The sequence below is a fragment of the Ursus arctos genome, unplaced genomic scaffold (genome assembly GCF_023065955.2).
Source record: "Ursus arctos isolate Adak ecotype North America unplaced genomic scaffold, UrsArc2.0 scaffold_5, whole genome shotgun sequence".
Taxonomy (NCBI): domain Eukaryota; kingdom Metazoa; phylum Chordata; class Mammalia; order Carnivora; family Ursidae; genus Ursus; species Ursus arctos.
Window position 1 is genome coordinate 12,653,450 of NW_026623067.1, and position 72,089 is coordinate 12,725,538.

General features: G+C 37.4%; 2 protein-coding genes and 1 pseudogene across 2 annotated transcripts; all 3 read right to left on the bottom strand.

The window, feature by feature from the left end:
* Window positions 1-6,775: 6,775 nt before the first annotated feature.
* LOC113261938 (vomeronasal type-1 receptor 4-like) lies at window positions 6,776-7,883 on the bottom strand. The gene is given in 2 exon segments (XM_026508241.2): window positions 6,776-6,818; window positions 6,820-7,883. Coding segments are annotated over 2 exon segments (1,107 nt in total).
* A 20,153-nt stretch (window positions 7,884-28,036) lies between these two features.
* On the bottom strand, window positions 28,037-39,604 carry LOC113261939 (vomeronasal type-1 receptor 1-like; annotated as a pseudogene).
* A 5,390-nt stretch (window positions 39,605-44,994) lies between these two features.
* Window positions 44,995-45,951, bottom strand: LOC125282921 (vomeronasal type-1 receptor 4-like). Its single transcript, XM_048220749.1, has one exon. The coding sequence runs from the start codon at window positions 45,949-45,951 to the stop codon at window positions 44,995-44,997; it is 957 nt and encodes a 318-aa protein (XP_048076706.1).
* Between the last annotated feature and the right edge of the window lie 26,138 nt (window positions 45,952-72,089).

Below are 72,089 nucleotides of genomic sequence, written 5' to 3' on the forward strand. Positions count from 1 at the left end.
CTGCCTGGTCTCTTTGGACAGGTTTGCTTTTAGCCTTGTGTTTCTACACTAGTTGTTTAAGGACCTCTTCTTCTGAGGTGCTTTCAGGATTTTCTCTTTATCTTTGAAGTTTGCAAGGTTCACTGTTATATATCTGGGTGTTGACCTATTGGTATTGATTTTGAGGGGGGTTATCTCTGCCTCCTGGATTTGAATGCCTGTTACCTTCCCAGATTAAGGAATTTTTCTCCTATACTTTGTTCAAATAAAGCATCTGTGCCTCTCTGTCTTTCCTCTTCCTCTGACCCCAATGATTCTGATATTCTTTTGCTTCATGGTATCACTGATCTCTTGAATCCTCCTTTCATCATCCAGTAGTTATTTATCTCTCTTGTTCTCAGCTTCCTTGTTCTCCATTATTTTGTTTTCTATATCACTGACTCTCTCTTTGCCTTGTTTATCCTAGCAATTACAGCCTCCATCTTTGATTGCTTCTCAGTAGTAGCCTTTTCTATTTCTACCTGATTAGATTTTAGTTCTTTTATTTCTCCAGAAAAGGATTCTCTAGTGTCTTCTATGCTTTTCTCAAGCCAGCTACTCTCCTTATAATAGTGGTTTTGAATTCTAGTTCCTACATCTTACTTATATCCATATTGATTAACTCCCTGGTACTGAGTATTGCCTCTTATTCTCTCTATTGGGATGCGTTCTTCTTTCCTGTCATTATGTCCAGAAATGAATAGATGTGAGAGAGAAAATACAAAAATAGCACAATGACACCAGAGAAAGCTGCACTAAACAAATCAGAAGAGAACAGAAAGCAAAATTACAGACAGGAAATAAAATCTAACAAGAATTTGCATAGAACAAAACAATAAACTAGCTCCTGGGTGCATTTTGGTGTGTTTGTTAGAAGAAACTAGATCCCAAAATAGGAAAGAAATAAAAACTTATATACATTCAAAAATAAAATTGAATACAATGAAAGGAAACTTCAAATGAAATATAGATATAATGTAAATGTAAAAAAGAAAATTAGAAAAGACAGAAAAAAAAGTTGATAAAATAAGAAAGAAGTTGAAAAACAAAAAAAAAATGCAAGACTTATAGTCTAAAGAATAATATGAAAAAAGCATGGACGTAGGTACTGATTTCCACAAGAGCTAAGTTTTGCATTTCTCTATGATCAGTAATTCGGTATTAGCCAAAAATTCCTGCTTCTCTTCTGGGAAAGGGCCTGTTCCATGATTCTCAGGTGCTTTGCCTGGGAAGAATTGTAGCAACCTTGACAAGAGGCCAAGCTCAGTGTGAGGGGTTCCAGTTTGCTCTATGTGGTAATTTTGATCCCTAAAGGCTTTCAGCACTAATTGGGGATTGGAGATGAAAGTGGCAGTGCCCTGATCTCTAGTGCCAGTGCTGATAGTTCTCATCCTCCACTCTTCAGTGAGACCTCCCAGAAAAGCAGTCAATCACTTTTGTCTCCCTGGTTTCCATTGAAACTCTATGTTCCCCAAGCATGTGACCGAGCACTTTTATCTCAGGCATATGACCCCATTTTGAGTCTCTAAAATTTATGGACTCCTGCAGCCCACCCCCTCGCCACCCCTCCTGGGGAGAGTAGGGGGTCTCCCCTTGGTTCTGCCTCTTGATGGGTCTATACTTAGAAAGCCATCATTGGACCACATAGCGGTTTCCAGTTTAGGGAAACACTGAGCAAAAAGCCAGCACCTGGACTCACTGTTTGCAGCTGGCTTTCCCTCTCTGATTCTTGGGAACTCTGCCATACTCAGGCACCCCCATTCTTTTTGTGACCTTGGGGATCCTGAGACCATGCCATCCCACCTGGGGTTCTGCCTGGTTTGCCCCCTGAGTACCTTTCAGGCATACTTTTTAAAGTTCTGATTTTGTGCTCCACTACTTATAATACTTTCTGGTACGAAATTTACAGAGGCTCACACTCCCCACCCCCACTATGGTTTATTTACCATTATACAGCTACAAATTCACATCTCTGCACCTCCCACCTTGCAAAAAGTAATCACTTTCCTATTTGTAGAATTGCAGCAATTCCTTCCACAGATGTCCAGTTGTTTTCACAGGTGTTCAGAATAATTTGATAACTATCTAGCTGAATTCCAGGGATCACACGAAATTAGGGTCCCCTACTCCTCTGCCATCATAACTCCTCCCCCAATTCCATTTTTTTCCTGCAATGTTCATACTTTGGACCTTTAAATTCTCTTCCCCAGAGGCAATACAGTTATTTGGAACTAGATGAATGTCTTGTGTATCACTTGGTACCCCATGTTAGTGTTTTTTCTTTTTCATTCCATCAATCACCTCACCTTTTCTTTCAGGTTATGTTCCCTGGAAGGCTGAGCATGGTAAATAGAACACCATACAAGTTGTCTGAGGCTTTGGGCGATATCTGCTCAGAGAAGCTTTACATTTGCTCTTTGCAAATGGGAAAGGCTTATACTAATCATGCTGTGATGGTTGAACTTTATGTGTCATTTGACACAGTTAGTTGGTTGAACACTAGTCTGGATGTTGCTGTAATGGTATTTCATAGATGTACTTAACATCTACAGTAAGTAGATTTTAAATAAGAAAGATTTTTTCCATATTGAGGGTGGGCCTTATCCAATCAGTTGAAGGCCTTAAATGCAAAAATTGGTTTCTTGGAGAAGCAGAAATTCTACCTCAAGTCTTTAACATGGAAATCTAACCTAGATTCCATGCAGTGTATGGAAATTGGACTCAAAATTGGAACATCAGACCTTACCTGAATTTCAGGACAGCCGTCCTACCCTACATATTTCAGATATGCCAACTTTCACAGTCACATGAGGTAATTCCTTAAATAAATCTATATGTGTATGTATAGGAGTGTGTCTGCATCTGTGTGTGTTTGTGCGTGTGTGTGTGTATCTTATTGGTTCTGGCTAGTCCTAAGTGTTTACTTGTTTAAAGTTAGCACACTCTTTACTGGCTGACCTAAGTCTTTTTATCTGAAGCAGATAGACAAATCACCTTGACGACCGAGGGTCCACAACTTTCCCAGGCCACAGAGGTCAGCAAGTCTGTTTGAACCCACCTAGGCTCTTTGATTAGCCTAGCAATTTTCTTAGCAAAATGTTTTCTTTTTTAGGTCACACAAATTCTTTTATTAACCTTCCTTGAGCATCTGTAGTCATGACATCCTGTGTAGAAGGAACAAGGTATTCCTACATACCAGGAAACAGGAACCAGAACCTCGAGACAACCCACCCCCACCCTAAAACCATCACTGAGATAACGAGAAATGTTGCAGGCCACTGCATTCCCTTTACTACTTACCTTGAACCACTTTAAAAAGCTCTGGGATAGGCAAACACTGCAGAGTTGGCCTTTGGACAAGAATCTGCCTTCTACCCAGTTTGCTGGCTTCATGAATGAAGCTCCAATTCCTTTCCAATCAAAACACATCTCTTGAGTAATGATCTTTCCAGCTATGGGCAGCCAGCCAAACTTGGGTTTGGTAACAAGCATGCTCACTGTGTGTGAGCCCTGAACTCTGCTTTTGGTTCCTTGGTTTGTGAGACTGTTAAAAGCTCTGCAAAGTCTCTGTCTCTTTCTCTCCCAAGAATCTCTGCAGTAACTGGGAAACATCTCCATGATGAACACAGCACAAAATATGGGCCCTCAATCTGACTCTACTCTTTCTACATGGCCCCTTTATTCCTCCTTGACTTAGAGCAGGCTTTCTTATATTTATCCATTTTTTGTAGTTGTTTTCAGCAGGAGGTCTATCTAAATTACATATTTCAACATTGCCAGAAGCAGAAATCCCATGTATGTAGCTTTTTGAAGTACTGTTTTGATTGCTTTAGTGATCTACACAGGAATTCTCTTTCTCAACTCAGCTTTATTGAATTACATGTATTTTTATTAGCTCCATCTTGAAATCACTTACTCTATATATTTGTCAAGGTAAATTCCTTGGCTTTCTTCTTTCTCCTATTCTTAATTTGTTTTTGTTTTTTTTTTTTCATTTGTATCTGGTTTTTGTATAATTTATTTATCCACATCTACTTTTTTTTTTCCATTTTAGTTTTATAATGCTTTAATTTGAACCCTCATTTTATTACACTATAAGACTTTTTCTTTTGTACCTTTTAGGGTCATAAATTGTCCTCCATTTAACTGTTGAGTTGCATTGTTCAATTTTGTTATGTAGCCTTTCCATTTTTAACAATGAAAAATGTATCATTGCTCTTACATTATCTCATCAATAACATATTAAAAAGTATTTCCAATTCCAAAAATGTTGAAGCTTTCTTCTCTTGTTTTAAATTGCTACCGTATTTTCATAGTAGCTGAAGAATGTTTTTTGTGTAGAAACACTTCTGCTTATTTCTTTACAAACATTATGCCCTCTTCACTCAGGTCACCTTTCTCAGTGTTCCAAGTTTCTAAATGGTCTAAATGTACATGTGAACAAAAGTATATTCTCTAACTCAGGGTTGAAAATAATTTCTAATACGTACTTTAAAACTTTAAATATATTGTCCAATGATATGTATTATTTTTTTAATAATGGCTTTATTGAACTATCATATACATACCATATAATTCACCAATTTAAAGTGTACAATTCAATGGTTTTTAGTATATTTACAGGTGTGTGCAACCATCCCCACAAGCTATGTTAGAATGTTTTCATAACCCCTACAGGAAACTCTGTGCCCACTAGAAGCATGCCCTGTTTCCCACTCCCTCCCCCACCCCCTCTTGCCCATAGCCCAAGGCAGCTGCTAATCTATTTTCAGTGTCTATGGATTTGCCTACTCCAAACACTTCATATAAGTGGAATGGTACATTATATGGTCTTTTAAGATTAGCTCCCTCCAGGGGTGCCTGGGTGGCTCAGTCAGTAAAGTGAATGACTCTTGATATTGGCTCTGTTCATGATTTCAGGGTCATGAGATCAAGCCCCACAAAGGGTTCTGCACTCAGCATAGAGTCTGCTTAAGATTTTCTCTCTCCCTCTGTCCCTGCCCCATTCATTCTCTCTCTCTCCAACAAACAAACCTTGTCTTCTTCCATTTAGCATGTTTTCATGGTTAATCCTTATATCAGTCCTTCTTTTCTTTAATTTCTGAATATGATTCCATGCTATGAATATACCACAGCTTTTCATTCACTCATTAGTAAGTGGACATTTCACTTGTTTCCATGTTGCTATATTATGAATAATGCTGATGTGAATATTCACACAGACTTGTTTTTGTTTAGAGAACTCTTTTCAATTCTTTGGGAGTAGAATTGCTGGGCTGTATGTTAATTCTATGCTTAACTTTTTGAGAATCTGCTGTGCTGTTTTCCAAAATAGCTACACCATTTTATGTGCCCACCAACAGTGTAAGAGGGTTCCAGTTTCCTCACATTCTCTCCACCATTGTAATCATCAGTTTTTTTTATTTTAGCCAATCTACTGGTTGTAAAGTATCTCATTATGGTTTTGATTTGCATTGATCCACTGCATGTATTTTAAGTGCACAATTTTCCTTATAGGGGTGTCAATTGCTGAAATTATGTGTGAATACCCCACTAAAATCATGGACATGCTGTCTTCTGTTTATAATTTGTCCTCTTATATTGAAGTTAACCTTTTGAGGGCACAAAATTTTAGGGGAACTTTTTGTTCCCAGTTATCTTAATCTTTATCATTATTGTAGTATCCTCTCCATCACAAGTCCCAGATTTTGTCTGACAGTTTAGAAATACTCATATTACCTTTTAAAAATTACTGTTTGCTTATTGTAATTGTTTTCAGTTTGAGTGTCTTCATGCCTTCCTTGTTTTTCTCCACCTGATTTTTTTTTTTTTTTTTTTTACTCCTCAGTCAGTCTCTGTCTCTGTTCTCTGGCTCCAATTCCCAGTTTTCTCTTTCCTGAGAAATTATGAATCACACAGTTCTGTTCTGTAAGCGTCACTCATGGGCTGAGGACAGCTTCACTTTCAGTGTGATGTTCACTCCCTTATACTTGTTTCACATATCTCTTAGGGAAAAAATACTTTAAAATATTTTATGAAAAATTTTAGCTCTTTTCTAGCAGAATTTTTGAGGTTTTCTGATGCAACGTAATGTGACAGAAGAGAATGGCTCCATATTTCTTTCTAAAAGTAGAAATCTACCCAAAAAAACCCATATTTTGCTATTGAAAAAAAAATGCGTTCGAAAAAACAGAACTATTCAAGAAATACCTACAGTGATGCAAATAGGTTGAAAGGTGTGCATAGAGAAAGTAAAGTAGGGCTTCATAAAGTATATGAGGATGGTTTTTAGGGGACTGGGGTGTTATTCATAAAAGGAGGGAAACATGGTTATATTTACACATATCACTGTTTATGGTTAAACCGGATATAATCAGAAACATATGATGAACTCATGTATTCACTCCAAGGTGTAAAGTATGGAATAGTGCAAATACCAAGTCTTTTGGTGTACGGGAAGATCTGTCTAGCATAATCCAGCAAGTGTAGTTACTGTAACTAAATGAATAAATCTGTCACATTAAGAAAAATCTCTTAAACTTAGGGTAATGCAAAAAAATCAAAATGCATTTTTGAGAATTCTTATAAGATAAAGATTGCCCCATCCAGGTGTAACTATCTCAAACAGGTTGTATTCCACAAGTCTAGCCGTTTATCCCTTATGTTCACGAAGCTGGATGGTTTGAGAGATGTCCAAAGGGACAATTCTTAGCACTCTTTCACAATTTGACCTTCCCTAAATTAAGGGTGGGACATTCTAATTGAGGCCCTTTGTGTCAGAAAAGTGTGTGAGGGCATCATGCGTTGAGGGAAATTGTGTGTTGAGAGGATTTTCTCATCTTTACAAAGATGAGAAACTTTACACAGTTCAGAAAGAATCGTTTGTTATGATTTTTGATCAGTACAAAAGGACAGATTGCCGGATAACAGTGGGAGAGAATTACAGGGATGTTCTCCAGCCCTTTTACATTACGTGTATACCTTACATACATGGTAAGGAAGCTATTACTCCAGTAAAAGAAAACAAAGCAGCTCACGAGTGCCAGGATTGTGTGGGTGGCCTTGGTTTCAGGAGAGGGTCTTGGGTTGAAGCTGGTTCTGTGGACATACTGGACGTTCTTGCGATGTGTGAAAAGGAACTTAACCATGTACACACTGCTCCAGACCATGAGGAACACACGCAGGAAATCTCATAACACCATGCACCCTAGAAAGACAGCTGACTGAATGTAATCCAGATCCTTCCCAATACAGTATGTCAGAGAATAGAATTTGTCAAGTTCTGTGCTGTTGTATGGCGCCACAATGTTTATGATGACATGGATATAGATCAGCATGTTGATGATCCAGAAAGAACAGAAGGCAGGAAAAATGTATGTGCAGATTTTGGGTTTGAGCCATGACCACCTAGAGTTACTGGGAGTGATAATCATGGCCTGAACAATACTCAGGAAAGATGTGGTGCAGAGGGAAAGACCCCGGGTGACTCTGTACAAGTACATCACTACCTTACAACCAATGTCATCTAGAAAATTTCTTACTCCAAAGGCATTCATTACCTCTGGAATCCCACTGAAAACAATTGTCATGACATTTGCTAAAATTAAATGGATAAATATCAAATCTATAGGCTTCGTTGTATGTAGCTGGACTAAGAAGGTGTTGATGAGTAACACCAGTAGCAATGTGTTTCCAATAAAACCAATTCCAAGTTGAAAGAGAATGAACACTCCCAAAATAGTATCACTTGGAACTTTCACATTCATTGGCCTCTTATACTTGGATACACTCTTGCACAGATTCAAAAGGAACCCAAGATGGTTTGCAAGCCTGATGGAAATAATGGGATCATATGGAGACTCCATGAGTTCTGATCATCCTCAGCAGGAGGTTGTGCAGATGCTCTGTAACAACATTCAGGAAAGTAAGAATTAGTTCTAGAGGTAAATATCAAGGATTATTGCTGTCACTGCACAGGAATATATTGGTTGATGTAAAACAGGCTTTTTATGAAAACATAAGTGTAATTCTAAGAAATAAGTATCTGAAGAAGTTGGTTTTGTTTATTAAAAACAATATTTCAGATTTATACAGATTCTATTCATATTCTATGTGTATGTTCCGACTTCACCTCAAATATTTGAATGAATTTCCATCTTCTGCCATGAATAATAAAAAATTATTATGTATTTAATGTATATATAATGTATATTATTTAATGTATATTTTAATGTATATTTAATGTATAATGTTTCTACTGTACATGACATACATTATTGTTACAGTCTCTCAACAGGAGAATACTCCATCTCTAGAGTCACACATGACCGTCTGGCTCTTTGAATGCCATTCCTGACCCTGCTACACTCCTTTTCCAACTCCAAGACCCTTCCAATGTACACGATATCACATTAGCTCCTGGTCCATACACTGCATCCTCCAGTTCTGTTTTGAAAATTCACTTCATCTTTTTATTCTACACTAAAGGCACTGATTCTCTTGAAACTCTTTCAGGTAGTGGGATCTGTCTCTCCCCTGTCCCCTATATCACCAGGCCTGAAAATGGGAATGTCTTCTTTGATCCCCAGCACTTTCAGATAATTCTTCATCACCCCAGCTTTGAACCAAGTTGTCATCAGCCTACGTCCACCACTGTCCATTGGGAGGTAATCTACTCACCCCAAGTCACTCCCCTTCATAGCCCTTCACTCACTTTAACACTCCCCAATTAACCTCCTGTCGTATTTTTGGTGATTGTAGGATCCACACAAAGGACCCGTCCAGTATCCTCAGCCTCTCTCACATTTGTGATTTCCTCTCTTCCAACAATTCTGCCTCTGCCTTCCCCCACCTCACCTACACTCTCCTACCCACATACTAGAGTGTGTCATTGTGCCAATATTGGAAATTCATTATGTGTCACTTCCTAGCATCTAATCCTCCTGTTACCAGCTATTTCCACCTTAGTTTATGTAATCTCTGACTCCAAAATTACTTTGACATCACCAAGGTCTGCAAAACATTGATCTCTTTGCTCTCCACAAGATCTCCCAATCTCTCCTCTTTGTCTAAACTTCCTTGATCCAGGATTAAAATTATTTCCTGCAAAAGCATGTGATGCCTTCACACTATTCCTGCTTCTATGGTCCTCACACACACACACAGTCTGCCTAATTTATATCATTCTACTCAGATAAGCAAGGCTAGAGAAAAATACATAACCATATCAAGTGAACTTATATTAAATTCTTCACCACTTAGCTCCAGCAAGCTTTCGTTTCAGCAAGCAATCGCACTAAATTTTCTAGAGTATTCTTTGAGTATTCACTTTCTCACTCCTCTTGATGATTATTTCTTAACTTGTCCATTCTCAAACTAAGAACAAATCCTCTCCAAATCTCATATTCAGTTGATGGTGCATTGCATATTTTCTATTGAGATATAATTGAAATGAAATATTATGTTAGTTTCAGATGTACAGATAGTAATTTGATATTTGTATATATTGCAAAATTATCAACATCATTAGTCAATTTAACATCCATCACCATACATAATTACAATGTTTTTTCTTGTAATGACAACTTTTAAATTCTACACTCCAAGCAACTTTAAAATATACAATAAAGCACCATTCAATATGGTATCCATGTTGCCCATAACATACCCATGACTTATTTTTTTATAGCTGGAAGTTTATACCTTATGACTCCCTTCACCCATGTCACCCACTCTCCAATCTCCAATTCTGTCAACTACCAGTCTGATTTCTGTATCTATGAATTCAGTGGACATTTTGGGAATTTTTTTTAATTCCACATATAAATGAGGTCATACAATGCTTGTTTTTCTCTGTCTGACTTATTCAACTTAGCATAATACCAGCAAGTTCCCCCCATGTTCTTGCAAATTGCAAGATTCCCTTGTTTTTTATGACTGAAATATATTCCATTGTGTGTGTGTGTGTGTGTGTGTGTGTGTGTGTGTATATAGTACATCATATATATGAATAATTGGCCATTACATATACACTTTGTGTGTGTGTGAGTATATATATATATTTCTATTACATGTATGTAATACATACATACACTGTGTATGTATGTATTCTACTACATGTATGTAATACATACATACACTGTGTGAACGTATATACACGATATTTTCTTCATTTATTCATCCTTCATGATCTCTATATATAATTTTGAAAAATAAAACAATCAAAAGCTATTCCCCAAATTCCACCAGTACATCAATCCCACTTTCTCTATCCTTACTCATAACCTTAGTATGTCCTCTGGCTCTCAGAATGGGTTGTCTATGCCTTTGTCACAGTCCATCCATGCATTTGTGCAATAAACCTGGAAATATCTTTCCTGCTCAAGACCCTCTCTTCTGTGATTCTTTTCTCTCTCAGGCATTATCAAATTTCTCCCATCATCATGCAAACATACTGTGTGTCTTGCACATTACTTGAATAACTTCTTTTCTTTTGAGCAATTCTCCTCTAAGCAATTGTCTCTACTCCCTGTCTCCAATTTCTTGCATCTCATTTGCTCTTGATCCCGTGGAGTGGTAGACTGCAAAAATGCCTATAAATTCTCCACTGACATTGAGGTTGCACCCATGAGGTGGCTTTTCTCCATCCCTTTAATGGGGGTTGTTACTTGGCTTGTTTTGGCCAGTCATTGTAGAGTAAACATGACACAAGCAAAATCTTGATAAGTGCCCTTAGGTGGAGCTTGCTGTTCTACCTCACTGCAAACCCACCACTCCACCATGTGAAGCATCCTAGACTTTTATGGGATGAGCATCCACAGAGAAGAAATATTCAGCCAAATTCCAAAACTATATGCCAAGCCATCCCATTCCAACCAACATCAAAACCCATATGGGACACCACTCATCCCCTAGTTAACTACTGACATGACCACACTTGCATGAGAAAGCCTAACCTAGAAGTAGAAGCAGTCACAATCAAAAAGTCACTTAGACTATGATTGTTTTTATACAAAATCTGCAAAATGCATAAATGCATAGAGAGAAAGCAGATATGTGGTTGCTAGAGATTGAAAGGATGAATGATAGGAAAAAGATGGTGGAGGAGTAGGGGACCTCTTTTTCAGCTAGTCCTCTGAGTCGAGATGGATATCTACCAGACCATCCTGAACACCCATGAACATAGCTTGAGATGCAGGAAGATACATCTGGATCTCTACAAACGAACATCTCCAGCACTGAGTATTGAGATACAAAGCGGAAAGTCATGAATCTGAGCACAGATATTGGAAGATAAATGGAAGGGGGAGGGAGCTGCCATTCTCGGGAACCAGGGTGTAGTAGCCACCTACTGGGGAGTGGGTCAGACTCGTGAACCGGCACCCGCGAGAAAGCTGACTAAGACCATGAGCCCAGGAACGGATGCGTGACCAGACTGAAAACCAGAGCTCCAGAGCACACACTGGAACTGGACTGAAACCAGGAGCTCGGGAGAGCACGCCCGACCAGACTGAAAACTGACACTGAAACACACTGAAACACACTGAAACAGGGAGCTCGGGAGAGCACGTGGGAACCGGGGGCAACTCGTGGTGTTAGAAGCACCAAAGACAGAGATGTGCCAGCCCTTGAAGTGAGGGCTGGGAGAGTGGCTTTCGGGCGCACAACCCGGGATGCCGCCGGGTTTTTAGCAGCCCTGACAGAAACAGAGATAAAGTGGCCAGGAGAGCTCAGTGGAGAGTGGACTGCGATCTCTCTGTTTTGAGACAGAGGCTAAGATACAGCCACTGCTGCTCTGACTCTCAGAAGAGCCACAGAAAACTGCCAGGGAAAGCCACCAGAGAACAAAAGCCCAGAAATACCAGTTCACATTTTGCCCATCCCCATCCCTTCTCACAGGGGAGGGGGCAACTCTACCCAAACAGGGGTGCCTGAGTATCAGCGCAGCAGGGCCCTCCCCCAGAAGGCAGGATGAAAAATCAAGAAGCCCACATCCCTAAGGTCCCTTTAAAACAAGTGCACACTGCCTGGGTCCTGGTCAATAATTTGGGCTCTGGGCATCCCTGCAACCTCTCCTCATCAGAATAACAAGGAGGAGAAATCCCCCCCCCCCCCTACAAAGAAAAGGTACAGAGTCTGTGATATCTGCCACAGTACTGATGGATATGGATATAACCAAATTGTCAGAAATGGAGTTCAGAGTAACAATGGTCAGGATGATGTGTTGGCTTCAAAAAAATATTAACGAAAATATTAACAAGAATATAGAATCTCTAAGGGCAGAAATGAGAGTGAATCTGGCAGAAATTAAAAATGCTATGAATCAAATGCAGTCTAAACTAGACGCTCTGAAGGCAAGGGTAAATGAGGCAGAAGAACAAATTAGTGAATTGAAAGATGGGATGGTAGAAGAGGAAGTTAAAACAGAAACTTGGCTCAAAAAAATCCAATCTCAGGAATGTAGATTATGGGAGATTACTGACTCAATGAAACGTTCCAATGTCAGAATCATCAGCATCCCTGAGGGGATGGAGAAAGAGAGAGGTCTAGAAGAGATATTTGAACAAATTGTAGCTGAAAATTTCCCTAATCTGACAAAGGAAACAAGCATTCCTGTCCAAGAAGCAGAGAGGACCCCTCCCAGGGTCGACCACGGCAAACCACACCACGTCACGTCACAGTGCAATTTGCAAATATTAGATCCAAGGATACAGTGTTGAAAGTGGCCAGGGCAAAAAGATTTCTCACATACAGAGGAAAAAATATCACCATGAAAAGAGTCAAGAACCATATGATCCTCTCAATTGATGCAGAAAAATATTTGACAAAATACATCATCCTTTCCTGATTAAAGCCCTTCATAGTGTAGGGATAGAGGGTACATTCCTCAATTTCATAAAAACCATCTATGAATAGCCTGCAGCGAATATCAATCTCAATGGGGAAAAGCTGAAAGCCTTTCCCTTAAAATCAGGAACATGACAAGGATGCCCACTCTCACCATTATTATTCAACATACTACTAGACGTCCTTGCAATAGCAATCAGACAACAAAAAGGGATAAAAGGTATCCAAATCGGCAAAGAAGAAGTCAAAATGTCTTTCACAGATGACATGAAACTTTGCATGGAAAACCCAAAGACTTCACCCCCAAATTACTAGAACTGATATTGCAATTCAGTAATGTGGCCGGATACAAAATCAATGCTCAGAAATCAGTTGCATTTCTATACACGAGAAATGAGAGTGAAGAAAGAGAAATTAGGGAATCCATTCCATTTACAATAGCACCAAAACTCATACATTATGTCAAAATTAACTTAACCAGAGAGGTAAAGGATCTATATTTTAGAAACTACAAATCACTCTTGAAAGACATTGAAGAAGACACAAAAAGATGGAAAAATATTCCATATCATGGATCAGAAGAATAAACATAGTAAAATGTCTATGCTACCCAGAGCAATCTACACTTTCAATGCCATCCCGATCAAAATACCAATGACGTTTTTCAAAGAACTGGAACAAACAGCCCTTCAAATTGTGTGGAACCAGAAAAGGCTCCAAATTGCCAAGGAATTGTTGAAAAGGAAAAACAAAGCTTGGGGCAACACGTTGCCAGATTTCAAGCTATCCTACAAAGCTGTGATCACAAGGACAGCATGGCACTGGCACAAAAACAGACACTTAGACCAATGGAACAGAATAGAGAACCCAGAAATGGACCCTCGGCTCTTTGGGCAACTCATCTTTGAAAAAGCAGGAAAAAAAACATCCAGTGGAAAAAAGATAGTCTCTTCAATAAATAGTGCTGGGAAAATTGGAAAGCTATATGCAAAAGATTGAAGCTTGACCACTCTCTCACACCACACACAAAGATAAACTCCAAATTGATGAAAAACCTCGATGTGAGACAGGAATCCATCAAAATCCTAGTGGAGAACATAGGCTTCAACCTCTTTGACATAGGCCACAGCAACTTTTTTCATGACACATCTCCAAAGGCAGGAGAAATGAAAGAAAAAATGAAATTGTTGTACTTCATCAAGATAGAGATGAAGAGCTTCAGCACAGCCAAGGAAACAGTCAAAAAAGCTAAGAGGCAGCCCACGGGATGGGAGAAGATATTTGCAAATGACACTACAGATCAAAGATTGGTATCCAAGATCTACAAAGAACTTCTCAAACTCAATACACAAGAAACAAATAATCAAATCAAAAAATGGGCAGAAGATATGAACAGACACTTTTCCAATGAAGACGTACAAATGGCTAAGAGACACATGAAAAAATGTTGAAAATCATTAGGCATCAGGGAAATTCAAATCAAAACCACACTGAGATACCACCTTACTCCAGTTAGAATGGCAAAAATGGACAAGGGAAGAAACAAAAAATGTTGGAGAGGATATGGCATAAGGGAATCCCTCTTACACTGTTGGTAGGAATGCAAGTTGGGACAGCCACTCTGGAAAACAGTGTGGAGGTCCCTTAAAAAGTTAAAAATTGAGCTAACCTATAATCCAGCAATTGCACTACTGGGTATTTACCGAAAGATACAGACGTTGAGAAGAGAAGGGCCATATGCACCCCAATGTTCATAGCAGCATTGTCCACAATAGCTAAATTGTGGAAGGAGCCAAGATGCCCTTCAACAGATGACTGGATTAAGAAGATGTGGTCCATATATACAATGGAATATTACTCAGCCATCAGAAAGAATGATTACCCAAAATTTGTAGCAACATGGACAGGACTGGAGGAGATTATGCTAAGTGAAATAAGTCAAGCAGAGAAAGACAATTATCATATGGTTTCACTCATTTATGGAACATAAGAAATAGGAAGATCCGTAGGAGAAGGACGGGAAGAATGAAGGGGGGGTAAACAGAAGGGGGAATGAACCATGAGAGACTGTGGACTCTGGGAAACAAACTGAGGGCTTCAGAGGGGAGGGGGTGGGGGATTGGTATAGGCTGGTGATGGGTATTAAGGAGGGCACATAGTGCATGGTGCACTGGGTGTTGTATGCAAATAATGAATCATGGAACTTTACATCAAAAACTAAGGATGTACTCTATGGTGACTAATATAACAATGAAAAATTATTTTAAAAAAAGAAAGAAAGGATGAGGGATAGAGTGACTGTTTGGAGAGGGGGATGTCTGTGTTTTCTTTGAGGTGATGAAATATTTTGAAACTTAACAAAGTGGTGGTTGTACAACATTGCAAATATTATAAATGTCACTGAAAGGCGTACTTTAGGATTGTTAATTTTATGTTATATTCATTTCACCTCAATAAAATATATAAATATACATCTAAATAATTGTAACCTGTATGCACCAACATGTAAACAAGAATAGTATATTATGAACAGTTTAGATTTACCAAGAAATGGTAAAATGTCTTACCTTTAGGGAATCTCTTAAATAATTGTCCATATTAACATTCTAAAGAAGAAAGGCAAATGATTATCACAGTAAGTGGGAAAAATACATTCATATACATTTAATATCTATTTATGATAAAAATAAAATTCTACAGTATATTGCAAATACAAACGAAATTATTAACTTTGTGCAGGGTAGTTACCTAATATAAACAGAACAAACTAATACATTATGAGTCCCCACATAATTATTTATTAGTCAGAAATGTCAGAAGTGTACCAACTATCCAGTCCTGATTTTTATTGCATTTCATCTCTTAACATATGTGGTAAAGAATGTAAATGATAAGCACCCCAAAAGTCCAAAAAATTGTGATTATTATCATTTACTGATGGTAATATGGTCTACACTGAAAATAAGGTTGAAACTCCAGAGAAAAATATTATAATAGATTCTGCAACTGATTTTAAGTTATTTCCTTGACTAGACAATGTAATTTTAGAAAATAAAAGATTTACAATAACAGCAACACTATGACATAATCTCAAATTTATGCAAAAATTTCTTGGATAAAATTATATAAATCAATTCACAAAAGTTAAGAAAGACAGAAATTAGTAGCACTACATTGACATTTATAAATCAGAATATCTACTACCATGAAAGGTCAATTGTTATGTATATTTAAAATTTATGAATTAAAATGCAAGATTTATGAAATGAAATAGGAATTTTCATTAGAATCTGAACCCTTGTCGCATTGAACTTGACAAATCGTTTCTATATGTTGTTTGTCAGATCAGAGGATGAAGAGCCAAGAAATATGAAGAAGAAACACAAGGCACTATGTGTAAAGAATGGTTAAAAGAAATGAGGAAATAGGTGCAAGAGGTGAAAGAAAATATAGGAGAAAGAGAATTAAAATCAGGAGAGGACAGTAAACTGAATTCAAAAAATAAAGAGAGGGACAATAAATGTGAAGGAACAAGTGAAACCTGAAAGAACAGGAGGGTGTAGGTAGTGTCATCCCAGCAGGGAAATCAGCTAAACAGAATGAGGGCAAAGAGAGAGAAAACAAACAAACAACAAACCAACAACAACAACAACAACAAAACAGAACACAAGTGGATGCAGGCAAACAGCTAAAGAAAATCCTGCAAATAAAAAAGGCACAGAACCAAAGAGAGGATTATGGTAAAGGTAAAGTTGAACAAGAAATAGAAAAACTGTTAGGATATATGTTCGCAGAATAAATTAGAAAACCTGAGATGGGGAACTTTAGGAAATCAAGAAAAAAGAATACTTTTCCAGAAACATTAGTTATCTGAGTAAGAAACTGCTTTGAAAACTTTTAGATAGGATTGTGGAGACCTACATAACTCTCAAAGTTATGATAAAGATTCTTTTAAAGTAAAGACATTTGAAATTCAATGTTGCAGGAAAAAAAAGCCTTCTAGGAGCTTCCTTTACCTCACTGAAAGCAGGAACTTCTGGGAATGAAATTGTTAAAAAAAAAATCCCTTCTCTGGGGTTTTTTTTATCACCATGAAAAGGATGAAAAATACCACTGACACCTGCATAGACAATGATCATCACAAACTTTTTGTTTCTCCCTTTTCTTCCCCTGGAAACCTACTTGTTCATCTCATAATCCTCTTCACCCTCACTCCATTTCCTTATTAGATTATGTACAAATGTTCCTACTTTTAATAATTTATAAGGTTCTCTTCTGTGAGTTCCCATAGGTCTATGAACAAATTTGGGGTTTTTTCCCCCTGTTCACCTGTCTTTTGGAGGTTTAATTTGCAGGCCCCAGACCCAACATAAAAGAGGAGAGGAAAAGGATTTCCTCCCCACCATAATCAACAAGAATCATAAAACTCGAAAAAGATATATCTTTTTTTTTAAAGATTTTATTTATTTATTCAACAGAGATAGAGACAGCCAGTGAGAGAGGGAACACAAGCAGGGGGAGTGGGAGAGGAAGAAGCAGGCTCATAGCAGAGGAGCCTGATGTGGGGCTCCATCCCTTAACGCTGGGGTCATGCCCTGAGCCGAAGGCAGACACTTAACCGCTGTGCCACCCAGGCGCCCCTCGAAAAAGATATAAATTGATATAATTGAAATATCAAAAATCACTTATAAGTGTGAGGAACAGCATGTCAAAGCAATAAAAACTAAAGAACTAATAACAAAATTAACAAATGAAAATACAAATTTATTACCATATATGGCAACAAATGGAAAAAAAGAATTAAAAATTAAAACTCCAATCAACAAAAAGAGTTGTGAAAGTACAGAAAAAAGAAGAGGAAAAAGAGAAGTGGGCAAGAAAAAAAGAAAAAGAGACACTAATAACAGAAACAAAGGATGGGAGGGAGTAGACTAAATTACTCAGAAAAGAAAAAGAAAGAGAAGAAAGTATAAACATGTTATAAATTTATACAAACTTGGATAAGTAAAAACCATGGAAGCAAACATCTAGAAATGCACCTTGGAAAAAGCAGCTTTTATTTTTCACATTAGTTTATAAATCTGAATGTGGGAATGATATATTTTATAGAGTATTGTACAGAGATATATAAGGTTTGGAATGAATTGAATTTTTTCCAGCATTTTTCTTAATGTTTTTAAAAGTTTCTGAATTGTGTGCCATGTTTTTGGTCCAGAAAAATATTTTAAATGATTTTTAAATTAGACTTGCAAAGAGAGACTTAGAAGACTTATACATGAATAGAAAAGTATACAGGAATAAATGAGAGTGAAAATAAACTCACTAAAAGTTTTTAAGTTTATTATAAAATTAGAACAAGGGGAAAGCAGAGCATGCATGAATGACAGTAAGAGGTGCCTAGTCTTATGTGATAGGGCATTGTAGAAGAATGAAAAATTTGCAGAAACTATGTATAAGAATGTAAAGAATGATGGAATGAAATAAAATATATGCACTTAATAAAATCGAGGTACAGAAAAGAAAGGGAGTAACAAAACTGGAGGATTAAAGGAAAAGCAGGGGAAAATTCAAGAGGACATTTAAAAACATAGTTTTAAAGACAATAAATAAAGTCAGAGAAATGGAAACAAATGAGAACAGTCCCAGAAGGTGGAAGATTAGTAAAGGTAAAACAAACAAAAAATGTAAGGTATATTAAAAATAAAACAAATTTCAAGGTAAGAGGTGAGTTTGAAGACTACAAAGTGAAAGAAACACTCGATAATTTTAATCAGAGCAATGAGATTTAGAGATGAAGAGCAATGAAAGGAGAAGGCAGAAGACCGAAAAGTGGAAAAGGAAAGAGAGATGAGAGAAATGGAATAGAAAAGAAGTGATAAGGGAAAAAATGTAAGTGCAGGAGTAGGAGCACAGAGAGCAGAGACTTACTGTGAGAGACAAAGGACTTAGCATAAGAAGAATCTGAAACAAAAAAGGAATTGAAGAAGCAAATTCTTGGAAAAAAGGCCAGGTCTCTTCTTTCATGCAAGAGCTGCAGACAGGGAGAGGACTTACTTCATGTGAGCTCCTCAGCAGTGCAGGGGACACCTCTGATGGGCTGCAGCTGGGTGCAGGGGCCTGGATCCAGGGCTGTAGGAGGGGTGGGTTGCTGCATCCCCAAGTACTGGAAACCGGTTTGTGCAGAGTGAGCTTCTTGATTTGTCCAGAGGAATCACAAATTACAACAAATTCTCTTGATAAACTTAGAAATGTACTTAATTAAAGTCAGCACCCGTGGTCACAAACATCTCTTCCTCAAGTGATAAGTGATTCTAGAGAGTTCTACAGGACCAGAGGAGGAAGTACACTCAGAGTGCTCATTGTTTTCATCCACCAGAAAACAAAGGTGTTTTATTGCTCTAGTTAAAGTACAGCCATGCAGAGAGTAATTTTTCTCTTCTGAGACTTCTATGGATCCTTCTATGGATAGTCGATTTGGAGTGTCTAAGTCTACATTGATTTAATTAAAATATATATAAATGCTAGTACTCGAGGTTAATAAACCAAAGCTGAAAATTCAATTCAATACTTAATACAAAATAAAAACTATAACTAATGTAACTATATAATTTAAGCAATTTATTCTGTGGTTTTTATTATTCTTTTTGGAATTAATACAGTTCCTAAAAATTAAATTTTGTCATAAACCAGTCCCGTTGAAAAACAAAATGAAGCTTATATTGGTGTGGGGCCCAGGCCAATGAGATAAGTGCTGACTTCAGATTTCTTTGTACATTATCAACATGAGCAGTTAGTTCCTCTTTCTCTGTAGTGAGCCCTATAGAGTTTGGTCCCATGCTAACGTGTGACTTCTGGGAACGTGGTGGTTCTTTCCTGCTCATATCCCTACAGTGTACCCCCTTCTTTAATAACACAGGCACCACACCCCAAAACATCAGACCAAAGGCACCATCTCATCTCAACTGATCACTGGACAACTATGTACCAAGTGGTCAACGTTTCAAAAGTCATCAACAATGCACATGGCAACCATCATCCTTAAGGTGGTATATTCAGATGGAGGCCATGATCAGTGAATGAATGAGACACAAATAATGCAATAATCGCCCTTCTATTTTTTCAGTGAAAGAAGCATAATAGTTAGTAAATTGGAAAAAAAAGTGTATGTGAAGAGATTTCCTAGTGCAAGTAGGTGGATTTGCATTTTGAAAGGAGGGGTCAGGAAGGGCCCGGTTTTCAAGGTGAGTTTCAGCAAAGACTAAAGGAGATGAGGAAAAGGGCATCCGGAAACCTGGTAGGGGAGCCCTGCAGCCAGAAGAAGAGGGATGTCACACCACATCTTCCTTAGCTATTTGTCTACTGATGGACACTTAGGTTGCTTCTATATCTTGACTATTGTAAATAATGCTCCTATAAACACAGGGGTGCCTATATCTTTTCAAATTATAGCTTTTGTTTTCTTTCTCTTCCCCAGTAATGGAATTATGGGATCATAAGGTAGTTCTTTTTTTTAAGTTTTAGAGAATCTTTCATACTGTTTTGCACAGTGGCTACACCAGTTTGCATTCCAATCAACATTACGAGAAAGGTTCCTTTTTCTCCACATCCTTGTCAACACCTATTGTTTTTTGTGCTTTTTATTTTAGCCTTTATGACAGATGTGAGGTGTTATCTCATTTTTGTTTTCCTTTGCATTTCCCTAAAGGGGAAAGGAGTGAAAACTGAATGGGAAGTCATCAGTGAGGGAGAAAAACCATGAGAGGCTCTGGAGTATAGGAAATAAACTGTGAAGGTTGCTGGAGGGGTGGGGGGGGGGGTTGGGGTTCCTGGGTGATGGGTATTAAAGAGATCACATGATGTGATGAGCACAGGGTGTTATATGGAACTGATAAATTCTTGAACTTGATATCTGAGACTAATGATGTATATATGTTGGCTAAAAGAATTTAAATTATGAAAAAATTTGCTTTTCCCTGATGATGAATGATGTTGAGGATCTTTAAATGTGTTTATTAACCATCTGTATATCCTCTTTGGAAAATATCTATTCAGGTCATCTGACCATTGTTTAATTGGACTGTTGTTGTTTTGGTTACATTTGATTTGGTTTTTTGGTGTTGAGCTGTTTAAGTTCTTTATATATTTTGGATATCAACCCTTTATTGGACATGTCATTTGCAATATCTTGTCCCATTCAGTTGGTTGTCTTCATGTTTTGTTGATTGTTTTCTTAGCAGGACAAAAGCTTTAATTTTGGTGTAGTTTAATTTTGCTTTTGTTTTCCTTGACAAGGAGACATATGTAGAAAAATGTTTCTATGGCTGATGACAGATTACTGCTTCTGTATTCTTCTAGTTAATTTATGTTTTCAGGCCTCACAGCTGGATCTTTGATCTATTTTAAAGTTTGTTTTTGTGCATGGTGTAAGAAAGTGGTCTAGTTTCCTTCTTTCTCCATGTAGCTGACCAGCTTCCCAGAATAACTTATGGAAAAGACTGTCTTTTCCCTATTTTATGTTTTTCCCTCAAGCTTACAATTGTGGGCACTCTATTCTGTTCTATTGGTCTATGTGTCTATTTTTCTGCCAAGAGCATACTGTTTTAATGACTATAGTTTTGTAGCATATCCTAAAATCTGGGATTGTGAGGGGCATCTGGGTTCTTCATTGGTTAAACATCCTACTCTTAATTTTGGCTCAGGTCATGATATCAGGGTCATGAGATCAGGCCCTGCTTCAGGCTTCGAGCATAGAGCCTGCTTGAGATTCTCTCTCTCTCCCTTTCCCTCTGACCCTCCTCCCCCTCTAAAAAGGAATGTCAGGGATTGTGAATCCTCCAAATTAATTCTTCTTCCTCAAGATTTTATAAGGAGTTGGTGATGTATGGAATTGTTGAATCACTATATTGTACACATGAAACTAATATAACACTGTATGTTAACTAACTGGAATTAAATTAAAAACCAAACAAATATGTAATAGGATTACAGGAGCCTTAATCTAGATTCTTCTGCAAGGGCAAAACTTCTCAGAAAAAGTGTTATATAAGGTAAAACCTAAATGACAAGAAGTTAGCCACAAAAACGTGTGGGAGGAAAAATATTCCAGTAGGTAAACTGGAAGTCAAAAGGTTAAAAAAAAAAAAGATTTCTATGCCTATCTTTTGTGGTTCAAACAAATCTTTATATAATTACTTCTAATACTATGAGAAATGTTATTGGTTATTTGATAGGGATTTCACTGAATGTATAGATTGCTTTGGGTAGTACGGATTTTTTTTTTTTGACATTTACCCATATCAATCTTTCTAATCTACTAGCATGGTATATCTTTCCATTTGTTTGTGTCATGTTCCATTTCTTTCATCAGGGTTTTTTTCTTTTTAAAGATTTTATTTATTTATTCAACAGAGATAGAGACAGCCAGCTAGAGAGGGAACACAAGCAGGGGGAGTGGGAGAGGAAGAAGCAGGCTCATAGCGGAGGAGCCTGATGTGGGGCTCGATCCCATAACGCCGGGATCACGCCCTGAGCCGAAGGCAGGCGCTTAACGGCTGTGCCACCCAGGTGCCCCCATCAGTGTTTTATACTGTTCAGACTGTAGGTCTTTTTCTTTCTTCATTACATTTGATCCTAGGTATTTTATTATTTTTGATACAATTATAACTGGAATTATTTTCTTAATTTCTCTCTGGTATTTCATTAGCAATATATAGAAATACAACAGATTTTTTAAAAGATTTTATTTATTTTTTAAGTAGGCTCCATGCCAAACATAAAGGCCAACACAGGGCTCAAACCCAGAACCTTGAGATCAAAACCTGAGCTGAAATCAAGAGTGGGATGCTTAACCGACTGAGCCACCCAGGCACCCTTAAACATTTTATTATTAAGGAATCTCTACACCCAAAATAGGGGTTGAACTTACAACCCTGAGATCAAGTGTCACATGCTCTACTTACTGAGCAAGGCAAGAGCCAAAATGCAATAGATTTTTGCATATGAACCTTGAACCTTCCTAGTTTACTGAATTCCTTTCTCGGTTCAAATTTTTTTGCAAGGGTCTTTAGGATTTTCTACCTATAATACCATGACATCAGAAAGTGTTACAGTTTTGCTCATTCCTTACCAGTTTGGATGATTTTTATTTATTTTCTTTTTCTGATTGCTGTGGCTGACTTCCAATATTATGTTAAATAAAAGCAATGAGAGTAGACCTGATCTTTTAGAAACACTTCCAGTTCTTCACCATTAAATGTGATGTTATCTATTGATTTTTCATACATGACTTTTATTATGATGAGTTATGTTCCCTCTAATCTCGCTTTACTGAGAGTTTTATGATAAATGGATATTGAAATTTGTCAAATGCTTGTTCCGCATCTATTGAGATGATCATATCAGTTTTATCCTTCATTTTGGTAAGGTGCTCTATCATTCTATCTTGAATAATTTGTGAATATTGCATCACTGGAATGAGCCCCACTGGACAATGGTATATGATTTTTTAATGTATACTTGAACTGGGTTTGCAAATATTTTGTTCAGGAAATTTCCATGTGTGTTCATCAGAAATATTGGCCTGAACATTTTTTTGTTTGTTTGTTTTGCTTTATTTTGTTTCTGGAGTTTTTGTATGGTTTTAGGATCAGGGTGATTGATGCTGGCCTCATAGAATGAATTTAGAAGTTTTCCATTTTCTTGCATTTTTCTAAGAGCTTGAGAAGAATAGGTATTAACTCCTCTTCAAATATTTGCTGGAATGTACCTGTAAACGTCTCATTCTAGACTTTTGTTTGTTAAAAGCTTCCTTATTACTAATTCAATTTTATGAGTAGTGATCAGTCTGTTCCAATTGTTTATTTCTTCCTGGTTCAGTTTTAGAAAATTATATGTTCTTAGGAATTTATCCATTTTTTTCTAGGTTGACCAGTTTGTTGACATATAATTTTTCATAATATGTTCTTAGAATCTTTTCTGTTTCTGTGTGTTGGTTGTTATTTTTTGTCCTTTGTATTCTTATTTTATTTCTTTGAGTCCTTTAACTTTTTTTCCTTTAGGAGTCTAGCTTGAGGTTTATCAAATTTGTTTATATTTTCAAAGAATCAGCTCTTGGTTTAATTGAAATTTTCTATTATTTTTAGTCTTTATTTCATATATTTATGCTTTAAGCATTATTATTTCCTCCTTCGACTAGATTTGAGCATTGTTTGTTGTTTTTTCTACTTCCTTTAGGGGTAATATTAGATTGTTCGAGATTCTTTTTGTTTGTTTCTACAGATTGGACTGTATTGTTGTAAATTTCTGTTTTAGAACTGCTATGGCAAAGATTTGAATCACTGAGGTTTTATTTACATTTGTCTCCTTTTCTTTTCAAATATTCTTTTTGATTTCTTGGTTGACCCATTTCTTGTTTAGTAGCATGTTGTTTAGTCTCCCCATGTCTGTGCTTTTTCCAATTATTTCTCATAGCTCATTTCTAGTTTCATACAGCTGTGGTCAGGAGAGATGCTCAATACCAATTAATCTTTTTAAATTTTTTGAGACTTATTTTGTGGCCTAATGTGATCTGTTCTGGAGAATGTTCCTTGCAGTTGAAACGAATATGTATTCTGTTGGTTTTGGATCTAATGTTCTGTATTTATATCAGTTAGATCAATCTGGTCTGATGTGTCATTCAAAGCCACTGTTTCGTTGTTCATTTGCTGCCTGAATGATTCATCCATCGATGTAACTGGGTGTTAAGGTCCTCTACTGTGACTTAGTACTGCTATTTTCTCCCTTTAAGTCTTTTAATTTTTGCTTTACATATTTATGAGCTTCTATGTGCATACATAGTTACAATTGTTGTATCCTCATGTAGTATTGATGATTTTGTCATTATGGGGTGCCTGTCTTTGTCTCTTTCTACAGTCTTTCTTTTGAAGAATATTTTATACGATATAAGTATTGCTATACTGGTGTTTTTTTGTTCATTTCCATTTACATAGCATATGAAAATAAGTTTTTCCCGCCATTTACTTTCAATCTGTTTGTGTCATTAGGTCTGAAGTAAGACTTTTATAAGCAGCATATAGATGGTTCTTGTTTTTTCATGTCCATCAGTCACCCCATATCTTTTGATTGGAGGATTTAGTACATTTACACTTAACGTAGTATTGATAGGCATGTACTTATAACCATTTTGTACATTGTTTTCTGGTTGTCTTTGCAGTTTTTCTCTGTTCCCTTCTTTTCTTGGTCTCTTCTTTGGTGGTTTGATGATTTTCTTTTTTGTTATACTTGGAGTATTTCTCTTTAACTTTTCTGCATATATTATAGGTGTTTTATTCATAGTTATCATTGGGTTCATATATAACATCTTTATTTATACAGCAGTCTCTATAAAGTTAATGGTCAGTTACATTCAGCAGATTCTTAAAGCACTAAGCTTTTATGAAGTTACTCTTTTCATTGTATAATATGTGAGGGCAGATATTTCTTCTCAGTTAATTTGATTTTCTTTCATTATTTTTTTTCCAAATTTTTTAAAAATTCTTGTTAGTTACCATACAGTGCAATATTGGTTTCAAGCATAGAATTCAGTAACTCACCACTTGCATACATCATCCAGTGCTCATCACAACAAATGCCCTACTTAACACCTATCACCCTTCTTGCCCACCCACCAACCACCTCCCTCCATAAATCCTTAGTGTGTTATCTATCATTAAAAGTCACTTATGGGGTCTTTCTCTCTCTTTTTACTTTTCTTTCTCCCCCTCCCCCCATACGTTCATCTCTTTTGTTTTTTAAATTCCACATATGATGAAAATTATATGGTATTTGTCTTTCTCTGACTTATTTCACTTAGCATAATACACTCTAACTCTGTCCATGTCCGTTCTTGATAAAAACCCTCCACAAAGTACAGATAGGTGGAACATACCTCAACATCATAAAGTCCATATACGAAAGACCAACAGCTAATATCATCCTCAATGTGAAAAAACTGAGAGTTGTTCCTCCCCTGATCAGGAACAAGACAGGGATATTCGCTCTCACCACAGTTATTTGACAGAGTACAGGAAGTCCTACCCACAGCAATCAGACAACAAAAAGAACTAAAATGCATCCTTGTTGATTTAACAAGGAAGAAGTCAAACTCTCAGTATTCACACACAACATGATACTCCATGTAGAACACCTGAAAAACTCCACCAAAAAATGGCTAGAACTAATACATGAATTCAGCAAAGTCATTGGATATAAAATCAATGTACAGAAATCTGCTGCGTTTCTATGCACCAGTAATGAAGCAACGGAAAAAGAAATGAAGGAATTGATCCCACTTACAATTGCACCAAAAAGCATGAGACACCTAGGAATAAACCTAACCAAAGTGGTAAAAGATCCGTACTTTGAAAACTGTAGAATACTTATGAAAGAAATTGAAGAAGAAATAAAGAAATGGAAAAACATCCCACGTTCATGGATTGGAAGAACAAATATTGTTAAAAAGTCTGTACTACCCAAGGCAACCTACGCATTTAAAGCAACTTCTATCAAAATACCACCAGAACTTTTAATTCATTATTATACTATACTCTCCATTACAGGCGCAAGTTTTTGACTCATATTTCACATATGGTTAATTTAGCTTTCTTTCAATTAGCCTATTGTAATTTTTGTCCTTTTTTACTTTCAACATTTGAGTGTCCTCATGCATTAGTTGTTTCTATTATAAGAAGATTGTAGGTTAATTGTTTCACTTCCATCTCTCTTTACTTTAAATCTCTGTTCTCTGGCTCCAACTATGAGTTTTCTCTTTCCCAAGGAGCTTTGAAGCACAGAGGTCTGTGATTTATGACTCACACATGCACTGAGAGAAGCTGCAGTTTCACCATTAAGCTTTTCTTTTTTTTTTTTTTCACCTCAGATTCAAATTATATTTCTTTGAGCACATTACTTAGTTTGAAAATATTTATAATTATTGGGGCACCCAGATGGCTCAGTTGTTTAAGCATCTGCATTTGGCTCAGCTCAGGATCTCAGGGTCCTAGGATCAAGCCCTGAATAAGTCTCCATGCTCAGCAGAGAGTCTGCTTCTCCCTCTCCCAACTCATGCTCTTTCTCTCTCTCTCAAAAAAAATAATTAAAATCTTTAAAATGTTTATATACTTTTTACTCTTTGTAATAGTTTATTTAATCTTTTTTATTTTAATTCAATGAACCTGGTTATTATTTATTTATATTTATAATTATTTTATTGAGATTTTATTTCTTCAAGAAAAAATTTTACGTTTCTAATATATTACACTGTGATATATGGGAATTGTTAAGTATTTTAATAAGAGTACAAAACTATACAGATCAAAATTCCTGCTACTGATACAAAAAATACGTCTAGAAAAATGGAGGGTAAACTGAAGAAATAATTCTAGTGATGCAAATAATTCCAAATAAATAAAAAGTAATACATGGTTTTCATAAAGTATTTGAGAATGTATAATAACTTTTTGTTTGGGGGAATCTTGATCAATATTCACTGTGTGAAGGAACGTAGTTATATTTACACTTACATCATTCTCCATAATTAAATCAGATATAATCAAAAGCATATAGTAATCTCAAGTATTGTTTGGGTTTTAAGTATATAACAGTATCTACACAAAATATTTTGACAGATGAAGACAGTTGAGCATAATCAGCAAGTGCAGTTGCTGTAATTTATCTGATAGAGCCTTCATATTAGAGAAGATCTCTAAAATATTAAGGGAATCCAAATAATCATACATATAAATGTTTGACAATTCTTTGCAGAGAGGTCAAAGATGGCTCCATCCATGTACAACACTCTAAAAGATTTTTGTAAAGAATTATTTCTTTAAGAGGCGTTGTGCACAGGGGGAGGGGCAGAGAGAGAGAGAGAATCTCAAGCAAACTCCCCACCTAGCTCAGAGCCCGATGTGGGCCTCACTCACAAGACCCTAGCCAAAATCAGGAGCCAGACACTCAAACTACAGAGCCACCCAGTCACCCCGCAAACATGTTTTATTCCATGTATCTGGTCATTTATTTTGTATGTTCATGAAGCTGGATGGCTTGATGAAATGGCCAAAGTAATATTTATTATTGCCTTTTCAAAATTTTACCTCGTTAAAATTCCGGTGTGGGAAATTCTATGCCTATTATATCAGAGAAATGTGTGAGTGTGTTCAGACTTCTGAGGGAAATAGTTTAGAGAGAGAACTCTCATCTGTGCAAAGGCACAGTTTAGGAAGTACCATTTGTTATTTTTCATCAGTACAAGAGAACAGATTACTGGATAACAAGAAGAGAGAAAAGTCTGATGTTCTCCAGCCCTTGTACATTATGTCTATAACTTCTCTAAATGCTAAGGCAACTACTGGCTGAGTAAAAAAACAAACAAACAAAAAACAAAAACAAACTAAGGGCTCACAAATGCCAAGGTCCTGTGAGTGGCCTTAGTTTCAGGAAAGGGTCTTGGGCAGAGGCTGGTCTTGTGGAATGTTACCATGGACACACTGGTCCAGATCATGAGGAACACACACAGGAAAACTCATAAGCCCATGCCTCCTACAAAAGCAGCCTCCTGAAATTTATCAGGTACTCTCCTGCTATAGCATGTCAGATAACACATTTGTGCAACTCCATTGCTGTTGAAGGGGGCCACACACAGAACTTATGATGACATGGATGTACATCTGATTTTAGTGATCTAGAAAGAAAAGAGAGATGGAAAAATGTATGTAAGGATTTTCAGTTTGAGCCATGCCTATCAGTGTTGTTGGAAATGGTAATTGTGGCCTAAAAAATACTGAGAAAAGATGTGGTGCAGAGGGAAAGACCCTGGTTGACTCTGTATATGTAAACCACTGCCTTACAACCAATATGTTCTAGAAAATTTCTTACTCCAAATGCATTTAATACTTCTGGAATCCCACTGAAAGGAATTGTTATTAGCTAAAGTGAAGTGGGTGCATATCAAATCTATAGGCCTCTTTGCATGGGGCTGAAATAAGAAGGTGTTGATGAGTAACACAAGGAGCAACGTGTTCCCAATAAAACAGTGCCAACTGGAGAATGAAGAACACTCCAAAATAGTATCATTTAAAACTATCGTATCATTGACCTCTTATACGATGGCTAGACTTCTGCAGAGCTAAAAAGGGAACCAAAATGATCTGTAAGCCTGATGGAAATCAGAGAACCCTAAGAAGACTCCATGAGGTATGATCACCCTCAGTAGTAAGTTGTGCAGATGTTCTACCAATATTCGGGAAATGAGGAATGAGTTCTAGAAGTAAATGTCAAGAATTGTTAAAGTCACTTTGGAGGAACGTTAAGGTCAAGACAAACATGTCATTTATAAGAATTCTTCAGTTGCCTTTAGTCCAAAAAGGTAGTTTCATTAAAGCAGGGGGACTGGACACATGGGCAGAAAGAGCTGCCTGGTGTCTTGAGGAGTGGCCCATTACATACTTTGAAGTTGGGAAGGGGTTAAGGACAGCACAGGCCTCCAAGGTATTTTGGAAAAAAAAGTTTCCCGGACCTTGAGAGGGCTAGCTATTGTTAGGAAAAGGATCTTTTATTCCTGCTTCCTAAAAGTCATGATTCCTTTCAGATGTATATGGGTGGGTCATATGCTTTGGGGATGATTGCCAACATGTACCTTGGGGGATAGAGATAAAGGAAGTTTCCAAAAGAATTTTTACATGTTAAAGTAGACTAACAGGATCCTGGGGATTGGGCTAAGATTGCCTTTTGCCATTAGCAAAGTATTAACATGGAGGCAGCTGAGTTCCTAGAGGAAGATCACTTGGCCTGTTTCAAGGACTTTCCAATGGGCTGTAGGCAAAGGAAATTTAATTTTTTCTTTTGCCTTTGTTTCCCACATCAATATGATGTGGTTTTGGAATATAGGTGATGTTTGGTGGGGTGGAGTCCAGAACCCACGACCAAGAAAGTGTTCTTGAGAAATCTTTGGTGCAAAACGGTGGTTTGTTAAGCACAGGGACAGGACGCATGGGTAGAAAGAGCTCTTGCCCTGGGTTATGAGGGGTGGCTGATTATATACTATGGGGTTGCGGTAGGTAATGAAAAAGGGAGGTTGAGAAAGGACCTTCATATTTGTTAAAGAAGACTCACAGGATACCAGAGGGCTTTCCAGTGTCAGGTTAAAGCTGTTTTTCCCTCTAGCAAGGCATTAACAAGAAGATAGTTTGGAACTTCCTGGAGGAACATTATCCTCTGCCTGTTTCAAGTATCTGTCAATGGTGTGCAGATTATAATGACATTTAATTGTATCTACATTTCCTTCTGGAAGCTAGGTTATTGATAGCAATTCTTTGTTCTTGTAGATTGATAAGATATTTGTAAACTGAGGGAGACGCTTGTCTTGCAGGACTGTGATCTCTAAGTTAACTATCTATTTTTCTTTCCTTAGCTTTAGGTGAGCCATTAGTGCCTGAGCAATGTCACATATATTCCAAAGGTTGGGGAGGGTTGTGGGGTGTCAGATTCTGCTTTGTACTCAGCTTGCCTTCTCTTTCCTCATCAGTAGTGTCTTTTTCTGATTTTAAATTTCATTTCCCTGTTGGCAATATTTCTATATACTTTTTGGCATATTGCCCATTTGGATATTTTTGTTCTTTGCATTATTATGCAGTTCCTGTACAAATATTTCTCCCATTTATTTATTGAGCTATTCGCATTTTTTACTATAAAATTATTATAGCATGGATACAAATCCTATGAGAGATACATGTCCTGTGAATATTTTCTCATATTCCATGTATTCTCTTTTTATTTTCTTAATAAAGCCTTTTAATGAATACAATTCTTCAGGTTTCTCTTTCTTTATTTTTATTTATCTGTTTGAAAGACAGAGAGCATGAGCAGGAAGAAGGGTAGAGGAAGAAAGATAAGCAGTCTCCCACTGTGCAGGAAGCCCAACTAGGGGCTCAATCCCAGGACCCTGAGATCATGACCTGAGCCAAACTCGGATACTTCACCAACTGAACCACCCAGGCACCCTTCTATTTTCATGAAGTTCATTTTTCAATATTTCTTTATAAGTAATGTTTTTGTATCCTGCATAAGAAGTCTTTTCCCCCCATAAGGTCACAAGTTATTTCCCTATGCTTTATTTTAGAAGTTTTATATTTTGGGGGCTCCTAGGTGGCTCATTTAGTTGAGTGTCCAACTCTTGGTTTCAGTTCTAGTCATGATCTCAGGGTCATGAGATCAAGCCCCGTGTCAGGCTCTGTGCTCAGCACAGAGTCTGCTGAAGATTCTCTCCATCTCCTGAACACTCTGCTCCTCCCCATGCCTCAAACAAATAAATGAGTAAAATCTTTGGAACTTTTATGTTATTAGCTAGTATATTTAGATCTATGGCCAATATTTTTTGAAATATAAACCCCAATTTTTATTCTTATATTCAATAGATTAAAATATCTTACGAATTGTTAATGAAGTTAGTAAGCACTTTCAATATCTGAATGTATGTTATCACGAACTAGCGACAATATGCAGATGAATGTTAGTTCATGGACCACACTGTGAATACCACTGCTCTGTGAGGGGCAGATCAGCCAATGACTTTAAATATGTAAGGATGGACTTTGGGAAGGGAAAGGCCTTGGAAGTTCTTAGAAGTCTACGCTGGGGTGGGAGTTATGGTCCAACCTGGCAGCTCTGTTCCTAATGCATTCATTTATATACATGTCCGTTATTGGTCCAAGCCCTGGGAAGTCTACTCTGATGGAAATCCTCATCAAAAAACCCTATGAAAAAATTATTTCTTTTGAAGGTGATAGAGGTACTAAAAAATCTGTAGGATGACCGGTTAAAGCCAATTAGTTGAAGGACATCTCGGCTCCTTCCAGAGTTTAGCTATTGTGGACAATGATGCTATGAACATTGGGTGCATATGGCCCTTCTCTTCACCACGTCTCTATCTTTGGGGTAAATACCCAGTCGTGCAATTGCTGGGTCATAGGATGCCCTTCAGCAGATGAATGAATAAAGATGTGGTCCATATATACAATGGTATATTAATCAGCTATTAGAAAGAATGATTACCCAACATTTGCAGCAACATGGATCGGACTGGAGGAGATAAAGTGAAATAAGTCGAGCAGAGAAAGACAATGATCATATGGTTTCACTCATTTGTGGAACATAAGGAAAAGCACGGAGATCAGTAGGAGAAGGAAGGGAAAAAGAAAGGGGGTGTAAAGAGAAGGGGGAATGAACTAGGAGCTACTATGGACTCTGGGAAACAAACTGAGGGCTTCAGAGGGGAGGGCAGTGGGGGATTGGGCTAACCCGGTGATGGGTATTAAGGAGAGCATGTATTGCATGGAGCACTGGGTGTTATATGCAAACAATGAATCGTGGAACACTGCATCAAAACTAATGATGTATGGTGAGTAACATAACATAACAAAAAATTTTAAAAAAAGAATGACAATCAACTATATATATATATATATATATATATATATATATATATATATATATACAGCTGAGTAGTTATCAAACACTCTACAAGTGTCCAGTAACATAGACTTGTCAAGAAATACACTTTCCTCTTGGTATTCCTTCCTTTCTCTCGTAGATTTATTTATATTATCCTTGACCAAAATACCCTTTATGAGTTGATATACCAAGGTGAGAAAATAACAAGAGTCATCCACTCACAGTGGTGTGGGCTTTAATAGTACCAGCTGCTTTGGACTTCAGATTCAACTCGCATATATTTAAGATATACCATGCTAGTTGCTAGGTGCTCCTGTGAGCCCATGACACAATAGTTCCTTAGGGTTGACATTTTTATCAATGCCTCAGACAGGTTAAATTGCTTGCCCATGGTCTGTGATTCCAAGTTACATATTAATTCTATGGTCCTTATTGAATCAATTTTTGTTTATATTGAAAAGTTGGAGTCAAGGAACATCTTTGTCTAATGGTTATGTAGTTGTGTTAGCACAAAAACAGTGATTTTTTTATGTTTATTGCTACATTATTTATAATAACCAAGATATGGAAGCAATTCAAGCATCCATTGACAGATAAATGAGTAAAAATGTTATACAAATGTGCACACACACAGACACACACACACACTTGAACTCACACACAATGAACTGTTACTCAATCATAAGAAACAATGAGATTGTTGCTATTTGCAACAATGTGGCTGGACCTAGAAGATACTATGCCAAGTGAAACAAATCAGAAGCGGAAAACATATACCACATGATTTCATTTATACGTGAACTCTAAAATAAAAAAGAAATGAACAAACAAAAACAGAAACTGATCTATAAGTACAGAAAATGAATTCATGCTTGCTAGAGGGCAAGGGAGTGAGAGGATGGGCAACATGGGTGAAAGGGAGAGGGGATGTAGAGACTTCCTGTTACAGAATGAATAAGTCAAGGGATAAAAGGTACAACAAAAGTACAGTCAATGAATGGTGACAGATGGTAACTACCTTATGGTTAGCACAGCATAACATAGACTTGTTGAATCCTGATTTGTACACCTGATTAATGTAACCCTATGAATCAACTGTACTTCAATGGATATAATAATAATAATTAATAATAATAATATATCCAAATTTTTTTTCTTTGAAAATATCACCAAAATTGAGAAAATTTTAACTACACTGACTATGTCATAAAAAGAAGTCTCAAATTACTAAAATAGGAAATGAATGTGGGGCCATTACTGCCAAACTTACTGACATCAAAATGATAACAGGATACTATAAAAATTGCATACCAATAAAGTGGAAAATCTACATGAAATAGATCAATTCCTAGAAACACACAAACTACCAAAGCTAAGTAAAGAGACTGAAACAGTTATCCAAACACAGGAAACACCTCTAAACAAAACAAAGTAAAGCCCAGGCCCAGATGGCTTAATCAGTGATGTAATGGAGAAATTCTACTGAACAGTTAATAAGATTAACACTGATCTTTTTTCAAACTCCTGCAAAAGAACCAAAAGCAGACTAAAACATTCCAAGAAAAATGTAGACCAGTATCTCTTATGAACACAGATGAAAAGTACTCCACAAAATATTAGTACACTGAGTGAAGCATCATCTTCTTTGAAGTTCTTCTTTAAATTCCAGTTAGTTAACACACAGTGTGACGTTAGTTTCAGGTGTACAAAATAGTGATTCAGAAATTCCATACAACACCCAGTACTCATCACACCTGCACTCCTTAATACCCATCACATATTGCCCATACTCCCCCTTACATTTCCCATGGTAACTATCAGTTTGTTCTCTATACTCATACAGACTCTTATCTGTTTCTTGGTTTGCCTCTCTCTTTTTCTCCCCTTGCTCATTTGTTTTGTTTCTTAAATTCTATCTATGAGTGAAATCATATGGTATTTGTCTTTCTCCAACTGACTTAATTTGCTTAGCATATTGCTCTCTAGGTCCTTCCACGTCATAGAAAATGGCAGGATTTCACTCTTTTTAATGGCTGTGTAATATTCCATTGTATAAATATACCACTTCTTCTTTATCCATTCCTCATTCGATGGACACTTGGGCTATTTCCATATCTTGCTTACTGTCGAAAATGCTGGTATGAACATTAGAGTGTATGTATCCCTTTGAATGAGTATTCCTGTAGCCTTTGCAAAAATCCCTAATAGTGCAATTGCTGGATCTGAGGATAGTTCTATTTTTAACATTTTGAGAAACCTCCATACTGTTTTCCAGAGTGGCTGCACCACTTTCTATTCCCACTAACAACGCAAGAATGTTCCCATTTCTCCACATCCTTGCCAACACCTGTGGCTTTTTATTGTTGTTGATTTCAGCCATTCTGAGAGGTGTAAGGTGATATCTTTTGTAGTTTTGATTTGAATTTCCTTGATGATGAGTGATGTTGAACATCAATTCATGTGTCTGTTGGCCATCTCTGTTTTGGAAAGAAGTCATAGTCATGTCTTAGGCCCATTGTTAATTGGATTATTTGGTGTTTCCATGTTGAATTGTATAAGTTCTTTATATATTTTGAATACTAACCCTTTATCAGATATGTCATTGGCAGATATCTTCTCCTGTTCCATAGGTTGCCTTTTAGCTTTGTTGATTGTTTTCTTTGCTGTGCAGAAGCTTTCTATTTTGATGAAATCCCAGTAGCTTACTTTTGCTTTTGTTTTCCTTGCCTCAAGAGACATATCTAAAAAAAGAGATCCAATATTTCCACATTCTCTCCAACATGTGTTATTATGCTTAAATAGTGATTATCTTTAAATAATAGACAGTGGATCCCTCGTGCAATGTTAGTGGGAATGTATAACGCTATAACCACTATGGAAAACCGGATGTGGGCTCCTAAAAGATTTTTAAAGTAGAATTAGCATATGATCCAGCAATCTCAGTCTGGCTATATATGTCTAACAATTAAAAGCAGGTTATCAAAGAGATATTGGCACCTCCATGTTCAGAACAGCAATATTTACAACATCCAAAATGTGGAAGAAACCCAAATGTCCATTAATGGATGAACAGCTGAATAAAATGTGGTATATGCAATCAATGGAGTATTATTCAGCCTTCAACTGACCATTGACTGATGAATGGATAAAGATGTGGTATAGACACACAATGCAATATTATTCAGTGATCCAAAAGAATGAAATCTTGCCATTTGCAACAAAATGGATGGAACTAAAGTGTAGTATGCTATGCAAAATAAGTCAGAGAAAGACAAATAGAACATGATTTCACTCATATGTGGATTTTAAGAAACAATAGGGAACAAACTAAGGGCTGTGGAGGGGAGGTGGGTGTGGGGATGGGTTAAATGGGTGATGGGCATTAAGGAGTGCACTTGTAATGAGCACAGGGTGTTATATGCAAGTTATGAATCATTAGATTCTATCCCTGAAACATGCTACACTATATGTTAACTAACTTGAATTTAAATAAAACCTTGAAAGGAAAAAAAACACAACATTTAGTGAAACTGTTAATTCTTATTATTAATTATCAAGACATCAATAGATTTTTCAATGCTAATAGCTTTTATTGTCATGAATCCAAACTAATGTTCAATTTCTGTGTAAAATATGTAATCTCTCTGAAAACATAGAAAGGTAATAAACCCAGGCTGAACAAAAACAAAGGAAAAAAGTAAATAAATAAATATAAATAAATAAATAAATAAATAAATAAATAAATAAAGTGATTATCCTATTTGGGATAAGGTGATATATCATTGTGGTTTTAATTTGCATTTCTCTAATGAGTAGTGATGTTGAGCAATTTTCACATGCTATTGGTCATTTGTGTTGGTTTATTTGGTTTTTTGTTGTCCTTGTTGAATTATACAAGTTCTTTATATATTCTGGATATTAATCTCTCATCGGATATATGATTCCTAATTATTTTCTCCCATACCATAGGATGCCTTTTTACTCTGTTTTCTTTGATAAACAGAGTTTTTAAGTTTGACATATTTCCAATTACCTCCTTTGCTTTTGTTGCCTGTGCTTTTGAATTCATATCAAAGAAATCATTACCAAATCTAATGCTACAAATGTTTTCTCCTATATCTTATTCTAGTATTTTAAAGCTTTAGGTCTTACCTTTAGGTTGTTGTCCATTTTTAATGACTTTTTATACATGTTGTAAGGGTAAGGTAAAGGTCTAAGTCCTACTCTGGCATATAGATACCCAGTTTTCCCAGCAACAATTTTTGAAAAGACTCCTTTCCTTACTGTGTGGTCTTGGCACCCTTACCAAGATCATTTGACCAAATACATGAGGATTTATTTCAAGGTTCATTATTCTTTTCCATTGCTCTACATGTGTCATTATTCCAGTACCCCATTGTTTTGATTACTCCAGTATGCTTTGAAATCAGGAAGTATGATGTCTACAATTTTGTTCTTCTTTTTCAAGATTATTCTGCCTCCTCAGCATGCCTCATATTCCACATGAATTTTTAGGATGCATCTTTGTTTCAAACAAAATGCCATTGGGATTGGGATAATGATTCCATTGATTGTGTAACTGACTTTGGGTAATATGAACATTTTAACAATATTAAGTCTTCTAATCTCTAAACGTCAGATGTGTCTGTATTGATTTGTGTCTCCTTTGATTTCTCTCAGCAATGTTTCAGTGTGTAATTCTTACACCTTCTTTATTTTTGTACTTTATAAAATGCTTTATTCCAAAGTATTTTATTCTTTCTGATGTTCTGGAAAATGAGAGAGTTTTCTTTGGTTCTCTTTCAAATTTTAAATTGTTCATGTGTAGAAATGCTAACTGATTTTTATGTGTTAATTTTGTGCACTGTAATTTCATTGAATTCGTTTATTACTTCTTAGAGATCTTTTTTATGGAATATATAGGATTTTTGCCACGTCATCTACAAACACAGTTAATGTTACATATTCCCTTCCAATTTGCAGGCCTTTTATTTCTTTTTCCTGGGTAATTGCTCTGGCTGAAACGTCCAATTCTATATAGAATAGAATGAACAAGAGTATGTATTCTTGTTTTTCAAAAAAAAAATTTATTTATTTATTTGAGAGCGAAAGAGCATAAGATGGGAGACGGGCAGAGGTAGAGTGAGAAGCAGACTCCCCACTGAGTGGGGCTCCCAATGCAGGGCTCAATCCCAGGACCCTGAGATCATGACCAGAGCTGATGTGAGAAGCTTAACCAAATGAAAAACCCAAGTGCCTTAGTATTCTTTTTTGTTGTTGTTTATTTATTTAAGTAATCTCTATACCCAAAATGGTGTTGAAACCCCTGCCCCTGATATCAAAAGTCACAGGTTCTTCCAACTGAGCCAGCCAGGCACCCCAGAAGTAGGTATTCTTGTCTTCTTGCTGATCTTACAGAGAAAGTTTTTTTTTCCCCGTTTTGGATAATGATAGATGTGGGATTTCCTTTATTTTACTTATTTATTTATCATTTATTTTAATTGAGTTATAATCAAAACATAATCTTACGTAAGTTGAAGAAAAGACTTCTTCTGAACTGCTTTCAGGATTTTCTCTTTATCTCTGAATTTTCCAAGCTTCACTGTTATATGTCGGGGTGTTGACCTATTTTTATTGATTTTGAGGAGGGTTATCTGTGCCTCCTGGACTTGAATGTATGTTGCCTTCCCCAGATTAAGGAATATATAATTCATTCAAATACACCATCTGCCCCTCTCTGTCTTTCCTCTTCCTCTGACCCCAATGATTTGGATATTGTTTTGCTTCCTGGTATCTCTGATGTCTTGAATCCTCTCTTCATCATCCAGTAGTTGTTTATCTCTCTTACTCTCAGCTTCTTTATTCTCCATTATTTTGTCTTCTATATCACTGACTCTCTCTTTGCCTTGTTTATCCTAGCATTTACAGCCTCCATCTTTGATTACATCTCAGTACTAGCCTTTTTGATTTCTACCTGATTAGATTTTAGTTCTTTTATTTCTCCAGAAAGGGATTCTCTAGTGTCTTCTATGCTTTTCTCAAGCCAGCTACTATCTTTATAAGAGTAGTTTTGAATTTAGTTCTTACATCTTACTTATATCCACATTGATTAAGTTCCTGGCAGTGAGTATTGCCTCTTATTGTCTCTTTTGGGATGAGTTGTTCTGTGTTGTCATTAGGTCCAGAAATGTATAGATGAATGAGAGAAAGTACAAAAATAGCACAACACCACCAGAGAAAAATCACTAAACATATCAGAGGAACAGAAACCAAAATCAGAGAGAGGGAATAAAATCTAACAAGAATTTGAATAAAACAGAACAATAAACTAGATCCTGGGTGTATTTTGGTCTGTTTGTTAGAAGAAACAAGATCTCAAAATAGAAAAGAAAGAAAAACTTATATACATTCAAAAATAAAATTGAATACAATGAAAGGAATCCACAAATGAAATATATATATAATGTAAACGTAAAAATGAAAATTAAAAAAGACCTTAAATATGCGTTGATACAATGAGAAAATAGGTGAAAAGGAAAAAAAAGGTAAGACTAAAAGCCTAGAGAATAATAAGAAAAAACCATTGACGCTATATACTGATTTCCCAACGAGCTGAGATTTTGCAGTTCTCTATGATCAGTAAATTCTGTATTAGCCAGAAATTCCTGCTTCTCCTCTGGGGGAAGGGCCTGTTGCACTGATTCTCAGCTGTCTTTTCCTGGGAAGAATTGTACCACTGCTGTAAGGCATCCAGGCTCAGTGTAAAGGGCACCAGTTTGCTTTATGTGGTTGTTTTGTTCCCTGAAGGCTTTCAGCACAAATTGGGGAGTGGACAATAGAATGGCAACACCCTGATCTCTAGCCCCAGAGCTGAGAGTTCGCACCCTGCACTCTTCAGTGAGCCCTCACAGAAAAGCAGTCAATCGCTTTTGTCTCCCTGGTTTCCATTGAAACTCTGTGTTCCCCAAGCATGTGACTGAGCATTTTTATTTCAGGCACATGACCCCATTTCGGGTCTCCAAAATTTATGGACTCCTGCAGCCCACCCCTTCACCATTCTGCCTGGGGAAAGGAGTGGGGTCTCTCCTTGGTTTTGCCTCTTGATGGGTCCCTGCTTGGACACCCATCACTGGACCATGTAGCGGTTTGCTGTTTATGGCAATGCTGAGCAGAAAGCCAGCACCTGGACTCACTGTTTGCGGCTGGCTTCCCCTCTCTGATGCTTGGGAACTTTGCCACGCTCAGTCACCCCCATTCTTTTTGTGACCTTGGGGATCCTAAGACCATGCTGTCCCACCTGGGATTCTGCCTGGCTTTGTCCCTGAGCATCTTTCAGGCAGACTCTAAAAGTTCTGATTTTGTGCTCCACTGCTTATGACATTTTCTGGTACCAAACTTATGGAGGATCCCCCCACCCCCTTGGTTTGTCCTCCATTATTTTTTTTTTATTTTTATTTATTTGACAGAGAGCGACAGCCAACAAGAGAGGGAACACAAGCAGGGGGAGTGGGAGAGGAAGAAGCAGGCTCCTAGCAGAGGAGCCTGATGTGGGGCTCGATCCCAGAATGCCAGGATCACGCCGTGAGCCGAAGGCAGACACTTAACGACTACGCCTCCCAGATGCCCCTATCCTCCATTATATCACCTCAGATTCACACCTCTGCACCTCCCACTCTGCAAAAAGTGGTCACTTTTCTATTTGTATTATTGCAGCAATTCTTTTCTCAGATGTCCAGTTGCCTTTAGAGGTGTTCAGAATGATTTGATAACTATCTAGCTGAATTCCAGGGATCAGATGAATTTGGGGTCCCCTACTCCTCTGCCATCTTAACTCCTCCTCCCATTTCCATTTTTTCTTGCCATGTTCATACTCTGGCCTTTTAAATTCTCTTCCCCAGAGGCAATACAGTTATTTTGAACTCTATGAATGACTTGTGTATTGCTTGGTACCCCATGTCTCTGTGTTTGATTTTCTTTTTCATTCCATCAATGAACTCATGCTTTTTTTCAGGTTATGTTCCCTGAAAGGCTGCGCATGGTAAATAAAGCACCATACAAATCATCTGAAGCTTTGTGTGATATCTGCTCGGAGAGGCTTTACATTTACTGTTTGCAGATGGCAAAGACTTGTAGTAACCATCCTGTAATGGTTAAACCTTATGTGTCACTTAACCCAGTTGGTTGGTCGAACACCACTGTGGATGCTGCTGTAGTGGTATTTTATAGATGTACTTAACATCTACAATAAGTTGATTTTAAATAAGGAGGATTTTTTTCAATATTGGGGGTGGGCCTCATCCAATCAGTTCAAGGCCTTAAATGCAAAAATTGGCTTCTTGGAGAAGAAGAAATTCTACCTCAAGTCTTTAACATGGAAATCCTACCTAGTTTCCAGGCACCATATGGAATTTCGACTCAAGATTGGAACATCAGACCTTACCAGAATTTGAGGACAGTGAGCCTGCCCTACATATATCAGGTATGCCAGCTTTCACAGTCTCCTGAGGGAATTCCTTAAAATAAATCTATAGGTGTAGGTATAGACTGTGTGTGTATTTGTGTGTGTATGTTTTTTCTGTGTGTGTGTGCGTGTGTGTATGCTATTGGTTCTATTTCTCTGAAGAACACTGACACTTAACTTAAACTTCTTTACTAGAGAGAGAGGAGTCAATGCTTCACCTCAGTGCCTGAGAAGACTGGTTTATATCTAGTTTGATGATTGTCTAGGGCCTGTCACAGTACTCCGGCCAGTCCTAAGGCTTTACTTACTTCAAGTTAGCACACTTTTTAGTTGCTGACCTAAGTTCCTTGATGTGTAACAGGGAGACAAATGGCCTTGAGGACTGAAGGACCAGAACTTTCCCAGTCCAGAGAGGTCAGCAAGTCTGTTTGATTATAGGCTCTTTGATTAGCCTAGCAATTTTTTTAGCAAAATATTTTTCTTTTTTTAGGTCACACAAATTATTTACTAACCACCCTTTGAGCATCTATAGACTTGCCCTCCTGTGCACAAGGACCAGGGTATTCCTACCTATCAGGAAACAGGAACCAGAACCTGGAGCACAACCGCGTGTCCACCCCAGCACTGTGATAACGAGAAATGTTACAGACCACTGCACTCCCTTACTGCTTACCCTAAACTACTATAAAAAGCCCTGGGATAGGCAGAAACCTCAGAGATGGCCTTTGTCCAAGAATCTGCCTTCTACCCAGTTTGCTGTCTTCATGAATGAAGCTCAAATTCATTTCCAATCAAGACACATCTCTTGAGTAATGATCTTTCCAGCTATGGGCAGCCAGCCAAACTTGGGTTTGGTAACAGGCATGCTCACTGTGTGTGAGCCCTGAACTCTGCTTTTGGTTCCTTGGTTTGTGAGACTGTTAAAAGCTCTGCAAAGTCTTTCTCTCTCCCTGGAATCTCTGCAGTAACTGGGAAACATCTCCATGATGAACACAGCATAAAATATGGGCCCTCAATTTGACTCTACTCTTTCTACATGGCCCCTTTTACTTCCTTGACCTAGAGCAGGCTTTCTTATATTTATCCATTTTTTGTAGTTGTTTTCAGCAGGAGGGCTGTATAAATTACATATTCCAACATTGCCAGAAGCAGAAATCCCATGTATGTAGCTTTTTGAACTACTGTTTCGATTGCCTTAGTGATCTACCAGGAATTCTCTTTCTCAACTCAGCTTTATTGAATTACATGTATTTTTATTAGCTCTGTCTTGAAATCACTTACTCTATAATACATGTCAGGGTAAATTGCTTCGCTTTCTTCTTTCTCATTTTCTTAATTTTTTTGTTTCATTTTCTTCTGGGTTTTGTGTAATTTATTTATCCACATTTGCTGTTTTTCTTTTTAGTTTTTATATTTCTTTAATTTGAACCCTCATTTTATTATACTATTACTTTTTCTTCCCTATCTTTTAGGGTCATAAATTGTCCTCCATTTACACCTTGAGTTTCATTGTTCAATTTTGTTATATAGCCTTTCAGTATTGAAGAATGCATAACATACCATTTCTCTTACATTTTCTCATCAAGTAAGTTATGTTAAAAACTATTTCCAATTTCCAAAAATGTTGCAGCTTTTCTTGTATTGTTTTAAATTGCTACCTTATTTTCATAGAAGCCAGAGAATGTGATCTGTGTAGAAACACTTCTGCTTATTCCGTTAGAAATGTTATGCCCTCCTCACTCAGGTCACCTCTCTCAGTGTTCCACGTTTCTAAATGGTCTAAATATACATGTGAACAAATGTATATTCTCTAACTCAGGGTTGAAAATAATTTTTAATTTTTACTTTAAATTAAAACTTTAAGTATATTGTCCAATGATATGTATTCTTTTTTTTAATAATGACTTTATTTAACTATCATTTAATACTATATAATTCACCAATTTAAAGTGTAAAATTCAATGGTTTTTAGTATATTCACAGATCTGTGCAACCATCCACACAATCTATGTTAGAATGTTTTTATCACCCCTACAGGAAACTCTTTGCCCACTAGAAGCATTCCCTGTTTCACCCTTCCATCCCCCACCCACTCCTTCCCATAGCCATAGGCAGCTGATAATCTATTTTCTGTGTCTATGGGTTTGCCTATTCTGGACACTTCATATAAGTGGAATGACACATTATATGGTCTTTGAAGATTAGCTTCTTCCAGGGATGCCTGGGTGGCCCAGTCAGTAAAGTGTCTGACTTTTTATATTGGCTCAGTTCCTGATTTTGGGGTCATGAGATCAAGCCCCATGTTGTGTTCTGCACTCAGCACAGAGTCTGCTTGAGATTCTCTCTATCCCTTTGTCCCTGCCCTTTCATTCTTTCTTCTCTCTCTCTCTCTCAAAAAAAAAAAAAGAGCTTCCCTTCTTCCACTCAGCATGTTTTCATGGTTCATCCATGTGTCAGTCCTGAATATGATTCCATGCTATGAATATACCACAGCTTTTCCTTCATTCATTGCTAGGTGGACTTGTCAGTTGTTTCCATGTTTTTATATTATGAATAACCCTGCTGTGAATATTCACATAGACCTGTTTTTGTTTGGAGAACTCTTCTCAATTCTTTGATAGTGGAATTGCTGGGCTCTATGTTAATTCTATCTTTAACTGTTTGAGAAACTTCCAAGCTGTTTTCCACAAGAGGTGCACCAGTTTACATGCCCAACAACAGGGTAAGAGGGTTCCAATTTCCCCACATCCTCTCCACCCTTGTAATCAATCTCTTCTTTATTTTAGCCAATCTGGTGGGTGTAAACTATCCAGTATGGTTTTGATTTGCATTGATCCACGGTATGTGTTTTAAGTGCACAATTTTTCCCTATAGGGGTAACAATTACTGAAATAATTGTGTGTGAATCTCCCACTAAAATCATGGACATGCTGTCTTCTGTTTATAATTTGTCTTCTTATATTGAAGTTAACCTTTTGACGGTCTAAAATTTTAGGGCAACTTCTTCTCAGTTGTCTTAATCTTTATCATTGTTGTAGTACCCCCTCCATCACAAGACCCAGTTTTTGTCTGACAGTTTAGAAATACTCATATTTTTTCAAATATTTTTTCAAATATTTTTAGAAATACTCATAGCTTTTAAAAATTAGTATTTCCACACTCTAATTGTTTTCAGTTTGAGCGTCTTCATGCCTTCCTTGTTCTTATCTAGCTGAATTTTTTTTATTTTTTGATTCTGTTTACCTCATCAGTCAGTCTCTGTTCTCTGGCTCCAATTCCCAGTTTTGTCTTTCCTGAGAAGCTGTGAAGCACAGAGGTCTGTGCTGTAAGAGTCACTCGTTCTGAGGACAGCTTCACTTTCAGTGGATGTTCACTCCCTTATACTTGTCTGAGCATAGTTCTTAGGGAAAAAATACTTTTAAATATTTTATTGAAAATTTTAGCTCTTTTCTAGCAGAATTCTTGAGCTTCTCTGATATAGTGTAATGTGACAAAAGGGAATGGCTCCATATTTCTTTCCAAAAGTCGATATCCACAAAGAAAACATATTTTGCTTTTGACACAAAAAAACATGCCTTTGAAAAACAGAACTATTCAAGAAATATCTCCGGTGATGCAAATACGTTGAAAGTGTGCATAGAGGAAGTAAAGCAGGGCTTCGTAAAGTATATGAGGATTTTTTGGGGGGATTCAATATTACTCATAAGATGAGGGAAACATGGTTATATTTACACATATCATTGTTTGTGGTTAAACCAGATATAACTGACAACATATGGTAAACTCATGTATTGACTCCAAGGTGTAAAGTATGAAATAGTGCAGATACCAAGTCTTTTGGTCTAAGGGAAGATCTGTTTAGCATAATCCAGCAAGTGTAGTTACTGTAAGTGACCCAATAGATCTGTCACATTAGGAAAAATGTCTTAAAAATAGGGTAATGCAAAGAAATCAAAATGCATTTTTGAGAATCATTATAAGATAGATTGCCCCATCCAGGTGTAACTGTTTCAAAAATATTTTATTCCACAACACAAACCTTTATCTCCTATGTTCATGAAGCTGGATGGTTTGAGAGATGACCACAGGGACTATTTTTAGCACTCTTTCATAATTTGACCTTCCCTAAATTAAGGGTGGGAAATTCTAATTGAGGCCTTTGTATCAGAAAATGTGTGAGGGCATCATGTGTTCAGGGAAATTGTGTGCTGAGAGGATTTTCTCATCTTTGCAAAGGCACAGTTCAGAAAGAATCGCTTGTTATGATTTTTGATCAGTATAAAAGGAGAGATTGCAGGGTAAAAATGTGAGAGAATTATGGTGATGTTCTCCAGACCTTTTACATTACGTTCATAACATACATAAATGGTAAGGAAGCTATTACTCCAGTAAAAGAAAACAAAGCAGCTCACCAGCGCCAGGATTGTGTGGGTGGCCTTGGTTTCAGGAGAGGGTCTTGGGCTGAGGCTGGTCCTGTGGACATGCTGGACTGTCTTGCGATGTTTGAAAAGGAACTTTACCATGTACACACTAGTCCAGACCATGAGGAACACACACACAAAATCTCGTAAGACCATGGACCCTCGAAAGATGCCTGACTGAAGGTGATCAGGATCCTTCCCAATACAGTATGTCAGAGAATAGAATTTGTCAAGTTCTGTGGTGTTGTAGGGGGCAAATGCACTTATGATGACATGAATATAGATCAGCATGTTAATGATCCAGAAAGAACAGAAGGCAGGAAGAATGTATGTGCAGATTTTGGGTTTGAGCCATGCCCACTTAGAGTTGCTGGGAGTGATAATGATGGCCTGAACAATACTCAGGAAAGATGTGGTACAGAGGGAAAGACCCCGGAAGACTCTGTGGATGTAGAGTATTGCCTTGCAACCAATGTCATCTAGAAAATTTCTTACTCCAAAGGCATTCATTACTTCTGGAATCCCACTGAAAAGAATTGTCATGACATTCGCGAAAAGCAAATGGACAAATATCAAATCTATAGGCTTCTTTGTATGTAGCTGGACTAAGAAGCTGTTGATGAGTAACACCAGTAGCAATGTGTTTCCAATAAAACCAATTCCAAGTTGAGTGAAAATGAACACTCCCAAAATACTATCACGTGAAACTATCACATTCATTGCCCTCTTTACTTTGATACACTCTTGCACAGATTCAAAAGGAACCCCAAATGGGTTGTAAACCTGATGGAAATTATGGGATCATATGGAGACTCCATGAGGTCTGATCATCCTCAGCAGGAGGTTGTGCAGATGCTCTGTAACAACATTCAGGAAAGTAAGAATTAGTTCTAGAGGTAAATATCAAGGATTATTGATGTCACTGCACAGGAATATATGGGATGAGATAAAGCATGCTTTTTATGAAAACATAACTGTAATTCTACAAAATAAATTTAATATTCAGAAGAAGTTGTTTTTGTTTATTAAAAGCAATATTTCAGATTTATACAGATTCCATTTATGCTCTATGTGTATGTTCTGAACTTCATCTCAAATATTTGAATTTCCATCTTCTGCCATGAATAATAGAAAATTCTTATGTATTTTAATGCATATTATTACATTTCTACTGTACATGACACACATTATTGTTTTACTCATTCACCAGTAGAAGACTCCATCCCCAGAGTCACACATGACTATCTGGCTCCTTAAATGCCTTTCCTGACCCTGCTACACACGTTTCCTAACTCCAAGACACTTCCAATGTACATGACATCACATCAGCTCCTGGGTCAGTACACTGCATCCTCCAGTTCTGTTTTGAAAATTCACTTTATCTTTTTATTCTATACTAAAGTCACTGATTCTCCTGAAACTCTCTCAAGTAATGGGATCTATCTCTCCCCTGTCCCCTATATCACCAGGCCTGAAGGTGGGAATGTCTTCTTTGATCCCCAACACTTTCAGATAATTCTTCATCACCCCAGCTTTGAAGCAACTTGTAGCAACTCAGGCTACATCCACCACTGTCCATGTGGAGGTAATCTACTCACCCCAAATCACTCCCCTTCTTAGCACTTGACTCACTGTAACTTTCCCCAATTCACCTCCTGTCATATCTTTGGTGATCGTATGATCCACACAAAGAATCTGTCCAGTATCCTCAGCCTCTCTCGCATTTGTGATTTCCTCTCTTCCAACAATTCTGCCTCTGCCTTCCCCTACCTCACCCACACTCCCCTATCCACATACTAGATTCTGTCATTGCCAATATTGTAGATTCATTATGTGTCACTTCCAAGCATCTAATCCTCCTGTTACCTGCTATTTCCACCATAGTTTATGTAATCTTTGACTCCAAAATTACTTTGAGATCACCTGGGTCTGCAAAACATTGATCTCTTTGCTCTCCACAAGATCTCCCAATCTCTCCTCTTTGTCTAAACTTCCTTGATCCAGGATTAAAATTATTTCCTGCAAAAGCATGTGATGCCTTCACACTATTCCTGCTTCTATGGTCCTCACACACACACACAGTCTGCCTAATTTATATCATTCTACTCAGATAAGCAAGGCTAGAGAAAAATACATAACCATATCAAGTGAACTTATATTAAATTCTTCACCACTTAGCTCCAGTGACTTTTCATTTCAGCCAGCAGTCACACTCAATTTTCTAGAGTATTCCTTGAATATTCACTTTGTCACTCCTCTTGATGATTATTTCTTAACTTGTCCATTCTCAAACTACCAATGAATCCTCTCTGAATCTCATATTCAATTGATGGTGCATTGCATATTTTCCACTGAGATATAATTGAAATGAAACATTATGTTGGTTTCAGGTGTACAAAATAGTAATTTGGTATTTGTGTATATTGCAAAATGATCAACAGAAGTCAATCTAACATCCATCACCATGCAGAGTTCCAATGTTGTTTCTTATAATGACCACTTTTACATTCTACACTCCAAGCAACTTTCAAATATACAATACAGCACCATTAACCGTGTTCTCCATGCTGCCCTTAACATCCCCATGCCTTTTTTTTTAATAACTAGAAGGCATGTGATGCCTTCACACTATTCCTGCTTCTATGGTCCTCACACACACACACAGTCTGCCTAATTTATATCATTTTGACTCCCTTCACCCATTTCACCTACCTTTCAATTCCCACTTCTGTCAACTACCAGTCTGATTTCTGTATGTATGAATTCAGTGGTCATTTTGGGATTTTTTTTTTACTTCCACATGTAAGTGAGGTCATACAGTATGTGTTTTTATCTGTCTGACTCATTCAACTTAGCATAATACCAGTAAGTTCCATCCGTGTTCTTCCAAATGTCAAGATTCCCTTGTTTTTTATGGCTGAATGATATTCCATTTTGTGTGTGTATATGTATACATATTCTATCATATAAATAAATAATATGCCATTATATATATACCTTGTGTATATATGTAATATATAATATTCCATTTTATATATGTGTGTATATATACTCCATTGTGTGTGTGTGTATATATATATATATACACCATATTTTCTTGATTCATTCATCCACCAATTATCTCCATATTTTGTTTAGAAAAATAAAGCAATCAGGGGCACCTGGGTGGCACAGCGGTTAAGCGTCTGCCTTTGGCTCAGGGCGTGATCCCGGCGTTATGGGATCGAGCCCCACATTAGGCTCTTCCTCTATGAGCCTGCTTCTTCCTCTCCCACTCCTCCTGCTTGTGTTCCCTCTGTCGCTGGCTGTCTCTATCTCCGTCGAATAAATAAAAATAAAATCTTTAAAAAAAAAAGAAAGAAAAGAAAAATAAAGCAATCAAATTATATTCCCCCAAATTCCACCAGTACATCAATCCCACTTTGTATATCCTTGCTCCGAACCTCAGCTTTGTCCTCTGGCTCTGAGAATGGGTTGTCTATGTTTTTGTCACAGTCCATCCATGCATTTGTGCAATAAATCTGGAAATATCTTTCGGGGTCATGACCCTCACTTCTGTTATTCTTTTCTCTCTCAGGCATTATCAAATTTCCCCCATCAACATGAATATGCACTGTGTATCTTGCACATTTCTTGAATAACTTCTCTTATTTTCTTTTGAGCAATTCTCCTCTGAGGAATTGTCTCTACCCCCTGTCTCCAATTTCTTACATTTCATTTGCTCTTGATCCCGGGAAGTGATAGACTGCAAAAATGCCCATAAATTCTCCCCTGGTATCACAGTCACACCCATGAGGTGGCTTTTCTCTGTCCTTTAACATGGGTTGTCACTTGGCTTGTTTTGGCCAGTCAGTGTAAACATGACACAAGCAATATCTTGATAAGTGCCCTTAGGTGGAGCTTGCTGTTCTGCCTCACTGCAAACCCACCACAACACCATGTGAAGCATCCTAGCCTTTTATGGGCTGAGCAACCACAAAGAAGAAATATTCAGCCAAATTCCAAAACTATATGTGGAGCCATTCCTTTCCAACCAACATCAAATCCCATATGGGACATCAATCGTCCTCTAGTTAACTATTGACACTATCACACTTGCATGACAAAGCCTAGCCTAGAAGTAAAACACTCACAATCCAAAAATCACATATAGTATGATTGTATTCATACAAAATCTCCAAAACGCATAAATCCATAGATAGAACGCAGACATGCGGTTGCTAGAAATTGGAAGGATGAGGGATAGAGGAGTGACTGGGTGGGGAGGAGGGCGTCTGTGATTTCTTTCAGGTGGTGAAATGTTTTGAAAGTTAACAAAGTGGTGGTTGTACAACATTGCAAATATTATAAATGCCACTGAAAGGCACACTTTATGATGGTTAATTTTATGTTATATTCATTTCACCTCAATAAAATATATAAATATACATCTAAATAACTGTAACCTGTATGCACCAAGATATAAACAAGAATAATGTATTGTGAAGAGTTTGGATTACCAAGAAATGCTAAAATGTCTTAACCTTAGGGAATCTGTTAACATAATTGTCCATATTACCATCTTAAAGAAGAAAGGCGCATGAGTATCACAGTAAATAGGAAAAGTACGATCATATACATTTAATATCCATTTATGATAAAAATAAAATTCTGTCCTATATTATAAATACTAAGGAAATTATCAACTTTGTGCAAGGTAGCTACCTAATATAAAGAGAACAAACTAATAAGTTATAAAACCTCACATAATTATTTATTAGTCAGAAATTTCAGAACTGTACCAACTATCTGGTCCCTATTATTATTGCATTTTATCTCTTAACATATGTGGTAAAGAATTTAAAAAGGATAAGCACTCCAAAAGACCAAAAAAAATGTGATTATTAACATTTACTGATGATAATGGTCTACACTGAAAATAAGGTTAAAACTATAGAGAAAAATATTATAATAGCTATTGCAACTCATGATTTAAAAAGTTATTTCCTTGACTAGACAATGTAATTTTAGAAAATAAAAGATTTACAATAAGTAATACTATGACATAATCTCAAATTTCTGCAAAAATTTCTTCGATGAAATTATGTAAATCAATTGATAGAAGATAAGAAAGACAGAAATAAGTAGCACTATATTGACATTTATAAATAAGAATATCCACTATCATAAAAGGTCAATTCTTATGAATATTTAAAAATTATTAAATGACATATAAAATTAACGAAATGAAATGAAAATGCAATTTTCAATAAAACCTAAACCTTTTTGTTGCATTGAACTTGACAAATCTTTTCTATATTTTGTCTGTCAGATCAGAGGATGATGAAGAGACAAGAAACATGAACAAAAAAACCAAGGCACTATGTGGAGAGAATGGTTAAAAGAAATGAGGAAATGAATGGAAGAGGTGAAAGGAAATATAGGAGAAAGAGAATTAAAATCAGAGGACGACCGTTAACCGAATTGGAAAAGGAAAGAGAAGGACAATAAATGTGAAGGAACAAGTGAAACTAGAAAGAACAGGAGGATGGAGGTAGTGTCATCCCAGCAGGGAAATCAGGTAAACCCAATGAGGGGAAAGAGAGAGAAAAAAACCCCTACAGAACAGAAGTGGAGGCAGGCAAACAGCTAAAGAAAATTGCACAAATAAAAAAGGCACAGAAACAAAGAGAAGATTATGGGAAAGGTTAAGTTTAACAAGAAATAGACAAACTATTAGGATATATGTCTGTCAGAATAAATTAGAAGACATGAGATGGGCAACGTTAGGAAATCAAGAAAAAAGAATAATTTTCCAGAAGCATCAGTGATCTGAGTAAGAGACTGCTATGAAAACATTTACATAGGATTGTGGAGAACCACATAAACTCTCAAAGTTATGATAAAGATTATTTTAAACTAAAGACATTTGAGATTCAATGGTTGCAGGAAAAAAGTCTTCTAGGAGCTTCTTTTACCTCACTGAAAGCAGGAATTTCTGGGAATGAAACTGTTAAAAAAAATCCCTTCTCTGGAGGGTTTTTATCGCCATGAAAAGGATGAAAAATACCACTGACACCTGCATAGACAATGATCATCACAAACTTTTTGTATCTCCCTTTTCTTCCCCTGGAAACCTATCTGTTTATCTCATAATCCTCTTCACCCTCACTCCATTTCCTTATTGAGATTAGGTATAAAAGGTCCTAATTTTAATAATTTACAAGTTTCTCTTTTGTGAGCTCCTGTAGGCCCATGAATAAATTTGGGTTTTTTTCCTCCTGTTTATCTGTCTTTTGGAGGTTTAATTTGCAGGCCCCAGAAACAATATAAAAGAGGAGAGGAAAAGGATGTCCTCAGCAACATAATCAACAAGAATCATAAGGCTCAAAAAAGATATAAATTAGTATACTTTAAATATCAGAAAGCACTTACGAGTGTGAGGAACAGGGTGTCAATGCAATCAAAAATAAAGAACTAGTAACAAAATTAACAAACAACAACAAAAAAAGAAATTTATTACCATATATGGCAACAAAAGAAAAAATGAATTAAAAATTAAAACTCCAGAAATACTTTAAGCAGAGAAAGACAATAATCATATGGTTTCACTCATTTATGGAACATAAGGAATAGCACGGAGATCAGCAGGAGAAGGAAGGAAAGAAGGAAGGGGGGATAAACAGAAAGGGGAATGAACTAGGAGCTACTATGGACTCTGGGAAACAAACTGAGGGTTTTACAGGGGAGGAGGGTGGGGGAATGGGCTAACCTGGTGATGGGTATGAAGGAGGGCACCTACTGCAATGGAGCAGTGGGTGTTATAGGAAACAATGAACAGTGGATCACTACATCAAAAAGTAATGCTGTACTGTGACTAACATAACAAAATTAAAAATTAAAAAAAAAAATCCAAATCAACATGAAGAGTTGTGAGACTAGAAGAAAAAGAAGAGGAAAAAAGAGAAGTGGGCATGAAAGAAAGAGAAAAAAAGACACTATTAATGGAAACAAAGGCTTGGAGGGAATAGACTGAATTAGTAAGAAAAAAGAAAGAGAAGAAAGTATAAACACAATATAAATTTGTACAAACTTGGATAAGGAAAATCATGGAAGTAAACATCTAGAAATGCACCTTAGAGAAAACAGCTTTTATTTTTCACATTAGTTTATAAAACTGAATGTGAAGTTGATATATTTTATAGAGAGCATTCTATATAGATATACAAAGTTTGCAGTGAATTAAAATGTTTACAGTACCTTTTCTTAATATTTTAAAAATTTCTGAATTTTGTGCCACTTTATTGGTCCATAAAAATATTTTAAATGATTTTTAAATTAGACTTGCAAAGAGAGACTTAGAAAACATGTACATGAAAAGAAAACTATACAGGAATAAATAAGAGTGAAAATAAACTCACTAAAAGTTTTTAAGTTTATTAAATTCCAAGTGCAAGAGTAAGGCAGAGTACATATGAATGACAGGAATAGGTGCTTAGTCTTATGTGAAAGGGCTTTATAGAAGAATGAAAAATATTATAGACACTATGATAAATAATGTAAAGAAATGACAGAAAGAAATAAAATATATGCATTTCATAAAATCGAGGCACAGACAAGAAAGGGAGTAACAAAACTGGACAATGAAAGGAAAAGCAGGGGAAAATTCAAGAGGAAATTAAAAACATAACTTTAAAGACAATAAAGTCAGAGAAATGAGAATGCATGAGAACAGTCCCAGATGGTGGAAGATTAGTAAAGGCATAAACAAACATAACAAGTAAAGTATATTAAAAATAAAACACATTTCAATATATGAGGTCAGTTTGAAGATTACAAAGTGAAAGAAAAAGTCGATCATTGTAATCAGAGCAATGAGATTTAGAGATGAAGAGCAATGAAAGGAGAAGACAGAAGACTAAATAGCATAACAGGAAAGAGAGATGAGAGAAATGGAATAGAAATGAAATGATAAGGGAAAAATGGTAAGTGTGGGAGTGGGACCACAGAGAGAAGAGACTTACTCTGAAAGACAAAGGACTTAGCAAAAGAAGAATCTGAAACAAAAAAGGAATTGAAGAAGCAAATTCTTGGAAAAAAGGCCAGGTCTCTCCCTTCATGCAAGAGCTGCAGACAGGGAGAGGACTGACTTCATGTGAGCTCCTCAGCAGTGCAGGGGACACCTCTGATGGCTGCAGCTGGGTGCAGGTGCCTGGATCCAGGGCTGTAGGAGAGGCAGGTTGCTGCATCCCCAAGGACTGGAAACCAGTTTGAGTACAGTGAACTTCTTGATTTGTCCAGAGGAATCACAAATTACAACAAATTCTCTTGATAAACTTAGAAATGTATTTAATTACAGTCAGCACCTGTGGTCACAAACATCTCTTCCTCAAGTGATGAGTGATTCCAGAGAGTTCTACAAGACCAGAGGAGGAAGTACACTTAGAGTGCTCATTGTTTTCAGCTGCTAGAAAACAAATGTGTTTTATTGCTCTAGTCAAAGTACATCCATCCAGAGAGTACTTTTTCTCTTCTGAGATTTCTATGGATCCTTCTATGGATAGCTCAATTTGGAGCGTCTAAGTCTACATTGGTTTAATTAAAATATGTGAAAATGCTAGTGCTCACGGTTAATAAACCAAAGCTCAAGATTCAATTCAATACTTAATACAGAACAAATATAACTATAAATTTGTACAATATAACAAATATAACTATATCATTTAAGCAATTTACTCTGTGGTCTTTATTATTCTTTTTGGAATTAATACAGTTAAAAAATTACATTTTGTCATAAACCAGTTAGGTTGAAAACCAAAATGAAGCTGATATTGGTGTGGGGCCTAGGCCAATGAGGTAAGTGATGACTTCAGATTTCTTTGTACATTATCAACATGATCAGTTAGTTCCGGTTTCTCTGATATAAGCCCTACAGAGTTTGGTCCCATGCTAATGTGTGACTTGTGAGATGGTAGAGGTTCTTTCCTGCTCACATCCCTGCAGTGTACCCCCTTCCTTAATAACACAGGCACCAGACCCCAAAACATCAGACCAAAGGCACCATCTCTTATCTCAACTTATCACTGGACAACTATGTACCAAGTGCTCAAGGTTTCAAAAGTCATCAACAACACACATGGCCAACCATCATCCTTAAGGTGGTATATTCAGATGGAGGCCATAGATTAGTGAACAGATGAGACAGGAATAATGCTTTAATTGTGCTCCTATTTTTTCAGTGAAAGAAGCATAATTGTAAGTAAATTGGAAGAAAGTGTGTGTCAAAAGATATCCTTGTGCAAGCAGAAGGATTTGCATTTTGAAAGGAGGGGTCAGGAAGGGCCCTGCTTCGAAGGTGAGGTTCCAGCAATGACTGAAGGAGATGTGGAAAAGCACATCCAGGAACCTGGGAGGGGAGCACTGCAGCCAGAACAAGAGGGATGTCACAGGACATCTTCCTTAGCTACTTGTCTACTCATGGATACTTAGGTTGCTTCTATATCTTGGCTATTGTAAATAATGCTGCTATAAACACAGGGGTGTCTATATCTTTTCAAATTAGTGTTTTTGTTTTCTTTCTCTTTCCCAGTAGTGGCATTACGGGATCATTAGGTAGTTCTATTTTTAACTTTTTGAGAAACTTCCATACTGTTTGCCACAGTGGCTATACCAGTTTGCATTGCAATCAACAGTGCAAGAAAGGTTACTTTTTCTCCACATCCTTACCAACACCTGTTGTTTCTTGTGTTTTTTATTTTAGCCATTATGACAGGTGTGAGGAGATATCTCATTTTTGGTTCTCTTTGCATTTCCCTATAGGAGAAAGGAGAGAAAACTGAATGGGAAGTCATCAGTGAGGGAGAAAAATCATGAGAGACACTGGAGTATAGGAAACAAAATGAGGGTTTCTGATTGCGCTACTGGGTATTTACCCCAAAGATTCAGATGTAGTGAAGAGAAGGGCCATATGCACCCCAATGTTCATAGCAGCATTGTCCACAATAGCCAAATTGTGGAAGGAGCCGAGATGCCCTTCAACAAATGACTGCATTAAGAAGATGTGGTCCACATATACAACGGAATATTACTCAGCCATCAAAAAGAACGATTTCACAACATTTGCAGCAACATGGATGGGACTGGAGGAGATAATGTTAAGTGAAATAAGTCAAGCAGAGAATGACAATTATCATATGGTTTCACTTATTTATGGAACATAAGAAGTAGGAAGATCGGTAGAAGAAGAAAGGGAAGAAGGAAGGGGGGGTAAAAAGAAGGGGGAATGAACCATGAGAGACTATGGACTCTGGGAAACAAACTGAGGGCTTAGAGGGGTGAGGGGTCGGGGACCAGGATAGGCTGGTGATGGGAATTAAGGAGGACACGTATTGCATGGTGCACTGAGTGTTACACCAGTAATGAATCATGGAACTTTACATCAAAAACTTGGGGGGCGCCTGGGTGGTTCAGTCGTTAAGCATCTGCCTTCGGCTCAGGGCGTGATCCCGGAGTCCTGGGATCGAGCCCCGCATTGGGCTCCTCTGCTGGGAGCCTGCTTCTTCCTCTCCCACTCCTCCACTTCCCTCTCTCTCTGGCTGTGTCTCTCTCCATCAAATAAATAAATAAAATCTTAAAAAAAAAAAAAAAAGACCTTGGGATGTACTGTATGGTGACTAACATAACATAATAAAAACTTTTATTAAAAAAAAAACAACAAAATGAAGGTTGCTGGATGGGAGGAGGGTGGGGGGATGGGGTAACTGAGTGATGAGCATTAAGGAGATCACATGAAGTGATGAGCACGGGATGTTATATGCAACTGATAAGATATATAACACTGTGTGGTAACTAACTGGAATTAAATTAAAAACTAAAAAATCATGAGATAGGATTACAGGAGTCTTAATCTAGATTGATCAGCAAGGGTAAAACTTCTCAGAAACAGTATTATCAAGAAGTTAGGCACAAAAACGTGTGGGAGAAAAAATATTCTAGTAGGTAAACTGGAAGTGAAATGGTTAAAAAAAAACAGATTTCTATGGCTATCTTTTGTGGTTAAACCAAATCTTTATATTATTAGTTCTAGTGCTATGAAAAATGCTATTGGTTATTTCATAGGGATTTCATTGAATCTTAAAGATTGCTTTGGGTAGTAAGGACTTTTTTTTTTTTTGGACATTTTAACCATATTAATTTTTGTAGTCTACTAGCATGGTATATCTTTCCATTTGTTTGTGTCATGTTCCATTTCTTTCATCAGTGTTTTATACCATTCAGAGTTTAGGTCTTTTTCTTACTTCATTAAATTTGTACTAGATATTTTATTATTTTTGATACATGGAATAAGTGGAATTATTTTCTTAATTTCTTTCTGCTATATCATTAGCAGTACATAGAAATGCAACACATTTTTTAAAAGATTTTATTTATTTTTTCTTAAGTAGGCTCCATGCCCAACATGAAGGCCAACATAGGGCTCAAACCCAGAACCTTCAGATCAAAACCTGAGCTGAAATCAAGAGTGGGATGCTTAACTGACTGAGCCACCCAGGCACCCCTAAACATTTTATTATTAAGGAATCTCTACACCCAACATGGTGCTTGACCTTATCACCCTGAGATCAAGTGTCACACGCTCTACTGACTGAGCCAGCCAGGCACCCCATGCAAAAGATTTTTGTATATTAACTTTGAATCTTACTACTTTACTGAATTCATTTATCAGTTTAAAATTTTTTGATAGGGTCTTTAGGATTTTCTATCTATAATATCATGTCATCTAGAAAGTGTTACAGTTTTAGTCATTCCTTACCAATTTGGATGATTTTTAATTTTCTTTTCTGATTGCTGTGGCTGACTTCCAGTATTATGTTGAATAAAAGTGATGAGAGTGGACCTGATCTTATAGAAACACTTCCAGTTCTTCACCATTAAATATGATGTTAGCTATTGATTTTTCATATATGACTTTTATTATGATGAGTTAAGTTCCCTCTAATCCCAGTTTATTGAGAGTTTTATGATAAATGGATATTGAAATTTGTCAAATGCTTGTTCTGCATCTGTTGAGATGATCATATCAGTTTTATCCTTCATTTTGTTAAGGTGCTCTATCATTCTATCTTGAATGATTTATGAATATTGCATTCCTAGAATGAGCCTCACTGGCACATGTTAAATGATTTTTTAATGTATACTTTAACTAGGTTTGCAAATATTTTGTTTTTGTTTTTTAAAATATTTTATTTATTTATTTGACAGAGAGAGACACAGCCAGCAAGAGAGGAACACAAGCAGGGGGAGTGGGAGAGGAAGAAGCAGGCTCCCACTGGAGAGGGGAGTCCGATATGGGGCTCAGTCCCAGGACCCTGGGATCACTCCCTGGCCTAAGGCAACTCAACGACTGAGCCACCCAGGTGTCCCTGCAAATATTTTTTAAGGAAATTTCCATCTGTGCTCATTAGGGATATTGGCCTGAACATTTTTTTGTTTTGTTTTGCTTTGTCTTGTTTGTGGTGTCTTTGTATTTTTTTGGTATCAGTGTGATTGATGCTAGCCTCATAGAACAAATTTGGAAGCTTTCCATTTGCTTGCATTTTTGTAATAGCTTGAGAAGAACAGATATTAACTCCTCTTCAGGTATTGTGGAACACAACTTTAAAGTCATCTCCTTCTAGACTTTTGTTTGTTAAAAATTTGATTATTACTGATTTAATTTTATGAGTAGTAATCAGTCTGCTCAAATTGTTTATTTATTCCTGGTTCAATTTTGGAAAATTATTATGTTCTTAGGAATTTATCCATTCTTCCTAGGTTGTCCAGCTTGCTGACATATAATTTTTCATAATATGTTCTTACAATCTTTTCTGTTTCTGTGTGTTTGTTCTTTACACCTTCATATCTGATTTTATTTTTTTGAGTCCTTTCTCTTTTTTCCTTTAGAAGTCTAGCTTGAGGTTTATCAAATTTGTTTATATTTCAAAAAACCAGCTCTTGGTTTTATTGAATTTTTCTATTATTTTTAGTCTTTATTTCATTTATTTATACTTTAATCATTATTACTTCCTCCTTCTACTAGATTTGAGCATTGTTTGTTCTTTTTTCTACTTCCTTTAAGGGTGAGATTAGATTGTTCGTGGTTTCTTTTCTTTGTTTCTAGAGATTGGACTATATGTTGTAAACTTCTGTTATAGAACTGCTTTTGCAAAGATTTGAATCACTCAGTTTTTATTTTACATTTATCTCCTTTTATTTTCAAATTTTCTTTTTTATTTCTAGGTTGACCCATTTCTTGTTTAATAGCATGTCGTTTAGTCTCCCCATGTCTGTACTTTTTCCAATTATTTCTTATAACTGATTTCTAATTTCATATGGCTGTGGTCAGGAAAGATGCTCAATATGAAATTAATCCTTTTTATTTATTGACATATTTTGTGTCCTAACGTGACCTGTTCTGGAGAATATTCCTTGCAGTTGAAATTAATGTGTATTCTTTTGTTTTGGGATCTAATGTTCTGTATATATATCAGTTATGTCCAACTGGTCTGATGTGCCATTCAAAGCCACTGTTTCGTTGTTGATTTGCAGCCTGAATAATCCATCTCTTGATGTAACTGGGTGTTAAGGTCCTCTACTATGACTTATTACTGTTATTTTCTCCCTTTAAGTCTTTTTATTTTAGCTTTATGGATTTATGAGCTAATATGTGCATAGATACTTACAATTGTTGTCTCCTCATACTGTATTGATCCTTTTATCATTATGAAGTGCCTGTCTTTTTCTCCTTCTACAGTCTTTGTTTTCAAGTCTATTTTGTATGATACAAGTATTGCTACACTGCTTGTTTTTTTTTTTCATTTCCATTTACATTACATATGAAAATATATTTCCAGCCTTTCACTTTCAATCTGTATGTGTCATTAGGTCTGAAATGAGTCTTTTATAGGCAGCATACAGATGGGTCTTGTTTTTTCATATTCATCAGTCACCCCATATCTTTTGATTGGAGGATTTGGTACATTTACATTTAAGGTAAGTATTGATAGGCATGTACTTATGGCCATTTTGTTAGTTGTTTTCTGGTTGTTTTTCAGTTCTTCTCTGTTCCCTTCTTTTCTTGGTCTCTTCTTTTGTGGTTTGATGATTTTCTTTCGTGTTACACTTGGAGTCTTTCTCTTTATGTTTTCTGCATATATTATAGGTGTTCAATTCATAGTTATCATTGGGTGCATGTATAACATCTTTATTTGTACAGCAGTTTCTATAAAATTAATGGTCAGTTAAGTTTACCAGATTCTAAAAGCACTAAGCTTTTATGGAGTTACTCTTTTTTTTTTTTTCAAAGATTTTATTTATTTATGTGACAGAGAGACAGCCAGCGAGAGAGGGAACACAGCAGGCGAGTGAGAGAGGAAGAAGCAGGCTCCCAGCGGAGGAGCCCGATGTGGGACTCGATCCCGGAACGCCGGGATCACGCCCTGAGCCAAAGGCAGACGCTTTAACGACTGCGCTACCCAGGCGCCCCTGGAGTTACTCTTTTTATTGTACAAAATGTGAGGACAGATATTTCTTCTCAGTTAATTTAACTTTCTTTCATTATTTTTTCCCAAATTTTTCTTTTAATTCTAGTTAGTTAACATACAGTGCAATGTCAGTTTCAGGCTTAGAATTAGTAACTCACCACTTACATACATCACCCAGTGCTCATCACAACAAATGCCCTCCTTAATGCCTATCACCCATCTAGCCCATGCACCAACCACCTCCCTCCAGGAACCTTCAGTTTGTTGTCTATGATTAAAATTCACTTATGGGGCCTTTCTCTCAATTTTTACTTTTCTGTCTCCCCACCCCCCATGTGTTCATCTCTTTTGTTTCTAAGATTCCACATATGAGTGAAATTATATGGTTTTTTCTTTCTCTCACTCTCTTATTTCACTTAGCATAATACACTCTAACTCTACTCATGTTCTTCTTGATAAAAACTGTCCACAAACTATGGATAGGCAAAATATACCTCAACAGCATTAAGGCCATATACTAAAGACCAACATCCTCACTATGAAAAAACTGGGAGTTGTTCCTCTCTTGGTCAGGTACAAGACAGAGATGTCCACTCTCACCACAGTTATTTGACATAGCATAGGAAGTCCTACCCACAGCAATCAGACAACAAAAGAACTAAAATGCATCCAAATCAACAAGGATGAAGTCAAACTTTTATGATTCACAGACAACATGATACTCCATGTAGAGTACCTGAAAAACTCCACCAAACAATGGCTAGAACCAATACATGAATTCAGCAAAGTCACAGGATATACAATCAATGTGCAAAAATCTGTTGTGTTTCTAGACACCAATAATGAAGCAGCAGAAAAAGAAATCAAGGAATCAGTCCCACTTACAATTGTACCAAAAACCATAAGACACCTAGGAATAAACCTAACCAAAGTGGTAAAATATCTGTACTTTGAGAATTGTAGAATACTTATAAAAGAAATTGAAGAAGAAATAAAAAAATGGAAAAACATCCCATGTTCATGGATTGGAAGAACAAACATTGTTAAAATGTCTGTACTACCCAAGGCAACCTACACATTTAATGCAACTCCTATCAAAATACCACCAGCATTTTACTTTCATTTTTATAGTAGCCTTTCCATTACAAGTGCAAGTTTTTGTCTCATATTTCACATGTGGTTAATTTAGCTTTCTCTCAATTAACCTATTGAAATTTTTGTCCTTTTTTAGTTTCAACATTTGAGTGTCTTCACACATTAGTTGTTTCCATTATAAGAAGAACGTAGTTTAATTGTTTTCCTTCGATCTCTCTTACTTCAATCTCTATTCTCTGGCTCCAGGTACAAGTTTTCTCTTTCCCAAGGAGCTTTGACTCTCAGAGGTCTGTGATTTATGACTCACACATGTACTGAGAGCAGCTGCACTTTCACCATTAGACTTCTCATTTTTTTTTCTCATCAGATTCAAATTATATTTGATTGAGCACACTACTTAGTTCAAAAATGTTTATAATTATTGGGGCACCCAGATGGCTCAGCTGTTTAAGTGTCTGCCCTTGGCTCAGCTCATGATGTCAGGGTACTAAGACCAAGCCCTGAATCAGTCTCCCTGCTCAGCAGAGAGTCTGCTTCTCCCTCTTCCACTGCCCCCAGCCAACTCATGCTCTTTCTCTCTGTCTCACTCTCTCAAAGAAATAAATAAAATCGTTAAAATGTTTATATACTTTTTACTCTTTGTAATAGTTTATTAATATTTTTTTAATTCAATTAACCTAGTGATTATCATTTATTTATATTTATAATTATTTTGTTGATGGGGTGCCTGGGTGGCGCAGTCGTTAAGCATCTGCCTTCAGCTCAGGGCGTGATCCCAACATTCTGGGATTGAGCCCCACATTGGGCTTCTCTGCTGGGAGCCTGCTTCTTCCTCTCCCACTCCCCCTGCTTGTGTTCCCTCTCTCACTGGCTGTCTCTCTCTGTCAAATAAATAAATAAAATCTTTAAAAAATTTTTTTAATTAATTTATGGAGATTTTATTAGTCTTCAAGATAAAATTTTACATTTCTAATATGTTATACTGCGATACATGGGAATTGTTAAATATTTTAATAGAAGTACAAAACTACACAGATAAAAATTTCTGCTATTGATACAAAAAATACGCCTATAAAACTGGAGTGGAAACTGAAGAAATACTTCTAGTGATGCAAATAAATCCAAATAAAGATAAAGTAATATGTGGGTTTTGATGAGGTTGGGGAATATACGTGAGGTTCAGTGGGGTGGAGTCCGGAGCCGAAGACCAAGAAAGAATTTTTGAGGTGTCTTTGGTGCAAAATTGGTGGTTTATTAAAGCATGGGGACAGGACCCGTGGGCAGAAAGAGCTGCTGCCTGGGGTTGTGAGGGGTGGCTGATTATATACTATGGGGTTGGGGGAGGTAAGGAAAAAGGGAGGTTGAGAAAGGACTTTCATATTTTAAAGAAGACTTACAGGATACTGGAGGCCTTGCCATTGTCAAGTTAAGGTTGTTTACCCCTCTAACAAGGCATTAATGTGAAGATAGTTGGGAACTTCCTGGATTCCTAAAGTATCTGTCTATGGCCTGCAGGCTATAAGACATTTAGTTGTATTTACATTCCCTTTTGGAAACTAGGTTAGTGATAGAAATGCTTTGTTCTTGTAAACTGCTAAGACATTTGCAAACTGAAGGAGACTCAAGTCTTGCAGGATTGTGGTATCCATAGGTTAACTGTTTCATTGTCCTTTAGGGCAACCAGGAGTGCCTGAGGAATGTCACATACATCCAATGGTGGGGGGGGTGGTGTCAGTTTCTGCTTTGTCCTCAGCTTGCCCTCTGTTCCCTCATCATTTCCCCCCTGAACAATTTTGACCCTTAAATCTTTAAGGTTGTTGAAGGTGGAAGGTCTCATCTTCTGTAACTTCTTCCTGCTGAATAGGGGCGTAGAGATGTCCCTAACTATGGGTCAACATTGGTTAGTTGGGGAATGTATAGGGGAATTACAAAAGGTGGGGCAGCTGAATCCAACATGGACAACATGGATGAACCTCCTTGAGTAGAAGGGATTGTCTGTTAGCCAGAAGTTACCGCGGTGAAGGAGTCTTGGCACTAGGAAGAGAGACACCGGAAATGAAAAAACAAGGTTAATATTATAATGAGAAAGAGAGGTCTGAATAAAAGACCTTTGATAGTTGACCTTTGATAATTTTCCTCCAGTCCAGGAGTTTAAAACAATCACTAAAGGAAAGAGATCATTTAAAGCACCAATTCGAGCATTGATCTGTCAGGTAGAAACCCAGAAGTATCTTGGTGGTAATCTGGACTGTATACACAGCATTGCTTTTATGCTAGCACAAGTTTCACCTCGTGTAATTTAATGCCATTCCGTTTTGTAAAACTGTTTCACGTATTTATATTACTTCAGAATTTAATAGATAGATGTTATTCGGAGTGTCATTTAGGGCTTTGGCCATGTACCTAAGGGTTTCCATGTGCCAAACAACATTCTCCAGTCTCAAAAAGGTACCAAAGTAGATGCTAGGTGGTCACCAATGAGACACAGAACATGTCCACTATGGTTTTAAATTTGGAGGGTTGGTAATGGTTTTAATAATGTATCCATGCATCCAGGCAAAACCCAGAGTACAATGGACTATCCAGCCTGGGGGAAGCCATGGCCACAGATTAGAGCTGCATAGCCATCGGGTCCCAGCCAGGAGCCAGTCATATAATACTGGGCCTCCTTGAACTGCAGTCAGGATTTCAAGGGCCACTTGGTTTTGGAGGGCCGTACATGCAATGATTTAAGGCCCATATTTGATTGGGGAGTTATGGCTTGATAGTAATCCACTTTTCTTTCAAATTCCAATGTGAGCGTGGAAGACTAGGAAAATGTATTTGAAGTCAATATAAATATTTTTAAGGCTTTTGCCGATTGCAAAGCACATGGTTGCTATTAATTCTGTTTGGGGGCAGACATGTTTGCTGACAGGGCTTTGCCCTCAACAATCTTGAGTTAGATTTGACTATAGCATACCCAGTTTTTCTTACCTCTCTTTTCCATGAAACTATTACCATTGGTGAACCAATTGTCCTCTGTATGTTCAATAGGGACATCTTAAATCTGGTTGACTAGAATAAATAAGATCAATAACTTCTGAACAGTTATGTTCTATAGAAGTACAATGGTCATGTCCAGGCTTAAGGGTAGCTGGGTTTAAAGTCTGACAGGTTTTAAGCATTATTTCAGGCATATCTATAAGCATAGCCTGGTTTTTAATAAGTCAGCTTCCCATCACCCATTCGTGGCTTTTGGTCTTGGATCTGACATGAAGTCACTACAGTAAGGGACTGTCCCATAGTGAGATCTGAGGCTCCTTTTACCAGGAGTGCTGTTGTATGCTTGACTAAAGCCTCTCCTTATAGAGGTGGCTTCTGGGGTAAATATAACTATGCAGGATGAAACCATTAAGAAGCCCTCTTTGTCTGAGGTATAGCCTTAATATCGTAATAAGGAATCACTGGTGAGTGGGGGAAGACTTGTCAAGAGATAAGGGCATCCCCAAGTGCATCATCCAATCCAATCACAAGGAAAATGGGGTCATCCATTATCTCCATAGGCCCATAGGTAACCCTATGGAGTGGGGTATGCTCTGGCTTTTAAGGAGTGATATCATCCCAGCCTCACAGAATTGGTCAAGTTGATAATTGAGTTATGCAATTGGTGGGGAATCAATCCCATTTTCCAGCTGCTTAAATAATTAATTATATGCCCATGGGGTCCTGTGATTAGCCCCACAGAATAAAAAGCATGAAGATTATCTATACATGAACTATTGTATAGAAATAGAATGCTATTTCTCTGAAGTTTACATTTTTGAAGAGAATAAGAACAATTATAAATAATAAAACACAGAATGGACATGGTTAGAGATCTGATGAGATTTAGGGTTTACAATATAGATGGCAAGAAAATCAGGTTATATCTGTGACACATAACACTTCAGTAGCCAGAATATTGAGTGATGATGACCTTATATTAACACACCAAAACTTTATTTTATTTTTTAAAGATTTATTTATTTATTTATTTATTTATTTATTTATTTATTTAACAGAGAGAGAGCCAGCCAGAGAGGGAACACAAGCAGTGGAAGTAGGAGAGGGAGAAGCAGGATCCCAGCGATGCATGGAGCCCAATGCGGGGCTCAATCCCAGGACTCTGGGATCATGCATTGAGCCAAAGGCAGACGCTTAATGACTGAGCCACCCAGGCACTAAAGCTTTAGGAATTGCACATCATCTCTAGAATAATTTAGCATTTACCCAAATGGAATCTAAGGCTTATCATTTGTTTAACAGTACTTTCTGAGTAACTTAGCATACCAAAGAAAAAGTCCTATTGAATTAAAGAGACTTCATTTACAATTTAAATCTTGGTAAAGTTTGTTAAAACCTTAAAATTATAGCAGGTACCTGAATAGGATTACAGATTACAAAACTATTTTTATTTAACCAAGGTGACAATAAGAGATTTGAAAGGCAAATATGTAGGGTTCTATAGTTGTTAGCAAAACTTAGCTCCTTTATTTTTTTTTTTAAGATTTTATTTATTTATTCGACAGAGATAGAGACAGCCAGCGAGAGAGGGAACACAAGCAGGGGGAGTGGGAGGAGTGGGAGAGGAAGAAGCAGGCTCATAGCAGAGGAGCCTGATGTGGGGTTCGATCCCAGAACGCTGGGATCACGCCCTGAGCCGAAGGCAGACGCTTAACCGCTGTGCCACCCAGGCGCCCCTTAGCTCCTTTAATATTGAGAAATTTTAACTAGGTGATCAAAGACTTGATAATGACTAAAAATAGAAACTTTGTTTTCCAGACAAAGAGAAAACTGTTTACATTTTCTTATTCAGAGCAGACGAACAATTCAAGAAACATTTGTCTTTTAACAGAGAGAAAGCAGACATATATCTTATACCACTGGACTTTAAAAACATGGTTATTTCAATCTTAGTCCATCTTGACCACACTTAAAATTCTGTTCCAAAGATTTTCCTTCTATAACTTTCTTTTGCATTCAGATTTTATCCCATGCCATCTTTCCACACAACCATCCTATTTAGGACAAAATTGAGTTCTTTTACTTTCAACAAAAAATGCATTCCCATTCCTTATCCTTCTTACATATCTCCTACTTTTCTACATACAGAGTTGCTTCCCTTATTTCCATCAGCCTTCATTCCATTTAGTAGAATTCTGCATTCTTCAGAAACCTTAGTCTCCAGTGAGTGAAGACTAAGTGGTAACCAATTGTTAACTGTTACACCAAAACCTTTAGATGGCAAATTTATGAATCAGTTAAGTACAAAACATTTTTACCAACAGATTTAAATATCCTCAATTTTTTGCAATAAGAAGTCAAAAGCACAAACCTACATCCAGTAATAAATGACTTAACACTATATCCTAATGGAAAAAGACCTAGATGTCCAATGAACTCATCCAAGCAAAACTTTAAAGATTCAGGTTACCAAAGACTTTGAAAACTATTTTAACAATTACCCATGAAAACTTTGATGAGACAGACAATTAACCATCATTTTAATCATCTTCTTACTAACAACTCGCAACAGAGATAACACAAGTTTGTTTGACCTTCAGTAAACCTCGATAGAGTAAATTTCACATTCTTTCTTAAACCAACAAACTTAATTTAGTTTAAATACTGAATTATGTTCCACCTGGATCCTCCTCATTGTCAATTTTTACCTGACACTGGTGGGGAAATCTGGAGTGGGTGGTGTTAAGTCCAGGGGGTGCACTTCTTGATCCCTGGAGGTGAGTAGGAGGAGCCTTGGTGCCTGAGGCACCAAGGATGGCACAGCAGCTAGTTATGCAGGCGGCACCCAAGGTGGTGCAGAACAAAGGGGGAGGGGGAGACAGTAGAGGCATAGTGCTGCCAGAAGTCAGAGAAAGGTTTCCCAGTTTTCGAGTTCATTAGCTCCAACAGCAGCAGAGGCCATGTTTTCCCACCAACAGGGGGAAATAGCAGTCCATGTTGGGCCAGAGAAGACAGGGAATTTCCCCAAAACAAAGGGAGTTTTGGCAGCTGCTTGAGAATATTCCTTAAAGTCCCCGTCCTGAGGGAGACTAACCAGAGATGGCTCCAGTTATAGCCATTAACCCAGGAAATGAGTGAGGGAGAAGCCCCCACATCTGTTAGAAGGAACAGTGAGAAAGAAGAGAGTCAAGAATCCCCTTTGTCTGGGATGGCCTGTGTTTCCTCCAGTAACCTGGGTTAACTCAGAGAAGGCCTATTTAGATAATTATCATTCAATATGTCAGGAGACAGTTTACTAGCTGACCCATTTGGGCAAACACGTTCTGCAAGAGGCCCTTAGGTCGGGGTCCTGGTGTACAGAAATGAAGGCCTAGGTACAAGCAATGAAGGTACCCTAGGTCCATTTGCCCTGGAAGAGATCTAACTGATAGATCCCACTGAGGCCATGCAGTGTTACAGGAGATCAGTGCTTTCCTAAATTTTGCAATCTGAATTCTTTCAAATGGGTTAGAAGGCACCCCATGGGAGAGTCCTTGGGAACCAAAGAAGCAGCCTACTGAGGCCATGTTCAGAAAAGTAAAGAAGGTCCATTATCAAATCCCCCTGACTCCCCAGTGGCATCCCATGCAAGGTATGTCAGAGGTTCCCATGTGTCAAAAGTGACCAGAGGCGTCCCTCAAACAAGACATCGCTATTGATCACAATCCTACCTTCCCATGAAGGCATTCCTGCCATAAAAGGCAGGGATGCCGGTGTCCCTCCCCTATCCCATCACATCCTAGGCTGCCGATAGGTGCCTGGTGAATGGACTGAAATACACACGCCGTGCCATCATAAATCCTGAAGGTTGCATACTGCCCTGCCATTTTAACCCATGGAAAATACTAAAAAAGTTTTACAAGGGGGAAATTACCGAATTTTCTGGCTTAAGTAGTTAGTAGAGGACATTGATGGAAAACAATAAAGATGGAAATCCATCATGGTGCAAGCAACATTCCAACACATGTGGTCCTTACAGCCAACTTCCCTAGGAAATGGTCCCCAGTTGGGTTGTTATTCCATCAGATACTGGTTTTGGCCAGCTCCAAGTGGAGGTCCCAAGGTCAGAAGTGGCTGGATGAGGGATGTAGAGGGGATCACATTAGATCAATCAGGAGGAAATCTCACACAGGAGTCTTAAGATTGGCAGCCATGCTAGTCACTTAGGTGGCTACCCCTGCCCAAGATGATGGCTTTGTATAAAGACAGCAGTAAGACAGGGCATCAAGTTTCTGGGTCTTATTAGCATCCTGACCAGGGTACTAACTTCAGGCCAAAAGGCAGGCTCTCTCCTCCCCATAGAGTATCCATGGGCTAGAGGACTGCAGCCTGAGTAGTTGACATGAAAGTGTTCGAATTAGACCCTACTTCTTGAAGAGCCCCGGGAATGAGAGTAAAGAAGAGGAGAGAAAGTACTCACCAATTTTGCACTGAACCTCAGAGTCCAGTTGTAAACACTCAAAACCCCATGTTGGATGCCATATAATGAGGTTGCGGGATATAGATGAGGTTCAGTAGGGTGGAGTCCAGGGCCGACGACCAAGAAAGAATTCTTGAGATGTCTTTGGTGCAAAATGGTGGTTTATTAAAGCACAGGGACAGGACCCATGGGCAGAAAGAGCTGCTACACTGGGGTTGGGAGGGGTGGCTGATTATATACTATGGGGTTGAGGGAGGTAAAGAAAAGTGAGGTTTCAAGAGAGTACTTTCATATGGTAAAGAAGACTCACAGGATACCAGGGGTCTTGCCATTGTCCAGTTAAGGTTGTTTACCCCTCTAGTAGGGCATTAACATGAAGATAGTTGGGAACGCCCGGGAGGCTGCAGATTGTGAGGACATTTAATTGTATCTACATCTCCTTCTGGAAGCTAGGTTACTGATAGACATGCTTTGTTCTTGTAGATCGATAAGACATTTGTAAACTGAGGGAGAGTCAGGTCTTACAGGATTGTGGTCTCTATAGGTTAACTATTTCTTGGTCCTTTAGGGCATCCAGGAGTGCCTGAGGAATGTCACATACATCCCATGGTGGGGGGGTTGCAGGGTGTCAGTTTCTGCTTTGTCCTCAGCTTGCCTTCTGTTCCCTCATCAACTGGACCACACAGTGGTTTGCAATTAATGGCAAAACTGAGTGGAAAGCCAGCATCCAGACTAGCTGTTTGCAGCTGGCTTTCCCTCTCTGATGCTTGGGAACTCTGCCACATTTAGGCACACCCATTCTTTTTGTGTCCTTGGGGATCCTGAGACCATGCTGTCCCACCTGGTATACTGCCTGGCTTTGCCCCCTGAGCACCTTTCAGGCAGACTTCTAAAAGTTCTGATTTTGTGCTCCACTGCTTATAACACTTTCTGCTACCAAACTTACAGAGGTTTCCCCCACCCCTGTGGTTTATCCTCCATTATATCACCTCAGATTCACATCTCCGCACCTCCCACCTTGCAAAAAGAGGTCACCTCTCTATTTGTAGAATTGCAGCAATTCTTTTCTCAGATGTTCAGTTGCTTTCACAGGTGTTCAGAATGATTCAATAAGTATAAGCTGAATTCCAGGGACCAGATGAAATTAGAGTCCCCTACTCCTCTGTCATTTTAACTCCTCCTCCCATTTCCATTTTTTCCTGCCATGTTCATACTTTGGACTTTTAAATTCAACTCCCCAGGGGCAATATGGTTATTTTGAACTCTATGAATGACTTGTGTATCATTTGGTATCCCATGAATGTGTTCAGTCTTTTTTTTTTTTTTTCATTCCATCAATGATCTCATTTTTTCTTTCAGGTTATGTTCCCTGAAAGGCTAAGCATGGTAAATAAAACACCATACAAGTCATCTGAGGCTCTGGGTGATATCTGCTCAGAGAGGCTTTACATTTGCTCTTTGCAGATGGCTAAGGGTTGTCATAACCATGCTGTGATGGTTAAACTTTATGGGTAACTTGACCCAGTTGGTTGGTCGAACACTAGTCTGGATGTTGTTGTAATGGTATTTTATAGATGTACTTAACATCTACAATAAGTTGGTATTAAGTAAGGAAGATTTATTTCAATATTGAGGGCGGGCCTCATCCAATGAGTTCAAGGCCTTAAATGCAAAAATTTGTTCCTTCGAGAAGAAGAAATTCTACCTCAAGTCTTTACCATGGAAATCCTACCTAGTTTCCAGGCATCATATGGAATTTGGACTCAAGATTGCAACATTAGACCTTACCTGAATTTGAGGATAGCCATCCTTCCCTACATATTTCTGACATACAACCTTTCACAGTCATGTGAGGTAATTCCTTAAAATAAATCTATTGGTGTATCTATAGAAGTGTGTGTGTGTGTGTGTGTGTGTGTGTGTGTGTATCCTATAGGTTCGTTTCTGTGAAGAACTCTGACACTTAAGTTAATCTTGTTTAATAGACAGTGAGGAATCAATGCTTGACCTCAGTGCCTGAGAAGCCTGGTTTATATCTTGTTTGATGGTTGCCTAGGGCTTGTAAAGCACTCCAGCCAGTCCTAAGGGTTTACTTGCTTCAAGTTAGCACACTCTTTAGTTGCTGACCTAGTCCCTTGATCTGTAGCAGATAGACAAATAGCCTTGAGGACTGAAGGACCAGAACCTTCCCAGGCCACAGAAGCCAGCAAGTCTGTTTGAACCCACATAGGCTCTTTAATTAGCCTAGCAATTTTTTTTTAGAAAAATGTTTTTCTGTTTTTAGGTCATACGAACTATTTTACTAACCCCCTTCGTGCATCTGTAGACCTTGCCCTCCTGTGCAGAAGGAACAGGGTATTCCTGGATACCAGGAAACAAGAACCAGAACCTGGAGCACAACCCCACCCCCACCCCAACACCAGCACTGAGATAATGAGAAACATTGCAGACCACTGCACTCCCTTTACTGCTTACCCTAAACCACTTTAAGAACCCCTGGAATAGCAGAAACCTCAGAGTTGACTTTTGGACAAGAATCTGCCTTCTCCCCAGTTTGCTGGCTTCATGAATGAAGCTCAAATTCATTTCCAATCAAAATGTGTCTCCTGAGTAATGATCTTTCCAGCTATGGGCAGCCAGCCAAGCTTGGGTTATTAACAGGCATGCTCCCTGTGTGTGAGCCCTGGACTCTGCTTTAGGTTCCTTGGTTTTGTGAGACTATTAAAAGCTCTGCAAAGTCTCTATCTCTCTCCCTGGAATCTCTACAGTAACTGGGAAACATCTCCATGGTTAACACAACACAAATTATGGGCCCTCAATCTGACTCTACTTTTTCTACATGGTCCCTTTTACTTCCTTGACCTAGAGCAGGCTTTCTTATATTTATCCATTTTTTGTAGTTGTTTTCAACAGGAGGGCTGTCTAAATTACATATTCCAACATTGCCAGAAGCAGAAATCTCTTGTATGTAGCTTTTTAAAGTACTGTTTCAATAGATTTACTGATCTACATGGGAATTCTCTTTCTCAGCTCAGCTTTATTGAATTATATGTATTTTTCTTAGCTCCAACTTGAAATCTCTTACTCTATAATATTTGTCAAGGTAAATTGCTTGGCTTTTTCTTTCTCATTTTCTTAATTTTTTTGTTTCATTTTCTTCTGTTATTTGTGTAATTTATTTATCCACATTTGCTCCTTTTTGCTTTTTATTTTTTATATTGCTTTAATTTGAACCCTCATTTTATTACACTATTAGACTTTTTCTTCCCTATCTTTTAGGGTCATAAATTGTCCTCCATTTACACCTAGAGTTTCATTGTTCAATTTTGTTATGTAGCCTTTTAGTATTTAAGAATGCATAACAAATCAAATCTCTTACATTTTCTTATCAATTAAGTTATGTTAAAAAACTATTTCATAATTTCCAAAAGTGTTGCAGCTTTTCTTCTCTTGTTTTAAACTTCTACCTTATTTTCATAGAAGCCAGAGAATGTAATCTGTGTAGAAACACTTCTGCTTATTTCTTTTGAACTTTTATGCCCTCCTCACTCAGGTCACCTTTCTCAATGTTTCAAGTTTCTAAAGGGTCTAAATGTACATGTGAACAAATGTATATTCCCTAACACAGGGTTGAAAATAATTTCTAATTTGTACTTTAAATTAAAATTTTAGGTACGTTGTCCAATCACAGGTATCTTTTTTTAAATAATAGCTTTATTTTTTTTAAAGATTTTATTTATTTATTTGACAGAGATAGAGACAGCCAGCGAGAGAGGGAACACAAGCAGTGGGAGTGGGAGAAGAAGAAGCAGGCTCAT

Excerpts from the sequence above, each read along its gene's own strand:
- LOC125282921 (XM_048220749.1), bottom strand. The coding sequence starts at position 45,951 with ATGAATGTGATAGTTTCACGTGATAGTATTTTGGGAGTGTTCATTTTC.